At 42.8% G+C, this 72,089-nt stretch overlaps 1 protein-coding gene across 2 annotated transcripts; it reads left to right on the top strand.

Annotated features, from left to right (window-relative positions):
- The first annotated feature begins 24,875 nt into the window (after nucleotides 1–24,875).
- Nucleotides 24,876–59,696, top strand: lmo1 (LIM domain only 1). 2 transcript variants are annotated; one of them, XM_061703770.1, is made up of 5 exons: nucleotides 24,876–24,947; nucleotides 29,274–29,396; nucleotides 44,566–44,779; nucleotides 54,876–55,001; nucleotides 58,966–59,696. In XM_061703770.1, the coding sequence occupies exons 2-5, from the start codon at nucleotides 29,375–29,377 to the stop codon at nucleotides 59,069–59,071; spliced, it is 468 nt and encodes a 155-aa protein (XP_061559754.1). In that variant the 5' UTR covers nucleotides 24,876–24,947; nucleotides 29,274–29,374; the 3' UTR covers nucleotides 59,072–59,696. The 2 variants fall into 2 exon arrangements, with proteins under 2 accessions (XP_061559754.1, XP_061559743.1); XM_061703759.1 differs by lacking the exon at nucleotides 24,876–24,947 and having other exon boundaries at nucleotides 28,661–29,396.
- The last annotated feature ends 12,393 nt before the right edge of the window (nucleotides 59,697–72,089 follow it).

Below are 72,089 nucleotides of genomic sequence, written 5' to 3'. Positions count from 1 at the left end.
GCTAATTTTCTTCCGTCTGTCGTTGTATTAGTTGTTTATTTCGGTTGTTTTCCTGTTGCATCATCCATTTTCCCCGAGGCTTCAAATGCCGCACAGATGGTCTTACGTTCTCAAGTCTTGATAAACTTAGGAAATCATTTTCCATTGATGATAGCAATCGCTCCAGGCCCTGAGGTAGCACATCAATCTCAAGACCACAGCGAGCATACGTCATAGTTGATGGTTTCCCGTGCCATTTTTTCTCCACACACTGTTGTGTGGTCCTCCCAAACAACTCAACTTTGGTTTCATTTGTCTACAAAATAGACACATCCAGGCATTCTTTTTGCAAACATTTAAGCTCTATGAATTTTGTCACTTCGTTTTTTTTGCTTTTCTAAAGCACCGGCTTCCTCTGTGGTGTATCCTCCAGTGTCATCCATTCCGTGGTGTTTTTACCGATTGTACAGAGATGTTAGAATGTGCCGTGACACTTTACAATTTATCGTCACCTAATTGAGCATTCCGCACTCTGTATTTGCAGTCATCTCTACAGAATGGCCACTCCTAGGGAGAGTTCCACCAGTGCTGAACCTTCTCCAATTATAGACAATCTGTCTTGCTTTTGTGAAACATTTGCAACCCTTTGCAGCTTCATACAAATGAACAATTCTTAATGGTTGGTATTCTGTGAGGTCTTTAGCATTTGACGGTGTTTCTTAAGAATATTGAGAATCTTCTTGAGAAAACTCAAAACTAGTGTCTGTTTTTTATAGGGCAAAAACCTACAATATCATTACATTGATTGGACTCTAAGTTGGCTGACTCTGATTATCTCTTCGAGAAGTTATTAGCCTTAGGGTTTACAAACGTTTTCATGATACACTTTGAATGTTTACTTTGCGTGTCCAATAAAAACATGAAAACGTAATTGTTCGTGCGGTATTAGTTGAAGCAGACTGTTTGTCTTGTGTTGAGACTTACTGTAGATGAAGATCAGATCACATTTTATGATGAATTTATGCAGACACCCAGGTAATTTCAAAGGCTGCACATACTTTTCTTGCAACTGAAAATATACAGTGTGTGCGTGTGCGCCCTGCGATTGGTTGGCAACCAGTCGAGGGTGAACCCAGTCTCTCAAAGTTAGCTGAGAGAGGCTCCAGCCCACCCATGACCATAATGAGAACACGCGCTATCGAAAATGGATGGCTATATAAGACAGAAATATATGTGTGGAGACACTTATACACACACGGACACACATTCTCTTTTTTTTTTTTGTGTATGTTAAGTGATTTAATGGGCTTTTTTTCTGGGTTTTTTTCTATTCAATATTGAATTAAATCCACTTAAACCTGAATGTGCACTCATCAAATTGATGCTTGCTGATGAAAGTGTTCTTGCGCTGATCATGTAATGCCCATGGGTAGAAGAGATGAGATCAATTGTAATCACACTTATTTTGCAAACATGCAGTGATCACCGTATTTGATTGAGCCTGTCGCCACGGAAATGTAGTTGTATACAAAACTAATGCACTGTACATATTGATTCCTAGAAAACTCCATTTTATGTTGGGGGGGTATTATATATAATATAATATTCTTATATTATATATAAGTAGTCGCTATACTTATTTCGTAATGTGAGCTCTTTTTTAATCAGAAATCAAGTAGTATACTGTATTTAGTGATTTATATCTTACAGTTTCCCCTTATTATTAGCGATGGGTTTGAAGTTCTTCAATATAAATTAAATGTGAGACTAACTGGGAATATTTGTCACTCTGCCAAAACATTTTTGCCCTTTTGATTATTTGGTTGGCTAACATTCCCAGAGATGTTTGCAATACTCAATTTGGAATTAGCAAAGACTTAAGTTCTCTTCCTGGAATGGCTTCTAAAGGAACATGAGGAAAGACTTTTGTAAACATATCTTTAATGAATAACTTACAGGCCCTTGAGCCAGTGGTGGGTAGAGACTTGTTTACCTTGGTGCAAAGCCGCACGACACTGTATCCTACTCTGCTCTTCCATTACAATGTGTGTCAACGATTGTGCCCACTGTTTAGCCTGGCTCGGAAGTACTCCTATCTGTGGGAACTTTGTCTCCCACATTAGTGTAAAACCCACTTTAACTTACTTCCCAGTGGACCCACACGTTTTATCTCTGCTTTCATAAGTGCCCTGTTGGAGAGGGAAAAGACACAAACAAAGAAATATCCTGACATAAATTGAACTTTGTTGTTCTCAACCAATTTGTTTGGTAGGTGGTCGTGGGCAAACGGGCTGGTGCCCCCAAATGTAAAACATTCACAAGATGGCTGGGTAAAACATGTACATTGAACCTGGGATCATCATTACGGCATTAAAAATGTAAACATTTCAAGAGGCCTTTTAGAATCCCTGTGCGAATGCATTTTCTTCTCCACTGATGCTTTCAATGTTGACCATTTAACGCTGAAGTCCTATTTGACCCCCGGGGAATTTTCCTCTCACAAAGAGGATAAGCTGGTTCAAAAACATTGAACAAGGGACAAATGCAGAGCAGATATGGCCTGTTAGTCCATCTCATTCTGGCTCAATGCTTTTAATGTCAATGGTCCTCACACAGATATCACCTTGCCTCGATAAGTGGGACCGAAACAGGAGAAATAGCCATTAAGAGCAATTCGACTGCATGAAGGTAGTGTCTGACAGGTCCACTCTCAGTGACAGATGTCATTTTAACCTGTAAAATGTTGTACTGGCACTTTAAGGTGAGCTCATTTTACCCTTCAGCTCACGCAGGCCGCTGCACAATAGCAAGGGCACGCTCCTTTACTTTAGGCTGCCGATATGTTCGACATGCAGTACTTTTGAGTTTATAGATATTGAAGAAAAATCCCACCTGAAGAGAAAGACTCAAATCTCATCATCTGTAGGCCTTTTGAAAAGTGCAATTTTCTCCACTTTTTTTAACATCAATTCATCCTTGTTCAGTTTCTTGTCCTCAAATTCCAGAAAAAAAACCCAATGAGGACAAAAACAACTCAAATTTCCAACATTTGCCACAGTTCCGATGACAATTATGACAGCACAGGTTTAATCATAGAATCGGGTAGTTCATTTTCTCAGTGTCAACATGAAACCTTGTCAAAAAATGAATTCTGTCTTTCTCTCGGGAGATAAGCAGGCTCCAGTGCACCAGGCTCATTCTCAGGAAAAAAACTTGCAGGTCACAAGGCAGCGACTTGCATGTTTCTTTTTTTTTTTTTTTTTTTTTTCACCCTCTTCGCTCTATCCTCCCCCTCTCTTTTTTTCTGAAAACCACCCAAGAAGAGATTAATCATGAAGGGAAAACTCAACTTCACCCTCTAGCTGCAGGTCACAGTTCTTATTTCGTGTGGAATTGGCTTTCGGAAAGCAGAAGGCCTGCCCAGGGGGGGCAGGGACCTGATATGAGAGGAATTTGAGAATGAAGCAGAGGGGATTGATTAGCCCACTTCATATCCCACACTTGGTAAGCACAGTCCAGCTGCAATCTAACACACCGCTGAGCTGAATAGACAAGAGAAATTGGATTCCTTCCTAATATTTAACCTTCAAGTCAGCTCAAACAGCTGTTGATGGCTTGCTCTCCCAGGTAGTTACAAGAGGACTTTTTACGTTACGTTGAGAGCGCGAGCAGAAAAGTGGGAATGTGATGACTTTTCTGTAAGTTATTCAATTACAATGGTACAAAGAGCAGCCAGGCCACCGAAGCACATCATCTGCATGTATCCGCACTGAGGGATTTAATTTTACATCTCTACTTGTCCGAATAGCCTCTGCGAGCATGTGGGCACGCACAAACGCACCACTCGCGCACACACGCACACGCACACAGCCGCAAAGTGCAATTAAGTTGAGTGTGCAGCTAATGGATGGATCATATGCAGCCATAATGACTTACTTTGATGTGGCTTGTCAAAGTGGGGCTATTTTAGAGCAAAAAAGAGGCTTGAAAATAAATCCTGGACTACTTCCAGTCTTTTTATCTCGACTCTAACGTACCTCAGACAAGGAGCAGTGTCATTACTTTGCTCCTTTCTTACATCTCAGGAGAGTGACAGCCAATCAGACCTCAGCCTAATCAGTCTTTGGTCTGGATTCAGATTCAGTATACGGAAATATTTAAAGTTGGGCCCTAAATGGACACTTTTATTCCCAATCGGGTCGATCACTGTATTGCCTTGCTTTCTGGTCTTCCTAAAAGACAATCGCAATTACGACAGCACATGTTCTGACCAAGAACAGAAGGCGGAAACATATCACAGCGATTTTAAAATCACCGCATTGGCTGCCCTTGTGTTTCACGATCGATTTTAAGGCTATTTGACCGGTTTTTAAAGGTCTTAATGGTCTTGGGCCTTCCTATCGCTCACAACTCCTTTTAGCGTGTGAACCTTCGCAAGCTCTGTTCGGCCTCCTGCTCCGGCCTTTTAATCATCCCAAAGGTCAGGACACGCACTCACGGCGAGACATCGTTTCAGTTTTACAGCCCCTGTTTGTGGCACAGCCTGACGGAGAACCTCAGGGCTGCAGAGAATGTTCTTGTTTTTAAGAACAGGCTCAAGACCCACCTTTTTAAATTTAGCTTTCCACTCAAATATTTTATTTATATACCTTTACTCATCTGAGTTTCTATTTTTATTTCCTGCTTTTATGTTCTTAGGTCTGCTATTTATGTTTTGATCATTTAAGCTTTTTTTTTTTTATTATTATTATTCCTTATTCATGAGCTTCTGCTGCCCTGAAAACACGACAATGTTTGTTACAACACTTGGATGAGATCTCACGGGAATGTGCAGCTGTACCTAATGAAGTGTCCAGTGTGTCTATGGATCATTCCATATACTGTATGTAATGTGTTTCCTAAGTGGAATTAACATATTACCTATCGCTCATGAAAATTAAGTGCTTGTGTTTGGGCTATTCTTTTTTTCTGCAGCTACTGCTTAGCTTTAACAAAACACAACTTCAGAACTGTCGTAGCGAGAGGCTGAAATGTAATGTAAACTGTTTTCTATGTCTCCCGTGAGAATTTAGGTCAATTTCCAAAGCATATTTCAGGCATGAGAAAGCAATCCAATAAAGTAGTCTGGTACAAATCTATAGATAAATGATGCTTCACATTTAATTACAGTGAGGATTTTATATTTGCTTGCCAATAATTTTCTCAATTAGTCAACAAAGTTTTTCCTCAGCCCATCAAGGACTCAGGCACTTGCGGGATAATCTAGTTGTAATGTTTAAACACAGTAGTTTCATGTGTTGAACTAAAACATTCTGCTGAAGACATGTTTCTATTATGTGAGAATCATTCTGAACTGGGTTCATGGCAGCAAACAAAACTAAGCCAATAAACAGTCTTTTTCTCAGAGCATGACACAATGAACACCAAGCAAACCACACGAGCCGATCCTCTGGGAATTCCGTGCGGGGACAATACCCGCACACAACAAATTTATTCAGGAAAAACAGCTAATTCTGACATTCCCCCAAGAAAATCTTTCATCTTATAAATAGTGGCTGCAAACCCGAGTGCTATTGTTTAAGTCGCAAACCACTGTAGATGATGGCAAGTATTTGGCTCGGCCCCCGAAGCGTTGCGTGACAAAGAACACTTGTTTAGCAGGTCCCAACACAGACCTGCAGTTGAGCCCGGTCTCACCTAGAAAGCTGCTCCATTTGCATTGCGCTCCTCTAAGACACAATCTGAAGGGGAATGGAGCGTTCCACAGATGCCACTGGAAGCTCACGCATAAATTAGTCTTTATTCCCAATTGGCTGCTCCGCTCTTCCCCTTGTTTGTCCCAGGGCTTCGTCGCAAGACAGTTCATGCAAAGGAGACGAGGAAATGGTAAGCTGCAAAAGTGGACCAGTGTTTACGTTCCTGAGAGTTCTGTTAGCGCTCTCAACGATGAAATGCGGTGGATATAAAAGGTCTACACACCCCTGTTCGAATGCCAGGTTTTTGACATTTAAAAAAAAAAAAAGAAAGAAAAAAAAATGGGATCATGATCAAAACACTTTTTTTTTTTTCCATTAATGTGACTAGGGCTTTTCATATCAAATCTTTTTAGAATCGACTATCCTATAGATATTTCGTGAGTGCTCCAGTAATCGCCCCCACATGCATTTTATTCTCATTTATGAGGGCTGGACTTCTTTTCTTAAAACGCATATGTTGGTACTGAGTGTATGGTGCAAATTTGAGACAACAAATTAGCCTTTGCTAAATGGTTAGCATTCGCGATTAGCGTTAGCGCACCAGCGGTGACCATTTTAGGTATTCAGCTCACTCATACATCATGTTATATGTACATTACACATTTAATAGTGTCTCAAAAATCACTTACAGGCGCGCCGCTGTCATTTTTGGCAATGTTTTTCACTCGTCCAACAGTGCGTCCGTCTGCAACAAATGTCCGTGCGGTAAGCATGGACGGTGGCCAAATGGTTCCGGGCAGTGCAAATATTGCTTTTGTTCATATTTTGTATTTTTTAAGTTTTTGCATCGACCAATTTATGTGGTGGACTGAGGCGAGTTAGTCGATGTTGTATTCACAGCCCTAATTTTTGTTTGTTTGTTTTTTTCTTTTCGAGAGGGGAAGTAAAAATTCAAGTGAGACAATGTTTTAGCCAATCACTGGGCACCTCTAACGGTATACAATACCAGAATTGTATAGAAATTGACAGGTACATCTCAATAAATTAGAATATCGCTGACAAATACATTTATTTCAGTAGTTCAATTCAGAAAGTGAAACTCATGTTATACACATTCATTCAAGAAAAGTTAATTTATGAACACACCCAAGTCCCAAGTTCTAAGCGGGTGTGCACACGTTTGCAACAACAATCACACGCTTGGAACTTGGGACTTGCCTGTGTTCATAATTAACCAACCATATTCAAACTCATGTCAACTCGAAGTCAGCACACACTTGCCACCATTTAAAGTGCCTCTGACTAACCCCCAATACATTTGAAGTGTTCGTGTAGGCTGTTCCTGACATTTGTTTTGTTTTTGTTCGCGCTAACACTGACTGCTATTTGGAACTGTAAATACTTCCTTCCACCTTGTCCAAGGCCACAGTTCCAACTAAAGAAAAGCCTCCCCAAAGCATGATTCTTCCACCACAATGCTTCACTATTATCATTTATACGATTATCATATCATTTTCTTTGGACGATGAGCAGTGTTGTGTTTACACCAACCTTTTGGAATTATTGCCAGAAAGTTAAACGTTGGTTTCAAACAGATTTAACACATTTGCCCACATGTATCTGGGAGATTTTGCTTTCCACAATGTGCACAATTTATAAATCCAGGCACAACACTCCTGACAGAAGAACGTGTATAGTTTTTTCTGTCATCTTATTCCCTACATATACGTAAATAACCTCTTGCTTAAATGACTTTAACAAAACAAAACAAAAAAGTGACCAGATATCCTCTATTCTGCACATGTCGACTTTTGGGGACGAATCAAACTAATAAAAAAAATTGTGTGCAGAAAGAATTTTTCAGTTGACGCTGTACCATACCGCTCCTTATGCAATAACTGTGGGAATAGTGTGGGGGTTGGGACGCCCACGAAATGTGTGGGTGTTGAAACCTATCCCCAGGAAAAAGGTTGTTGTTGCTGTTCTTGTTTTGGTGGGGCGTGGCTCCATCTCTAAAGGGCCTACGATTGGCTGTCGACCAGTCCAGGGGGTAGCCCGTGTTTAGCCCAAAGTCACCTGAGCTGGGCTCAGCCTCATGAGAACCAGCGCTACATGGATATAAAATTGGATGGTGTATAATTAGATGTATTTTCAAGGCATCGTTTGCAAATTGTCGAAAGCAAAGCATACCAGGAAGACGAATAAAATAACTTTGGCTAATTTAAGTACAAGATTAAGATCAATTTGAATGTGTTGTTTTAGCATTGTTGTCTTAAAAAAGATACACTCTGTTAGCACGTAGAACAAAGCAGACTCTATCATATCCATCTAGTGAATCAAAACAATGTTGACTCTCTCAAATCCCCCCAGAGACCATAACAATACAGACAGACACACTCTTACTTGGCATATTATTTGCTGTCGGCCACAAATGTGATCATTAATTCACCCAGTGAATTTTATACACCCCATGACACTTTTTTTTTTTTTTAGTCTAATTATTAATAATAATTGTGAAGCTCTTTAAATCCAACTTCATCCGCCTGCATAATCAAATTTTTCATTTAGCTTTTGTACATGATATAAGACATCAAGTCAGAAATTTATTTAATTACTTTTCCTATTCATTTTCTTCTATCTATAATTGATCTCTTCAGCTGAAATTCTGTTGTTCCTCTTACTCATCTCTGCCTACAGAGGGGCTGTGTGACATCACTGTGCACGAGGCCTTTATACACGCACATGCACACATGCACACGCAAGACATTAACTCAACATACAGCACAGAATGAACATGACCCAACCGTTCTCCTCCCCAACCGAAACAATCATACTTCGAAGATCCCTTTCAGTAATGTATCAGGTTTTTCATTGTAACGTTAAAACTCATTCACTGCCAACCTTCCCAGTTAACATCGATATTTGACTTCTGAAGCCGTCAATGGTAGTGAATGTGTTAAGTTCTCATCCAAGACATTGCCATTGGCGTTAACCTGCAAGCTGTCAAGACTACATATCATTAAACTGGGTGAATAAATATACAACTTGGGGGGGGGGAAACTTTGTTCAAAATGTACCGTTAAGGCCCTTTCACACTGCTTTAAACATAGCTCAGTCAACCAACCCATTCATTGTGTATGTGCTGGCACGGGGCAAGGGCGCAGTGCTGTGCCATGGTGGGTGGCGACACAGAAGCGGCAGGTGCACCTGAATTGAAAAACCAGGAGGAGAGATGGATGGAGGTGGAATGATTTCAAAAGTTAAAACGAATATTGGAGGAGTTGTACAGTGAATACAGCATGGATGAGGAAATGGAGGCGTCAGTAATTAATGCGCTGTCCCAGTGTCCCGAGCTGGAGTACGCAAGACGAATGACGTACTGTGAAGTGGTAAAAAAGAAACTATTCCCTGTTCAGCCTGAAGCAAAGCAAAGCCAGGGGTTTCCGTCCAATTGGTGACAAATACATAGAGTGAGTATGGAAAGTTTTCAGACCCCCTTAAATCTTTCACTCTTTTTTATATTGCGGCCATTTGTTCAAATCATTTAAGTTCATTTTTTTTTGCTCATTAATGTACACACAGTACACCATATTGGCAGAAAAAAACCATCCATCCATTTTCTGAGACGCTTCTCCTCACGTGGGTTGCGGGCGTGCTGGAGCCTATCGCAGCTATAATCGGGCAGGAGGCGGGGTACACCCTGAACCGGTCGCCAGCCAATCGCAGGGCACATATAAACGAAACCATTCACCCTCACATTCACACCTACGGGCAATTTAGAGTCTTCAATCAACCTACCACGCATGTTTTCGGGATGTGGGAGGAAACCGGAGTGCCCGGAGAAAACCCACGCAAGTACGGTGACAACATGCAAACTCCATACAGGCTAGCCGCGGATTGAACCCGTCCTCAGAACCGTGAGGCAGACGCTCTAACCAGTCAACCACCGTGCCGCTGAAATAAACCGTAATTGTTGACATTTTTGCTGATTTAGTAAAAAAGAAAAACTGAAATACCACACAGCCATAAGTATTCAGACCCTTTGCTGTGACACTTATACATTTAACTCGGGTGCTGTCCATTTCTTCTGCTCATCCGTGAGATGGTTGTACACCTTCATTGGAGTCCAGCTGTGTTGGATGATACTGATTGGACTTGATTAGGAAAGCCACACACCGGTCTATATCATCGGGGCTTTATGGCAGAGTGGCCCGACGGAAGCCTCTCTCCTGTGGGGGTGTGTTTCAGCGACAGGGACAGAAAAGATGAATGCGGCCAAGTACGGGGATATCCTGGACAAAAACCTCCTCCAGCGTGCTCAGAACCTCAGACTGGGCCGAAGGTTCACCTTCAAAAAAGACAATGACCCTGAGCACACAGCTAAAATACCGAAGGAGTGCCTTCAGAACAACTCCGTGACTGTTTTTGAATGGCCCAGCCAGAGCCCTGACTTAAACCCAATTGAGCATCTCTGGAAAGACCTGAAAATGGCTGCCCACCAACGCTCTGGAGAGGATCTGCAAGGAGGAATGGCAGATGATCCCCAAATCCAGGTGGGAAAAACCTGTTGCATCATTCCCAAAAAGACTCATGGCTGTATTAGGTCAAAAGGGTGCCTCGACTCAATACTGAGCAAAGGGTCTGAATACTTATGGCTGTGTGATATTGCAGTTTTTCTTTTTTAATAAATCTGCAAAAATGTCAAAAATTTTGTTTTTTTCCTGTCAACATGGGGTGCTGTGTGTACATTAATGTAGAAAAAAAATGAAATTAAAAGATTTTAGCAAACAGGTGCAAAATTTTAAAAAAAGAGAAAAAAGATTTAAGGGGGTGTGAAAAAACATTTAAGGGGGTCTGAATACTTTCTGTACCCACTGTATTTCCCAGCTGCGACCTACATTTACTTCTAAACCAGTGGGAAAAGGCACCAGGCTACTTCCTGTGTGGTGGCATCGCAACCAGCGCCAAATACGGGGAAGCTTGCGCTGCGCAAACTTGCAATGTGTAAGCTCCTTTACAATGTAAATGTAGAGTTACGCAAGCCTCAGTTTTGCATAGGTTTTTCACATTTTTGTCCGTTTTTAAATCAAGCGCATATGTGCTTCCATCCATTTTTTTTTTTACTTCACTTGTCCTTATCAGGGTTTGCAAACGCTGACTTGGGCAAAACATTGGGTGAATAATAATAATAATTATTATTATTAAATTTTATTTGGGGCTACTTTCATGTTACTTCGGGTCACCGTAAAGCAGTAGTGGGCAAATGTTGTTTTCTAAAGGGGCCATGTGAGGAAATGAAACGCTTGTCGAGGGCCACACCAACATGTTAACCTCAGTTGTGTTCCATTTTAATTTCATCTATTAGTTTAATAATATGCTTCTTGTGTATATGGTATAAATTATGATTAGGAAATTCAAAAACAAAAGCAGACATTAAAATTACTTTAACATGATATCACTGTTTTATAACATTGACAAAAGTGTCCAAATCTACAGCGAACATCTGTTTTTCTCTATTTTTAAAATGTGCTGACATTATGAGCACCAACCACTAACTCATACTAGCCAGTCTTAGTTGAGATTCTAAATGATTAGAAGGAAAAAAAATCCCTCTCTTCTCTTCACCATGAAGGAAATCAGAATATTTGCCCACTCGACAACCATCTTTTTATATTGTTTACGTCGAGTTTGGGTTTCGAGGTGTTGTATTGTATTGTATTTCATTTCAAAAACAAAAAGGCAAACGAGTTTCACCAAATAATCAAACATAATTAACCAGGTTAAAACAACAACAACTGCCAAGATTCAACGCACCAAACACTGGGAATGACTCACTACAGAAGGAAACGAGACATGACCAGGAAATTGTGACTGACAACAACTAACGACAATAAGCGAAATCAGGTAGCGAAATACAAGCCAACTGACGAGACAACAAGCAACACCTGGACAAGACACGAGTGGTGGGAGGGATCTGATTGGTTGACACAAGCTAGAGGACTGACGAGGACAGGTGACAAGAGAACAAGACATATCATGTAACAAATCTAAATATATTCTAAATCACAAAAACACAGATCTTGAGAGTTGGTCGACATTTTTGGAAAATAGTCACTAGAGGGCTCTGAAAAGTCGCAAAATATTGTGACAATGTCGCTAAAGTCGTTGCTCTTGCTCGCTGGAACGATGCACACACATGCACAGTGGTGGTCCTAGCTTGAACGGCGCACTGTGCACTTTGGCTATGTATATTTTAATTGGTTGAATTACGCTGAAGTTAGCATATTGTATTTGTAATATCTTACATAAAGTCAAATGAAGAATCGTTTTCTCAATCATTGAAGATAAGTTCTCCCACAGTTAGCTGTACGTATAATCGAGTAATTTGAATATTATGACTTCATTTGATTGAGCCACTAAAATGACAAACATGACAAACATTTACATCACAGAAAGATAAACAAACAAATGGGATCGCTCAACATTATTGAATCAGAATTATGCGACGCTATATTTCATCAGATACGACGCAATTAGCCGGCACAGCGGGACTCGCACGTGGCAATCATCCTTGCCGAAAGGAGCGTTTCCCATTATAGAAAGTGAAGATTCCAAATGTGTAACTTCTGCAGAAACAATCGGCGGATGCGTTTAGTCTGCAGAGAGCTGGAGGCATGCAGACATGTCTGTCTCTGCTGGCTGTAATCTGACTTCAATAAATATTTGCCGTGCCGTCTGAACATCACATAAAACCCACTGCGATGCTCTTGTGAAGCTCGATGGGATTGCGCTTCTCCTCTGCAGAGATGGATTTAACCTTAAAGTGACTCACATTCAAAATGGCCCTTCATGTGTAATCATTCTTGACATGAAAACGTTACACTTCAGGACCAAAACAATGGGGAGCGGACTTTTCCTTTTTAATGTTGTTTTGGAAAATAAGTAGGCAACAAATAAGAGCGCTGAGTATAGGCACTGTCACAAATGATACTGCTTTGTCTCTGAGTAGCTTCAGTAAAGCTCTGCTCTCTAAATGTCGGGTAATCCTAGAGCTGGAGGGCCCGTGCAGCTCGTGTTTTGCCATCACACACATCCATCACTGAGTCAAGAATCATATCAATACTTGCCCATTTCCCCATTTGGGCAGAGCTGAGTGGATCAATTCATTTAAAAGGAACCACGGCCAGACATCCGTTTTAGAGATTAGTACATATATTATTGGCGAGTCATCCAACGGAGGGTTGAAAGTTCATTAAGTCAATGGAAGCCTTAATCAATAGGAAAACTGTCTATTGCAGATCGAGTTCGGAGACACAAAGCACTTAACAGTCTTATTTTCAATAGATGTATATTGTGTTTCCAAATTTTCTCCGGAGGTATTAATTGGGTTTTTGATAGGTAGTTTGTAACAGGACCCTTCAAAATGTAATGCATGCAAAATCATCTTGATTGGCCAAGTGTGTTAAAAATACTCAAGGAAAGTGTCACCTGCTCTTGGTGTAACTCTAGTGGTACAGCAAGAAATATTACACAGAACAAAATAACAGAAAGAGACATAATGATTATGAGTGTCATTAAGTAACGAAACCTTTCAATATTGATCAATGACAGAATTATGCTAAGTGACCATGCTACAATGATGAATGCAGAAATAATGTCACAACAGAAGTGGATTGTAGTCTGGACTCCAAAACTTTATTATTATTATTTTAGCCATTCAGAGGTGGACTTTCTGGTATATTGTTGTCTCGCTGCAGATCCCAAAAGGAGTTTAAGCTTGAGGGCCTGCAGGACTTTCTGGTAGACATCAGAATTCGTTGTTCCATAACCCACAGCAAGTCGTCCAGTTCCTGAAGAAGCAAAGCAGCCTCACACCATCACACTGCCATCATCATGTTTGACTGTTGGCATGATGTCCTTTTTTTTTTTTTTTTTAATCAGATTTTGTGTTATTTTAATACTAGATGTACTGTAACAGGCTACACACCTTCCAAAAAAGTTCAAATTGTGTCTAATCAGACCAGAATATTGCTCTAAAGGTCTTGGGGATCATCAAAATGTTTCTTGGCAAATGTGAGACAAACCTTTGTAGTGGTTTTTGCCTTGGAACTCTCCCATAGATGCCATTTTTTTCCCCCAGTGTCTTTCTTCTGGCTCAGTCATGAAGTTATGTTTTTTTCTTTTGGGGGGGGGGGCGATTTCCTTGATGAGTTGTTGGAAAGATTTCCCTTTCTGGTGCTAAAGCTGTCTAATAACAGACATTTGTGATGTGTTTAAATGAAATTGCGTGTTGACTGTAAAACATCTTGTTGCATTGTATTAAGAGAGGAGCCGTTAAAAAGCCAGTGGTTATTTGAATCTGCTGTGGTAGCTGGGCTCCCAAGAACTTCTTGATGCAGGATATTCCAAAGGTTTGTAGTTGGGTATAATTCTATATATTACAAGTATTTCAGCACTGCTAACTAATCTTATGAGGTGGGAGGTTAGCAGTGGGCTCAGAAATACATGAAGACTATAACCATCAAACCATTTTTATCAGTATTCACTGATTAAAGTCTCTATCCATCAGGACCATCCAATATAAGATATGGATAGAGGTTTAGAAGGTTCATAGATGGTGATCATGTTCTAACAAGGGTATTTAAGAGTGAGGTGTCAAAATGATCTCTGCAAAGTATGTGGAGTTTCAAACTGACCATTTCCTGCCATGCCATGCTTCTGCAGTCAAATTATTCTCATGCAAGACAACGCACCATTCCACGCTGCAAAATATATCGTTTCGCTATAAAGGGAGAAAAGCTTGTGGCCACTAACATCCCCTGACATTGAACCTATTGAGAACCCGTGAAGCATCCTTAAAAGGAAGATCTACAGTATAAGGGTGGACGGCAATATACAGTACCTCCAAAAAATACCAACTCTGGGGCGCAATTCTTGCATCCTCCGGTGAGATACAGGCAGAAACTCTCCATGGACATTCAAGTCCAATGAATGAGACTTATTAAGGTGATATTTAAAGGAGATTTGACTTGATTGGCAACGATGTTTTTCTTGCTTAAGTAGCATTTGTTTTTTCAAATTATCTTTATTATCTCTTTTTTTATGTGTTTTTATTGTCTATATGCAATGACAAAAATATTCAAATTATTTTCTTTTTTTTTTCATGACGTCAACTTTGCATAATAATTTGGTTTAACGTATTTTGAGTTATTTTGCAAAAAAAACAAAAATTATGGAAGTTTTGTTCAACAAATAAATAATGTTCAATAAAACCCCCATCCTTATAAAAGCTAAAGTAATTGGTAATGATTAAAAAAAACTATTCACTGTACTGACAATTGTACTGACTATTTATGAAAATGAACAAAATGCAAAATAATTTGGAACACTGTATTTCCTTGACTTACTTTTTTTCAATTATTCAATTATTTACCAAAAGCGGCACGGTAGCCGACTGGTTAGAGCGTCTGCCTCACAGTTCTGAGGAGCGGTGTTCAATCCCCGGCCCCGCCTGTGTGTAGTTTGCATGTTCTCCCGGTGCCTGCGTGGGTTTTCTCCGGGCACTCCGGTTTCCTCCCACATCCCAAAAACATGCATGCTCGGTTCATTGAAGATTCTCAGTTGCCCATAGGTGTAAATGTGGGTGTGAATGGTAATTTGTTTATGTGTGCCCTGCGATTGGCTGGCGACCGGTTCAGGGTGTACCCCGCCTCCTGCCGATGATAGCTGGGATAGGCTCCGGCACTCCCGCGACCCGCGTGAGGAGAAGCGGCTCAGAAAATGGATGGATGGATGGATGGATGGATGGACATTTACCAAAATACTCCACCCTAACTTCCAAACCTTAACTGATGTGAAATGATCCGAAAATAAAATCTTTTCAGTGAAGGTTATTTGCACTGTTTCTGCAATGTCGATGAATTGTTCTTCGTTTTGGCAGAAGTCACCTTTTTGAAACGTTTTTTGAGGGTTTGTGCGTGTGCCTAGATCTCGAGCAAGCAGAGGAACTCTGGTGTCACTTGAAAATAAGAACACGTTGGGCAAAATGGTAATGACTGAAAAAGTCACCACTCAGCCTTCAGATGCAATGTTTCCTGTGACCAAAGTTGCCCAGCTGCCAAATAGTGGGTCACACCCTGCCAGGGATTCTTAAGTGTCACTTGTGTCCACCTGAATTTTTTGTTTGTGTGTAATGCAGGGGAAGAAGTGGCGTGCAATGAGAAGTGGTTGTGTCCTCTGATTGATTGTTAAGTGTTGTCCCGGAGCCCATTGCCAGACTCCACTTAACGGCCTGCACGGCAGAAAGCAATCAGCGGCTGTTACTAAGGGTCTCGTGGGGACGGGCCTGGTCATGATTGATCTTCAGTGGATCTCGAAAGATGTCTCTGGGAACAAGGTCTCACCAGAGTCCTGTTCAAGTCGCAGCGAATGGCCTCGACCTTGTCTCGTCACCCCAAGTGAAAAGTTTGCTCCACTCCAAATATGTAAGTAAACATGTTTTCCCGATGGTCATTTTTCCATAGCAGTACTATCTATCGACTGCGTCTTCTTGCCTTTTTTCTTCTCATGGCAATTTAGAACAATTTCATACTAAAAGTAATTAACCGGAAGTGCTTTCATAATTAATAACTGATGAGTTTGCCTCATTTTAAATAATGGAAAACCCTGTTTTAGAGTCATTTCACACACTGCTCTGGTGTTTGTTGGAAAATATTCAAATTTTGACCTAAGATTTTGCTTAACTTTTTGTACAATTTCCTGCTAAATTTGCATGAGAATGAAATGCCTCCACCGTGGACTGCAGTTCAAAATGCCAAATTATTGCTCTCCACTGAAAAGCAATTATCTCCAGTTTTCTTTTTTAAGAGGAATTGAACTGAATTAAACAAACTTTTTTGTTGTTACTCTTGTTGTTATTAGATATAACATTTTCAGAAATGTCTTTGGACAAGGATTATATTGTGAACAACAAACACAATATACAGTATCTTAAGCTAATATCTGCTCAAAAGAAGACATGCTAACTGCATAAGCTAAATTGAAGATGTGGTGGTTAAGTCAGCAGTTTGATTTGTTTATTGCCTGTAGTTAGGTCACCGTTATTGCCACTTGGGGTCAAGACGTCATCTAGATGATCATGGACTTTTCCGTTTGGTTCACAATACACCAGAGTTCAGTTCCCGGTAACTGCGTTCACACCTGACCAAATGAGCTGCATTATGTTCCGTTCAAGCATGTTTATTCTGTAGCAAGACGAAAGTCAGCCTAAGCAAGCTGTACAATTGATAAAGTAACAAACTAAAAAAAAAAAAAAAGATTATGCTGATGTAACAAGCGCCACACACGGCCAACATGCCACAAACATGTGTGCGCATCTTTCGTCGTTTTTCATGGAGGATGAAGATTGTAGTATTGTATCGCCTGTCTGTGATGGGCCGGTGACCAGTTCAGGGTGTAACCCGCATCTCGCCCAGAGTCAGCTGGGATAGGCTTCAGCACGCCCGCGACCCACGTGAGGATAATCTGGAAGGAAAATGGATGGATAGTAGCCTGTTGTTGGTGTTTTTCATTGTGTGTTAGCATGAAGCTACGGTGCATTCCAAGGCAAAGTTGTGCTTGTTTGAAATACACAGTGTGGATTTTTTTATTTTATGTTTACTTTGAGAGTAAACTTCAACTGTCAGTGGTAATCAAAAGCTTGAGGTCTCAGTTTTACAGAATTGTTCACTATCCGTCAAAGTGCGCCTTGTGAAGTGAATTGAAGTTGAGTTTGCCGACACCGTGCAACACTCGTATCTCAACGCTTTGCTCGCAATTCAAGCAAGAAATCTGACGGCTAGTATATCGAAAAAGTCAGGTAGAATTTTGAATAAGGGTTAGTCCATGTAAAGATTAACAATCAATATCTGAATTTGTAGTGCATCACATTACTGTTAGTAAACTAAACCACAGTGGTACCTTGACTTACGAGTTTAATCCGTTCTGTGATCAAGATAATTACTTAATTTACTTTTGCAGTATATCAAATCTATATTCTCCATTGAAATGAATTGAAATTCAACTGATCCGTTCCAGCCTCCATAAACACCATCATTTTGTGTTGTTTTTAATGAGGAAAAAAAGCACTGCATTGTATAATACAAGAGAATGTAAAGAAACAAACTGTCATGTTTTTATCGACTTGGTTTTTAACTGGATTCAGTTTTTTTCAAGTTTTTCTAGTTTTCCTCCATCACATGTTCATGTCTTGCCTGCTCGTTTGGTTTTCATCTCCACCGGTTGTTGTCAGACCTCTACCCGGTGTCAACAAATCAGCTCCTTGTCGTCACTCGTGCTTTGTCCAGGTGTGCCTCGTTGTCTCATCAATTTGTTTGTATTTAGTTCTCTGGGTTTGTTCAGTCTGTTTTGGAAAATTGTTTCTGCAATTTCTAGTTTTGTCATGTTCCCCGTAGTGTTGAGTGTTTTGTTATTTGATTTTTGGGACGTTATTAATTTAGTTGTTTAGATTTTTCCACATGACTGTGTTGCAGTTTTTTGTTGTTGTTTTTTGAACATTTTTTTAACTGCATCATTTTGTTGAGATTCATCTTGCCTTGCTTCCCGCATTTAGGGTCCTCGTCTTTTTCCAACATCACCAAATCTTGACAAACTAGTTTCATAAAATGGGAAAGAGAAGAAGAACAAGAAGGAGAAGAAGAAGAAGAAGAAGAATCACCATTTATTGTCATGAACATGCATGCATGCACACGAAATTTGTTCTCTGCATTTGACCCATCACAGTGATGTGTCCGGCTGGGGGCAGCCGAAGCCAGAAGTCACAACAACGATTGTGTGAGGGTGTGGCCTAGTGAGTGACACGGGAACATGCCTGGTTCGTCTCTCTGTGAGCGCGTATGTGATTTTTGTTTTTGATTTTTTCTGCTCAGGACTAAAATTTTGTCTCACTGCACAAAGAAAAAAAAAAAAGAAACAACTCAACCAAGGGACTGCTTGTAACTCCAAAAACTGGGGCACTCGTAAGTACCAGTGCATAATAGGAGCCGACAGTTAACCGCACCACAACTCGATGTCATCGCTGCCTTGTCGCTTTACTTTTTAGATGCGCTGTGACAAGCGTTGGTTTTCCGTGCACACCTCTGTCATGATGTTTCGCAGATCGCTGTCAATTGTACTTAAGAGGCACACACACACTCACCCACCCCTGCATCCAGTAGCAGGCAGTAAGAGCTGCGGGCTCTCCAGAGGCGTGTCAATGTGCTCAGTGACCACAACGTCTCATTACAGAGCAATCAAAGAGACAACAGGCGCACAACAGCGGGGGTTTCTCTCCAGCTCCCCGAGAAGCGCCGCCCCCTCTAATCGCAAAGGTCACATTTTGTCATTCAAATATGAAACTGCATCACATTACTCATACTCATATGACCTGCGGGGGACTTGACTCTACCCAACAAAACTGGCACACATTTCAGACCTGAGCAACAATTAGTCAGCACAATTCCCATTTGCAAAATCAATGACTTTGTGGTTGGTTTTTTCCCGTTTAGTTTGATATGAAACTGTGTCACAATTTACACGACAAAAGTGGTTTTGAAAACAATTGTGAAAGTGGACACTTTTGAAAAGGACTATCGGTCTTGTCAAACTCATTTTCATCACGGAGCACATCGTAGTTATGGTTTCACTCAGAGGGCCGTTACGACTGTGAAAATCATATCAACGAATCACCTCGTCATATCATTTGCTAGAAATAAATTGCCCTTGCATTAGATTTGTTCTTACAGCGGGGGTTTCCCATTATGTGTTAGCATTAGCATTAAGCTAGTGGACTAAAGCCTAACTGTTTGTTTTAAATAAACCGCAGTTATTGCTCCCGTTGTTGTTTAGTTTGAAAAGTTGGAAGCCTCCGCTTTGAAGAATCGTCCACAACTTGCCAAAGTGCTGACTTTTGTGAAGTGAGTTGAGCTCACTGCCAACGTACAGCGCTCATATCTCAAGTTTGCACTCGCAAGTCAAAACCAAAAATGGGCCGAATAACAGCTCTCATCTTGAAAAACGTAAAAGTGGGATCATTCCTATCTCAAGGCACCACTGTATAGATGTTTTTTAACAACAAATTGAATTTAAAATTCATGGAAAATAGTAACAACTGAATATATAAGCACACGACAATTGGTCAATGTATGTTTATTTGGAACAAAATGTTGAAAACGCATCGTTGACTCACTGCATTTGCTACGGTGAGCTAGATAAAATGTTGCGCTCGGCCACATCTTGCCCACAAGCCTTGAGTTTGACATGTTTGTGTTCTAAATGATGAAAATTGTTGTCTGGGAAAATTGAGGACAATAATCAATATGGGAATGTGCAAGTACATCTCAGCCCAAACAACAGTAGCAGACCACAGCTCTGTTGTCGTGTACTTATGTGTACTTATGACACTTCCATCCATTTCCTGAGCCGCTTCTCCTCACTCGGGTCGCGGGCGTGCCGGAGCCTCTCCCAGCTAACATCGGGCAGGAGGCGGGGCACACCCTGAACCGGTCGCCAGCCAATCACAGGGCACATAGAAACAAACAACCATTCGCACTCACAGTCATGCCAACGGGCAATTTAGAGTCTTCAATGAGCCTAGCATGCATGTCTTGAGGATGTGGGAGGAAAGCGGAGTGCCCGGAGAAAAGCCACGCAGGCACGGGGAGAACATGCAAACGCCACACAGGCGGGGCCGGGGATTGAACCCCGGTCCTTAAAACCGTGAGGCAGACGCTCTAACCGGTCGACCACCGTGCCGCCTCTTATGACACTTCTTCGGCAAATTTGAGTCAACTTCCAAAGCAGGTAAAGGAAAGGAAAATTCAAAAGACGAGGAGAACAAACACTTTGTAGTACACGATGCAGTTTGTGTAGCTTCCTCACATCTGCATTGTGTGCTGCAGCATAGAACGGCAGTCAGAGTTAAACAATGCTGTTAAAAAGAAAATGGTGTGGTGACAATTAAAACCAGTCCAGTGATTTGAGTCCCGTAATTTCTTTTTCATTCTTCAATGACACAGTGAGCGGACAATGATGGCGGCAGCTAATAACGTCGCAGCGCCAACGGCAGTTCCTCGGGATCTGAGCAGCCGTTCCGCAGTCTACATTGGCCTGCTCTTCAAGCGGAGTGAAAAAAGCGCAAGCGAGATGAGAATTTTGTGCTTCAGTGGCCATTGAAAGATGAGGCAATAAACTGTTAAACTTGAGTAATCACACACTCCCTGATGAATTTCTCAAATGGGGACGGTCAAAAAACCTCGAAATCTGAGCCGTTCACTGGCGTTAACGTTTGACGAGATTCATTATCGCGGGGGTCTGAATACAAGTGTCGTCTGAACACACGAGTCGCCGTCAAAAGTTCCCACCGGTGTGCATTTTCACGCGAGAACGTCAATTGGACGAAACTCTCAATTCACTCAGTCGATTCTCCGGTAACAAGATTTCATTAAAGGCAGGCAGGGAGGAAAATGGACTCGAAAGCACCAAAACAGCTGGACTATAAATTATATAAATGTGCTTTCTGCTAACTGAACACACCTTCAGCTTGCAGATGCATTATTATTTAATGTTCAGAGGAGCCGCTTTTATGTAAATTGGAGTCTCCTCTTCTCCTCAGCCACCTTCTCGTTGCCAGGTACTTCCACAACAAGCAAGGGAAGAGATTATGCAAACCAATTAACATATGAAAATAACATATTAATATACTGTCTCTGAACTGTATCCAATCAGTTCCTTTCCACTGGCGTGTGTACAAAACAATTAAAATTAAAATTATACAGCTCTTCCTTAACATATTCTGCAGCAAATGCTGACAAAAGTTTCACAGGCGTGTGTTCCTCCTTAAAGGCATACTGACTTTAAGAATGTTTATCAGACGCCATGCTAATAAATTACCGCCTTTGTTTCTCCCTAATGATGTGTGCATCGGAGACAAAGCAATGAAATCCATAGAGGTAGCCAGGTGCTAATGAATGGCTTACATTATACTGTCTGCTAATTACTCCGGCACCATAAATAAAACACAAGGCAATCAATTAGTGTGAGATGTGTGTTCGTTAGGTCATCGGCAGCAGCTTGGAGCCTCCGCCACTGCGGGGTGTAATCGTACGACGGACAGGATGTGGATTCACGTCGCATTTCCAACGCTGAAACCGATTTCTGCCTCTCTAGATGGAGGGCAGGTTAATATCTAATCATTTTCAACTGGGAGTTCAGCCAAATGTTAAAATGCACATGGCGTCAGATGCCCTTTCCACTAGATGAGACAAAAGACATGCAAAAGGCCGCTATTACCTCACTGGCTTTAATGGAGCTTTGCAAAAAGGCTTTCTCTCGCACTGACGCCAGCTTCCTGACGTACGATGCTATATGGGAACCAGAGCGGGGGAAATCATTGTCCATTAACACCGCATGTACAAGGCCCTAACTGAATGATCCCGACATTATGCGCCCTCTGGTCCGGCCTATCTGCGGGCTTTGATGCATAATTTGTGCATTAATGTAATTTACATTTTAACACGGTTCCAATGTAAACTCATTAGTTGATCGCTATCAATTAATGTGCCAAGAGAAAGCACATATGTCACATGCGTCTCGGCTGAGGGCAAAGGATAATGTGCAACACGGGGGAGAGGATGGACAGTGTGAAGTAGAAATAAATGTCTTTTATGTTTTCTAAAAAAACAAAAAGAAAGGAAGAAAAATCGCTTCCCTCCTCGCTGTTCAGCCGACAACGAGGCGCTCTAAGTCGGCTACACTAGTGCCGACTCGGGCTTTTTTTTTTTTCTGTCCACCTTCCTCCTCGTGTCATGCACTCACTCGCAGCCGACAACGAGGCGCTCTATAGCAGCTAAACCAGCACGCGGCGCTGATCTACACGCTGGCTGTCAAATGGGGCTTTTTTTTTCATCTGCCAATCTTGTCCGCTCGTTGCGCTTCCACCTTTCTCATTGTGGCGTGCGCACACTGAGGGCCAACAATGAGGCACTCTAAAGTGGCCACACCTGCGGAGTGTCTGAACGGAAGATGAATTTTCGTGGTGTAAACATTGCTAGCAAGCTTACCGCATGCTGCAGCTGCGCCGGATACCCGCCGATGTGGACAAAGGCGCTTCGGTTGTTATATAGTGGGGAGGGGCACCGTTTTTGTCACACCCGAAAAAATACGAAAAACTAGTGAAACGCTTTATTTCCACGAGGGTTGCTAGAGTACAAGTTCTGTCAATATATCTATCTATACAGTAGAACAATTTGTTTGCAGTAGTGTTACCAACAACAACAACAACCAAAAAGCTTGGAAAGTTGTAGGTGCAGTGAATCGACACTTTGAATTCATTTCAAATTCAAATCAAGGGACATCAAATGTCTTTTATCTTTCCTCTGGCGCACTTCACAGGACAAATTAGTGTTCTCATTGATGACAGAAGTGCTTCAAAAAAAAAAACCAAAAAAGTCCAACAGAGTTGCAGTCCCATGATGCAACGCTCCCAGCGGTTACATCTGCTCTATTCTTTCATCTGCCTTCATTGTTCAGGAGGAGCTGTCACATTAGGAGGAGAATCGTGGCTCCTGCCCGCCCCCGTGTACCCCCTTTCTCTCCATTCCAGCAGTTGGCAGGGTGGCAGGCCCGTACAAAGGAGCGTGCACCGGGAGCGCAGAAGGGGAGCACCGTTAGAGGAAAAACAGTTTGGGAATTAAGGTCATTAATTTTCCACTTTCAAGGGCTGCCACACAGACGGAGATAAAGTCAGCATAAATATTCCGCCGAAGTTTCTGCTGTTTTTCTTCTCTCCCCATTTCCATCGGCAGCCCATTTATCTCCATGCTGTCAATTAGAGGCAAAAGCAAAGAACTAATTAGGAACTGTGCAATTTTAATTAGCTGTTTTGATAATTCAACTAATTGGTTCCCTTGTGTTTCTGCAATGTGTGCTGCGAACTTTTTTTTTTTTTTTTTTTTTTTTTATATCTGGGCAGCAGATTTCCCATCCGCTGGTTAATTAGTCACTTTTGCATTAAAAAAGGAGCCTTCCTTAATAGCCTTAATTTGCAAGTTGCAAAAAAAAAAACGAATCTCCCATCAATAATTTGTGTAATTGCTAACCGTTTGATTGTAATTTAGAGGCACGGCCGGACAGCTCTGCATGTCTAATTCCTAATGACTGGGATTAAAGTTGGATTAACTGTTTGGGAAAAGGGATTCACTCTTCCCCTCTTCCCTGCCCACCAAATGACACCTTGTCTCCATTTGATCGGACATGAAATTCAAATGGGACAGAAAGGCTTATTGGGTCCGGATTGCTTTCTATATGGCGAGCATGTCGGGTTTCACTGATTCTTTTTGCCACCCGCCACCTCAAGCGGTGAAATAAAAAGTGGCTACGATTTATTATGGGATGTGCTGTCAAGCCCGGCTATGGAGAAACATGGCAGAGTTCAGCCACGAGGAGGAGCTGAACCTTGCCTCTTCGAGTAAATCAAGGCGGACGTTTCAAGGCTTGGAGGAAATAGTAACCCGATTACACTTAAAAGCATCACTAACGAAAATTCATATTCAACCATGCCAGCTATGATTCTTTGAAAAACATTACCACCAAATGGCGACATCGGGCCAATTCGCACAACGCATTCGAATGTTGGGACTAAAAGCATATCATTCAGCATGTTAACTATCGGACGCCATCTCTTTACTTTTACAACACACGGGCCCGTCAGTGGTCTGATTAAAAAGCACCATTCATCCCACTTAGCCGGAATACAATTAAGGGACAAGGCTTTAAAAGCCCAGCCCGGAGCCTCTCCCCCATTGGACATAAAAGGGCCACTCTCCTCCGAGCTTTGCCTGTAAATATCATGTTTGATATGAGGTTTTAATCTGCTTAGCCGTTCGGAACTATAGAACGGGCTCATCCTCTCTCTGAAACGCCCGTCCGATGGCCGTGCGCCCGAGGACGAACAGGAACACTAAACTAGCGCGCTATCTGATTATGCGGGGTTAATTACAGAGCGCTGTTTTGTAGCGGCCGCGTTCGAGAGCCGCCCGTAAATAGACGGCCGCGGCTAACGCATGCTCGGAAATGAATGTTAATTAACTGGGTATCAGAGAAGCATACTCGGGGGCCTGTTTCTAGTATGCACTGACCTCACTAGCGGATGCGGAGCGGGAAAGGGTTGGCGCCCGAGACGGCCGAGCAGACAAGGAGCCACGGATCGGAGAGAGAACGTTACGTCTTCGTGCGAAGGTAACGCGGCCGATTTATAATCATGACCGGCGCCTCGATGGAGAGCCGCGATGCGACCGTGTCCACACCGTCAAGTGGATGCGGATGGAGATGCGCGGTCTGAGCGGCGCCATCGCTCCAGATGTCTCTCCGCTCAAACGGCACTGAGACTCAAATACACATGAAGCATCTTGCGGGACATCGTTTATAGCCTCTGATGCGATTGGCTCCGACGCTTGGCGCGCTTGTCAGGTAATTGCGGTGAAGTCACAGCTCACTCCTGTGACGTAATACATCATTCCTCACACACGGCTTATGAACGGCCTTAATAGGCATCTTGTCTCGTGGCTATTTGAAGTCGATCCCCGATCCTTTCCATTCCCCCCCCGCCCCCCTCCTGTGTGATTGGATTCATTGTGTGTCACTCGCTCAGCTAGAGGTCAGCGAACATACACGCTCGGTCATAAGTCATCAATCTACGTATGTGACCGTGGAGATGAAAAGTCAAGCATGTCACCCGGGAAGCTGGAAAGACGAGGATCAGCTCATTGATTTCGGGGCCAAACCAATCACAACGCCACCCGGGAGCCCGAATGATCCCCGTGTTGGTGTCGAACATTACAAGAGAGCGAAAAGTCACGTCGGGTCCATTATGGTGATTGCTAAGTGTGAAAAGATTCAAAGAACACTTTTTGCTTGACGTGATGACATTTAACACGGACTGCAGGCTTACCCATCTTTTTACTAACGAGGCCAACAAAAGACAGACACAACCAGATGAACACTTCATGTTTCACTTTTATGCTTGTCACTTTGCATATATTGCTTTATAATGCTACATTGTCTGGAGATGGTTATTATAATACAGTCGAACCTTGAGCAGAACAGAGGAGGCGCTGTAAGACTTTGTTATTCCAAAAAAACATACATTTTCATTCAATCTTTTATTTATATCTAAAAAGATGTATGTATGACTTTACTTTTTCTATTTATTGTTTTGTTTTATACTCAATCTTTTCTCTGAACAGCTCTTTTTCATCGCTGTGGTTGTTTTTCTTGAAGTGCTCAATAAATAATGTTGAGTTGAGTTGAGACAAAATTCCAGCCGCTGATTTGTTTGGATTTCAAAACCAATTTCAAAGATTCAGTTCAAGATGAAAAGATCTTTTGTGGCATTTCACTGCATGTGAAGGGCACACGGAGAATCCAAGTGCTGTTTTTAATCACACCTTGTTTCAGTGCCATGCGATTTTGACCCCCAAAAAATTCAAAATAAAAAGGCGCAAAATACAGCAGCTTACCGAGTGTACGCGAACAGTTAAGTAAACGACCAACAGTGAAAGATCTGACAGTTGTGCTGATGGTTCCAGTGAGTGAAATAAAACAACCAGCAGCAGCAGAGTCTTGCGCTTATATATTCCCATAAAAAAAAAATCATATCAATTGATTTAATTGGTCCCAGGATGTAATTGCCCCCAAGCAAAGGCGACATTTTAAGTAATGTTTAAACATTCTTAACAGCCATACAAGTTTGATATGCAATTAAAATTTGAAGTGAATTCGTTGAAACAAAACGCTCTTAACATACGCTCTTGGTATGATGACCAAGACTTCAGAACGTTCAATTGAAAAAACACATTCAAGTGAATGTGTTTTTTCAAGTCAGCAGCTAGCATTGGCAACCCTGGCTATGCGTGCGGATTATAGAGACCGGGCCCTGCCACAAATAATGACAAATAATCGCAGATAATTGGGGGGGGGGGGTGGCACCCCAAATAGGGGATTTGCAATTGCATGTAAATGCCACAAAGCAGGCGGCAAAGTACTTAAAGCAGAGAGGACCATAAAGCACCAACTCCATGCATCTAGCATGTACACAATCATGAAGTCATGTGACATAAATGACTGTAATCAGCAGTAAAGATGCAGACCACCTTCACAGGAGGGCTCATCAGTTGCTTTAGCTAGCATACTCTCCTAAATAACGCGCTTTTATTACCGTGAAGATGAGGGGTGGCGTTAGGGGGTGGCTACTTAATGAGCATTGAGTCCCCCGCCCCTCCAAAAATAAAAGCTAGTGCAAACTGCAAAGCCCATGCAAGTATTTTCACTGGTGATGTCAGTACTTCACCCGCTGCGGAATTACACTTAAAGGACTTATGAGGTCTAAATGGTCCAAATTTCACTAACAAGTTGATTTTATGTATTTTTTTTTTTTTTTTTTGCTCAATAAAATGAAAGCGGCAGTCATTTGCAATAATATCAATCCACTTTGGACCAATCGGTAAATAATACATTTACACTTGGAACACCCCTTTTTCATCACCAAGATGTTGTGGTAAAGTCAACCCCCCCCCCCCCCCCCCACCCCACCCCCCATGCCAGCAGTGCCCAACACAGTCCATGTTGCGGGCCAAAATAAGTACTGAGTCTTTTGAGGGGGAAATCTTTCTGCAAACATCATTTTGAAGTCCCGAACTACAAAAGAAGGGCCAATGTTCCGAGCATTCGACAGGACCAACGATTAATGTGCTGGATACGCGCCCTGCCAAAAGAAAAACAATGCAGCTCTGCTTACCTTTTGGATTTCACATGTTAGCGTTCGCCATGGCTTGAAAATGGCGGATCTTCGGCCATCTTAGCTGCTAGGTCAGAACTCCGTGTGGGAGTGTGATTATGTAAATTGGTCTCATTCCGCGTCACCGTCCATCAAAATTCTGAATCGCTCACTCGAGCTTTTTCAGAAATTGGCAGCTCACCAAAGATGAACTTGGTGGTGTCGTTTCGCACTTGACGGCTGGCAAACGCTTTGTTTTTTGTGCATGCGGGCAATAAAAAGTCCACGTTTTTTTCAACAACACGTACCTGTCAAATGACCAAATATGCATGCTTTGCTAACGAATGGCTAGAAGGCATCCTAGGCTGTCCGCAAATGCAAAAAAAAAAAGTTGACGTTAGTTTTCAGAAAACGCTTCCTTGTGTGCACAAAGCATTTCTCGATAACTTAGTAAAAATATGCGGCGCAAAGTGGAACAGAAGGCGTGGACAGACTGCGCAAGCTCACAGCCTCGACGGCCTGCTGGCTGCTGACAAACCGACATTCTTGTCCTTCTCGTCCTCGCCGCTCTCCGAAGTGGCTAATCTTTCTTGGATCTCACCATTAATTGCAGGGCAAGGGGGCTGGGGGTGGGTTGGGGGGGGGGGGGGGTGCTGCTACTATTTAAGGCACCCCACATGCAACGGCAACACTTTCATCTTGGCATTGACAGGCAACAATGATGCGAGCAGATTTGAAAGTGAACCTCCCATCTCGGCACTCCTCATCAAAAAGTCAGCCCATCTGCTGTGTGTGTGTCTGTGCAGCCCGGACGAGAAAAGTGTGTCCGACGCTAATTAACTGCTAAGTACACCACAATTAGACACTTTATTTCTACTCGGGCAAGAAAACCAAGGAGAAGAGCATAATGAAAGCATTTCATTGTTGTGTACTATGGAGCAACATCTCTCTCTCTCTCTCTCTCTCTCTCACTCACTCACTCACTCTCACCCCCGCCCCTCTTTTTTCCCCTCTCTCCTTGACGTACACGCGCGCGCGCACTCGCGCATCAATACAACCTGATGGGCGTGTGCGTGCTCCCTTACCGCGCACGCGCACGCACACTTTCTCTTTCCCTTAGCTGTGCTTTTGTGTTTTGTCAGAATTAATGAGAAAAGTTCCCTTGCCCTAGGGGTAATTAGTGTCCTTGGAGTTAAATAAGCTAATACTTAGACACCTCTGGCACAAGCAATTATGTTTGTGTATTGAATAATTGATTCAAAGAGGGGGGAAGGGCTGCTAATCAGATCGGAGCATAATGAATTGATTTAATTAACAGGGGAATCCTCGGGTCGCCGCAAAGAAGCGCGCGCGGCGCATTTATTGCTCGGAGCGGAGCGGGGCGCGCACAGACGCGCGCACGCAGGCGGCGGGAGCACTTTGTCACGTTGGCGATTGGATTTGTTTGAATGTACTTGTCGTCTGGGAGCGAATGAGAGCGCATTCGCATCCGGGAGAAGAGAAAGCTCAGCCCGGCTCGGCGTGCGCCTCATCCGCCCCTCCAGCGCGCACCGCACGGCGCATTCAGACCACATTTACGCCTCCCTCTTTTTCTTTTTCTTTTCCTTTTTTTCTCTCTCTCTAAATATTCGCATGGAAGTCATTCAAAGCGGTTCGGGCTTATTTGATTTGGGCTGCGGTTCAAGTGCGGAGACGCGCATCCGGCCACGACAGTCGGCGGCGTGCTAACTCTCGGTCCTGTTTTCCCAGAGAGGTGCGTCTTTCATCCGGTTTTTCTCCGAACGACACAGAAAGACATTCCCGGTGAGACGCTCCGAGCGGAGCCGGCCGCGCAGCCTAACTGGAGCCAAGGACGGATCGGCCGGGGAAGGACTCGTCGTTCCTCAGGACCATGGTGCTGGACAAGGAAGAAGGTGAGTAATATCCCCGCCTCTCGGATGTCACATCCTGGACACTCAACGCTAGTAAGCGGTGACATTATGATTATTTATTTATTTCTATTTTTTTGGAAGGGGGGGGGGGGTGGGGTGGGCACATTTAGAGCTTCAAACCTCATAAAGTCTCGTAAATTGCGTGCTTTTCCTGCGATCGTGCTTGTGTATAAAAGCCCCCCCCCCCCCCCCCACCCCCCCACTCCCCTCCAGCAGCATCACCACCATCACCGCATCATCCTGAAGTTGAGGTGCACCCACGCCGAGCTCCTCTCCCAAATGCACAAAGAGAATGGAATGTTTATTTACACTTGATGTGCAGAGCTTGAAGTCTCCCGCTAAGTGCTTTTTTTTTTTCTTTTTTTCTTTTTGTATGCCTGGCTGAAGTTGTTAAGAGGCAGCCCGCCTCTGACATCCTCCCCGGCCGGGATGGCAACATGACAGCAGAGTGCTTTTAACTTGATTGCAAATGATGGATAACGCCCTCTTCCCGTCCAAATAGGCCCGCTCGCCTCCCTTATCAATTTCAATGCATTGGCGTTAACGGGCGAGGCGATCGAATCAATTGGAATTGAAATCAAACTCGCCTCTGTTAACGACGCTCCATTTTGGGTTCGGGCTGACGTGGGGACGTGCGGTGCGTTTTTTCGCACGCTGCTCCACAGGTTTTTGGGATGATGCTCAGTGTACTGTGAATGCATGAAATCCATGAATATGTCATGCTTTTCATATTAAAGCAGGCGGCGGATCCGGCGTGTGCACGGGGAAGAGCACTTTGAGGTCTGAAAGGAAGTTTTCTTTCTCGTGACACTTTGAAAAAGCTTGTTTTGCCGACCGCCTGCCGAGACGCGCCGTAAATATCCCACAATTTGCGCCGTAGAAAGCTTTTGCACATTTGGTGGCTCTTCCTCCGCGAGCGATGGATGCATTGGGAGCCCGTTATTTACATTTGAAAATGGATATTTCTATCTCTTAGCAACGGCGGCATCAGAAAAGCATTGGACTTTGTGGCAAAGACACGGTTTGCCTTGGGGCGACGTCCGCGTCGTGCTGCTGATGTACTCAAACGAAGCGAACTGTAACTAGTCTGCTTCGAATGTCTGTCTTGGCTCCAAGTTCCGTACGTGATTCATGATCCGCATTGCTCTTAACAGTTATTGGCTTCGCAATATGGTAAATGTACAAGGTGATGCAAATGGCATTAGTGGGAAAGGATGCACGAGAGCATGTAATGCAGTCAATACTACATTAACTACTGATGCCCAATTAGAGAAGCGGGGAGAGTGGCTTTTAGGAGCATTAGGACTTGCAGAAAAGCTGAGATCACCTGCTGCCGCTCATCGCCTAAAAGCTTCACCCTTTCTTTGCCGGAGCCGGCCGGCGACAGAGCCGCTCCGATCTGGCCTCGCTCGTCACGGCGCCCCTTCTGGTTTATTGGCTCGGAAGTCGTCGGCTCCTCGCACGGGGGAGGCGGCGGTTTCGGGCGGCGTCTTTAACGATTCCTCGGCTCCGAGTGCGCATTGTTTCCTCCCGTGGCACATAACCAGGGGTGACAGATGTGAACTTTGACTTCTTCCAGCAGCGATTCGCAACCTAGAACCTTCCTTCTCCTGTTCCCACTGAGTTGTGACCCGCTTTCATCGAAGTAAAGAACTATCAGGAAAACGTAACGACATTATCCAAGGCGCCTTAACTGCGTTTCCGAAACCGAAGACAGTAAAATACGGCCACAAAATTTGCCGCTCAGCTCTTCTTTTTAGGAAAGTGCAACAGCTACAGTTTGTCTTCTTAATGGGAAACGATGGACGCAGGCAAGCGCGCCGGTCACGTGGGAATTCCGATGGTCGTGTTTTTGGCGAGAGGCCGTTCAAATGCGGCGGGACGTTGCGCTTGCGTCGCTCTCGTTGCTTCGCTTCGGATGCGCACCTTTTCGCTGCCAGGCCGGCCTGTCCACCGCTTGAAAAATCGCAGCTTTCCGGGCTCCCCGGCATCAACTAAATCGGGACGTTGAAACATTAACGCCGGCTCCCATGATGCCTTCGGTTTTCAAACTCGCTCTTCAAAAATACAGCTAGCTTCTTTTTGTTTACCTCTCAGAAACGACCTTAACTAACATTCAGCCGCACGCGAACTGCACGCCGACCTCGAGCAGAAGCCCAAAGCTCCAGCGGCTGAGAAGTTTCTGGTTCCCTCGCGCCGGTTCATTTAGGGCTCCCTTATCACACCGTCCTGGAAAATGTGTACACTCATAAAGCGTGTGATTGAAAAGCAATCCTTCAGATGAACACAGACTGGTGATCTGTCAGCTGCTGTAATAAACCTTGGGCTCCAGGCTCACATTTTTATTTTGAAATAATAAGAATTGCTTCATTCTTTACCGGTGTTACCATGGTAATACTGTCTTGTAGCGATGTTATATTGATTCAGAAAGTGGACAGTAATATTTCTTTTCTGTTATTTGGTTTCTCGGGGTTGATTTCTAATTTCCAGTTGGAGATTACTTTTATGTGTTCCTTAAGTTTTTCACTTTTCCACAGGAATGCAATTTGCTCACTGGCGTTTGCTATTTTCTCAGCTTATTGGTTTGCGCTTACTTCCAAATTAAACTTGCCCATTTCAAATATTGAAATTACAGCACATCAGGTTTGTGAGCTCTGGGGGCTGAACAATATTACAAACGCAAAAGTCACCAGGAGCGGGCTTTTTTTTTTTCCTTCAGTGTCCCGTGTACAATTATTTACGCAGAGGAGATTTCTCATTTATTCAATCGGACACGGACTTCTCCACAGCAGTGTCCGAATAACGTTTTCTGGAGTGCCTTTGCACGTCAGTGGCGCTCTCAGTGTTTTGGGCGCCACCGATATCCTGAAGTTGTCGGCAGGAAATCACACGTGTGTGTTTAATTCTGCTGAATACTCACTGGAGATCATTTGATCACCATGGAACCTCTTGATGGCCATCACTATTGCGATTGTTTCCCGTTTTCAAGTGCGCGAGATGTGTATCACTCATTTGCCGCCATCTTCGAAGACTTTCAAGAGACTGAGTTGAGACACGTGTTCGGGAGTGAGCCCGCCCGCTCGCTGGCTTCGGATGCAAACGGCCGCGCTCATCAGCAAGATGCAAAAGCTCAATTACGCCCTCTCGAGCTGTAAGAGCATCCGGTTTTATTATCGCCTCAGGCTCGCCGTCATCGGCGAGTGGCGAGGGACACGAGATCTCCAGGCAGGGAGGCCGTCGGCGGCCATTGTCCGACCTTCTGTTGTCTCCAACCGCTACAATGAATATTGTCGCTGTCCCCCGTTTTTATTACACCGGCGCTTTGATTGAGAGCCGTGACAGTTTCAGCGGGAGGATTCTGAGGTTTGACAAGCACAGAATTAAATAAGCGCACTCAGTACACCCAACCCGTGGCAATAGCTAGGTTTCTTATCTTACGGCCACAATGTAGTGTGAGCAGCTCGAATGGGGCCCTGTGCGAGACCCCGCTTTGCCCCCCCCTTGCGATGCCACCCAGAAATGCCACCCTGTGTATTTGCGCATCAAATATCACACATACCAGAAAACCCCTCACCGATTGTACGTACACAAGTCATTTCGAAACTTGCTCTGCACTTAATAGAAACAGAAGTCGCACTCAATTATATTCAATGACAGCCCTGTAGGTGGCGATGATTTACATTAGAGTGTGGTTGACAAGTGACAAAAAAAAAAAACGAAGAAGTTGACGATGAACTTAGATCGAATCCTGGATTGGACTTTTCACACGGATAAGTCTAAATACCTGGATGCACGCCATAAGTTGTGCCTCGAGATACGAGTGACCTGACCTCCGAGCTTTTGGAGATATGAGCGGTCATTCGGACAATTCGTTTGCTTGCGATACGAGCGAAGTATGGCGGCATCGTCTCTCTTTCCACGAAGCAGCAGTTGGGCAAGCAAATACGAAACAAGGGATCAAATGAAGAGCCTTCGAGCTGTTTCATTTACTGTCAAAGAGATTTCGATGTTAGGTATTAAGAACATCGCTTTGCCTTAGCAAAGTCCGCTTAGCTTAATGCTAACACACAACGCTAAACGCCATTGACATGCTAACGTTATCATATCGGAACACATTTGTTTTTATAAAGTACTAACGAATGGCATTTCCATTCATTCTAATGCAAAAAAGATGATTTGCGACGCCAGTATTTTCGTCACAAGCTCGCTTGAGTTGCGTTTACGTATTCTCGCACACAAGCAAACATTACAAACGTTTACCTTTGACCAGCGCTTGGGGGAGGTTTTATTATTGTACGGATGCATCTGTAGTAAAAACAAGAACCTGAGGAACTCACTTGTTTGACTCTTGCACATCCTCCGCAATAACTTGTTTTTCCGCCCTGGCTAAAAATTGCACACTGTCATGATGATGAAATAATCATACTCATGCATCTCGTTGTCTTAAAGAGGACGAAGAAACACAAAGGTCAGGAGAAGCGCCAAATGAGTTCATATAGAATGACAGGCAGTGAGACAACCTTGTACAGTACCTGGGAACCGTTATTACCGATGGGGAAAGCTCGCGTGTCATTTAAGTTTAAAAGTTGTGCAATATTAGTATAGACGGGTTTTGCTGATTAAAAAAAGAAAGAAAGTTTCTTTCAATCCTGAAATGAATCTTGTGTCAGGCTTATTTATGCTACCTTTTTGTTGTGCTGTAATCACAGAGACCCCCCCACCTCCCAAAATGCACTTGGGTCATTCCTGGCCATTGGCGCCTTTTCAGTCCCCTTGAAAAGTATTCTACTTCAGAAATATAATGCTCATCGTGAAAACATTTGATCTGAGATTGTGGTCTTCGTTCTAACATGAACAAAAACTAATTCTGTAAACATTTCTTTTTTAAAATGACTTTTTTTCAATGTAGTAACTACCGGTAACTTTTTGTGTGTGTGTGTGCCAGATGTCTCTTTCAATGCTCTCCCCAAGGAGACATATTTGCAATTTAAATAGAAGATTTAATTGAAGTCTCTCAATGTATAAATATATACTGTACAGTGCATATATAAATCAAAACTGTTGATTATTTTTTTTAATATAATTTATGATGTCCCCAATTTCATGTTTCCCCTGTTAGTCTGTGGTAGTTTTGCCCTCTAAAGTAAAAAAAAAAAAAAAAAAAGTTCCCATGAATCCACATTCCCTTTGTGATGTCATCTCTTGTGGAGGGAAGTTAAAGGAGCAAAGTGAGGTGAGTGTAAACTTCCCATCCGCCTTTTTACGATCTTAACCTGTACGTCCTACTCTAAAATCTCCACTCTGTAAAGCTAAATTATGATGAAAGTTCACTACATTTTTTAAAATCATAAACTTGTTCGATATACCGTACATACATATATATATATATATATATATATATATATACTAAAGGTAGTTATTTTGTGTGTGACGAGATAGCTAAAATATTGTGATTCACACAGCAATGGTTCATTTGAATTTGAATTTGACCCTGCTAGGTTCCACCATTATTATTAATTACTAATACAAATTCTTTTTTTTCTGTGTTTGAGCTCCACCGATACAATTTCCTGGAGGTTAAACATGTCATCTATCTAATATGTGAAAAAGCTCAAATCTTTCGGTTTTTTTTTTCCGAAACGTCACCAATAGCCAAGAATGACCCACAATCACAGAGTTAGATGAGCGAAAAAGTTCACACTCGACATGTATTCCCTTTTCCAGAGGTGCCTCCGTTTCAGTTCTGATAATAGCCCAAAGCCCAAACGCTGACGGGATGACACATTTCACGTGTGTGCTTTTTATACTGGCACATAGACAACCATTCGCGGTCACGTTCACACCAAACTGAACCCACGCGGCCTGCACGGGAATAAAGTGAACGTACCGCGACGCCACCGTTCCCATGTTCAATTCCTTCCCATTTCAAATGACCTTTACATGTCAGTCTTTTGACAAACAAAATGCTATATTAATTTATTCAGATCAAGAAGGGGACATTTAGAGTTTATTTCTGAAGAGAATTAAAGTGATGAACACTGTGGGATGCTACTTTTATTCAATCATACCGCCATCTTCTTGGTAAATACAACACGCTGGGGTGTCTTGGCTCCTATTCAAGCAAACATGCTGAGAACTAATCTTTCATAGGCTGACCTTCACTCAATCAAATCTCAAACATCAAATGAAAAATGATGAAGATTTTAGTTGCGACCCGGTTAACGTTAGTCTTCCGGGGTTCGGATATTGAACTTGCTGATTGAGTCAACGGTAAACCCATTATATTCGCTACAACAAATTTGTATGCAAATGGTCACACACCGCACGAAGAATTTCAGCCTCTTTGTTTTCAAATGTATTTGGTTAAATTGGTTTGTGGCTCTCATTGCCATCTGAGAACAGTATTTACAACGCGACTGAGGCCGACTATAATTCATTGGCCATTCTAAGAGGTGCATGTGCCCATTGTAAGTCGATCCCATACAGGAGCTGCAAATGGCAACGTTTCATCTACCCTTGGACCAAAATGTCCTAAATTCATGAAAATTGATCCTTAGAGCTCAAATGCTGATATATAGTGGTGCCTTGAGATACAAGTCGAATTTGTTCCGTGACCACGTTCATATCTCAAGTCATCTTTCCTTATTGCAAGGAATGGAAATGCAATTAATCTGTTCCATCCTCCTTAAAAAGGCCTACATTTGTTGTTGCTGTTTTTTCCCCCCACAAGAACATTTGAACTGTATTGAATCTCATGGTACCTAATGTTGCACTCGTTGAGAATAACTTTCAGACAAGGTGACTAACTACCAGCGAATACGATGTCCCCCTTATCTTCATGAACTTCTTCCTGCATGTTCACCCAAGCGAGCTCCCTCATTACTTACCCCATCAGGTGTGCCACGACGCGTTCGGCTGACATTAGAAGCCCGTGCAGTTAAATAACTGCCCCCTGTGGGGAATCTGCATTATTCAGGATTAAAGTGCCTCCCTCTGTGCACTGCAGTGTGGCGTTCCTTCTGCCCCAACCCGTTTTTGACACACTGAGGACCCTGAATGACACACCTGTCTCCTAGCATTTCCTTGGCAATAATAAGTGTGCAGTAATTGCCGGGAAGTGGGCTCGATTTGGAACACTACTTCCCGACCTCGTGAGTGACACAAACCTTCGAAGGATCCATTTAATTCCTCCCTATATGCATTTTTAATGTGGACGAAAAAAGTGTTTGGCCCCAGTCGTTGCGGATTGAACTTTCAAAATGTTTTTGTGGATCCAGATGTTGTGTACGAGGTGTGTCAGAAATGTTCCAATGGTCCAGGTGCCACGAAAGATCTCTTCAAACGCTAACTAGTTCAAACTACTACTGTAATACTGTTTATGTCTCATCTGACAGTAAACCTGAACTGGGGTTGGCATTAAACAGCTTAAAGCTTTTTTTTTTTTTTTAGAATTGTTGACTATCAGCCCAACTGCTGCTTGTTGTGAAGTGATCTGTGCATAGAGCACTGTACTGTATGTCTTTTGTGACACCAGTACTAGAACCTTTCAAACACACCTTGTAGACGTGGTGTAGTTAAGGAGCTTGGCTTCGTGCAAACTTGGTAAAGATACAGAAAGCTCCAGATCATAATTGAAAGAAGCAAATTTGGTTTGCAAAATGCGACACTCTATTTTCACCTGGCTTTTGGACCACTGAATTCCTCCATCTTTCAAGGGTTTGTGATTGATCTGTTTCGAGATGTTTTCCATCCTTTCTTAGCTTGTTCTTGTGCCATCTCGCACTCTCTCACTCTTATTTCCTGACAGCTTACCTTGCTGAGCCACAATCTTCCCCTTCTACTGAGCAAGGAACAAGTCCCCTTCTGTTATAATTTGGAAACTGCCAGTTTCATGTGTTAAAAAAAAAACAGCAGTGAATTTAATTCAAAAGCTGTTGCATATCTCTGTGATACATTTCCTTTAATTAACCCCATGTGAATAAATAAAAACTAATAGAGGGCTGAAAAGTGTGTGGGGGGGGGGGAACACCCGAATGAAGTTTTTCCCGTTCATTCGGATGGATTTTGCAGCCAAACCACAGTGTGTCGTGGACACCGGGAGCTAACAATACCGCCTATAAGCCTTAGAAAAAGGGCCCAGGGCCTTCGTGCTGACTTCAAGTGTAAGAAATGCACCTCTGACGTGATGGAAATGACCGTGGGCCGGGAGAATAGGCAGTCCTGTTCCAAGCTGCTCTGCCGAGACTCCCCATGCCGCGCTTGAAGCTGGGCCAGTGTTATTGCAGCCCTAATGCGGCTGACTCATTTGGAGCGGATCAGGAGTAATTATGGTAGGAAAAGTGGCTGCAGACAGTGGGGGTCAGGACACTTGTAACATGTGAAAAGAGCAATTATTCCAGGAGACAAAACCTTCCCTTATCCCAGGCAGCGCCAGGGTCAACGCGAGGGACGGCTGGGCTCCGTTTCACCGGGGCTTATTAGCCGCGGCAAGCTGCAAAGTTTGAGAGAGTGCATCTTGTTAATGAACAGTCCCCTCCTCATCCGCACAAGGCCTGTCTGCTCGCTCCCACTTACTGTGGGTGTTAATTACGTTGTAATCATAGCATGCATGCAGCCCCAGAAATCACCTCACAGACCCCAGCATTCATACGGCACCATCTGGAAATGTAGCTGCGTTGTACAGTAACATAGAGGGCTCTCACAGGGTAGCATTAGAAAAAAAACACGTAATATTGACTTGGGCTCGCTGAGAAACTGCCTAATTTAATCGCGTGTGTGTCAGTGTGATTGCCTTCGTGTGTTCGCGCATTTTTGTCCTTTGACTCGGAGCGCACACCCGCGCCCCGACCAAGGATAGGAACATGAATCACGCAGTGAATCAGTCCTCTTTATTTGACTTATCATCGCAAACGCACTCATCAGGCTGCTTTCGAGCGCCGTGTGTTTCGCAGCAGATATTATTAACAGATGTCTCGTGTTTTTGTCTTGGCAGTCGAGAAACGTGTCCGCGGGCTCAATTACAGCAATGACAGAAGCCCAGTGAAAGGGGCTGATTCATGCGCACAACGGCAAGATATCTGCATTAACGCTGGGAGCAGGCAGGAATTCGATTGTACTCCCGTAGATATCTGTACCTTTGACTGCAAGGACAGAAAAAGTTGAAAGGCTCAAATTAGCCTGCGTGACTTCGAGAGTGGCCGTCGCCATATTGGCACGATGATTTTGCCATTGGTTTACTCTTAGCATGTGAAACGGGGCGTGTGGGTGTGGTTGGGTAACGTTTGCGAGTCAATGTGCGGTCGACGTCTTGCTCACGGGTACGTCGAGGTCGGACATGTGAAAGATAACGATGACAAATGCACTTTGTTTCGGCCGTATGCACCCACTTTGTCACATAAAGCATCTAATTTGCCAAAGAATCTCCACGGCGTGTGGCTCATATTCGCCGCAGCTGCGGCGAGGAATTATTGGGGGCCCCTGGGAGAAAGCCCACCCGGGGCCAGCTTCCACCTCCTTGAAAGACCGCCGCCCTCCCCGTGCGTCGGGAAGGCTGAGCGAGTCCCGTCAAGATCCTTTAACTCCCCGTGAACTGGCAGAGGGCGCACCGCATCGTGGCTTTTAATTGATCAAAAAGGGGCTTGAACAAAACACACAATCAGAGGCAACTGTCCCCTCCGCTATTAAGGCTGAGTGACGTCGAGAGCAGATGTTCCGCCGGGATCAAGTGGAGGAGGATATTGAGAGTCTGCGTCCATTTCCTTTCAATTGTACCCTGTGCACAATGAGGCATGCAAAGAGAGAGCTGCAAATGATTGATTAGTTCATCCAAAAAAAAGCTAATTAACTGTAAATTATTCAGCAATTACCGTGCCATTTTACTTATCAGTTCGGTCATCATTAAAATGCTAAAGATTTGCATATTTCAGCATATCAAATGTTGCTTTGTCTTTTGTTGGTTGACTATGCTCGGAAAGTAATGCACATTAAATGAAATAAAATATGTAACCTTGTAATGTTGACATCGTGGCAAATATATAGTGTTTTTGTGAAAACCCGGGACTAAATATCTTCATATGATTTAACACTCAATCCTTACGTCATAATAACGAATATACTAACTCAAAAATGTATTTTAGTTGAAAAGGCTAATGCAGGTCTTGTCACGCATGTGTGATCATTGTACTTCCTCACTTTCTAGCGTTTCCATTGGGTGCTACGTGGAAGGCGTTTTCTTTTAAATCCTTTAATATATCAAATGTGTACTGTGATGAAGCGATAGCTGTAAAGTCTAAATAGGGTAACACAGAAAATCGGATGCTATCGCCGTAATGGAAAAATACATGCTCCGACAGACTGCTCGGAAAAGAAAAAAGTTACAGTACATATTGTTGAAAGATGGAATCTTGAAGGAAGTGGATGGATGGGAGAAGAGAGCCATGACAGGCCTTTGCACACATTACTAATAGCAGTTTAATTCCTTCAGAGGACGAATACGTTGTGTGGCTCTGCTTGCACGGGTAAAATGTATCCGGTTTGAGAATGAAAAGTGATGTGGCGCAGCCTACGAGGTGCGTCAAAAACCTTCCAGGACTGGCGTCACAAAAGAGATATTTCAAATGCAAGCTACGAGCTGCGGGTTTTCCCCTTCGGCGGGGTCCGGGTGATCAACCTGCACGAAGAGGGCCAAGTTCACGTCAACGGCGCGCAGACAAGATGGCCGTCACGACCGAGCTGCTGTCCTTTGGATTGAGAGTACATCTTTTTGTGATACCAGTCCTGGAACCTTTCTGACACGCCTCATATCTTTTGTGACTACAATGCCAATGAAAGGTCATCTAAACCTCTCTCCATCTGCGAACAGTTGCTTGTCTAGTACATTGTTTTTCACTCGGGGAAGGTGCCAACGGGGAGGTTGTGTTCTAACCAGTTTGACACCCAAGTGTTTTGACAGTGGTAAGAAAATGTCTCTCGGCTTTAAGAACAATAGAAAATCATGTAATGTGATACAATATTTTCTCTGGAAGAACAATTTGTTTAGAGTTGGAGCTATTTGCTAAACTGAAGACAGCTTATGATCAGATAGATGTGGATCCTATTCTTCGTAGCCTTGAGGCGTTTTGAGTAGGTTGCGGACAAAAAGTCACTCATGTCTTTTTGAGCGCATCGATACTCTGCATTTGTGCGCACGAAGCGCACGAAGCCCACTGCGAACGGGCAGTGCATCTGCAGTCACAAATTCACCTTTTCCTGGATTTTACTTTTGGAACCCATCCCCATTATTCACAGGAAAAAAAGCACCTATTTGCGATTATCTGTAACGTGGCCAATATAAAAGTACGACTATTTTTTTCGGGGGGGTTATTTTTTTTGCAAAATATATATGATTTATTATATTGTAGCATGTCCTTGAGACAACGAACGGTGACTGTCAGCCGTAACGGTACGAAAACAAAAAACATCAAACTAGTGGCCCTGCTGCTTTGGCTCACACTTTCACCACACTAAGACTAAAGTCAGCCAGTTTGTTGTTGTGTATTTGCGTAAATTCGCAGTTGGGCTTGGTCCCTATACCCCGCCAAAAAACGGAGGTCCACCGATGTGCAATTTCCTTTGAAATTCTTGGAAGTTCACGCTGGCTCACTTGAGACGTCTCCCGAACAACTGGAGCATGTGCAAGACAAAACGAATGCGCGACTGACTGCAAACACTAAAGTCAGTGTTGGTGTTTTACTTTGATGAGCTGAGCAGGGCTTTAAACCGAGCAGGCATCCAGCAGAGGCAGAATCCAGTCATTCCGAGATAGGTTAATCTTTGGAAGCGTTGGCCTTTTCAAGCAGGATGTAAAACACGCACGTGATATGTTGGAGGAGAATGTGGCGGTCTCAACCAATTAGGAGGAGTTCTTCGGAGGTGGAGGAATGACTTCTTTGTATAATTAGTTATCTTATTTAAAGCAAAGATTTTGAATGGAATTCCTAATTAGTTGTTCGTGAAAGGCAAATTAAAAGAGTTTTGTGATCCCCAAGGGACTTAAATGTTGTCTTTTTCAAAAGACTCTGAAGCACGTGCGTGCGCGCGCACACACACACAATCGTTTTCTTTCTCCTCATTACGACTGCTGTGTAGTTCTGCGGAAGCCTGTCAGAGGAGGACGGTTGGCATACCTGCAGAGAGCTCCCCTAACAAGCCATGAAATGCAGGTAGAAGAGTCTGCCCTCAGCCTCTGCGGCTTGAATTGGAAGCTTTTTAGCTTCATTTGCACCTAACATTGGTATTTATAGCAGGTTTTTGTGATCATAGTGTGGCAACTTGTGTTTAGAGGACGGCGGGAAGGAGGAAAGGCCGTGCTCTAATTGATGGATCCTACTGCACAACTAAACCAATTAGCCTTTACTTTTCACATCTAATAAAGGAAAAAGACGTTTTAACGGCACCAGACCACATACTGAAATTTAAAGCCAAGTGACTAATGAGATGATTTAGCTCACCTCAAATGCTAAATATTTGAATATTGGAGAATTATTTGGAATGTTTTAAGTGGCTGGCTAAAATTCACAGAAAATATTTGTTTCATTTTCTTTTGAAGGTCTATTGATCTAGCTTCATTATGTAGTCTCTACCTCTTGGAGTATTGGGGCAAAGTTACTCACGACTTTTCAGCAACCAGCAGAGAGCAAAATTTAAACCCAACTAATTTTCTGCTTACACGCTGCCAGAACTAAGACAAGAGCGTGCAAAATGCTCTTGGACCCTGCACATCCCGGTCACCAGCTCTTCCAGCTCCTTCCCTCAGGTAGGCGCTACCGAACAATGCAAACTAAAACCAGCAGACATTCCAACAGCTTCTTCCCTCTTGCCATCAACTTCTTAAGCAGCTAACTTACAATTCCATTGCAACATACTGCCAATTTTTTTGTCTTGAGTTCGTTGTCACATTTCTGTGGGTGCCCCACTTGCACACTGACTGAGGAGTATCTGCAACATTTGCACAATCGACATTGTCCCAGATTATCGCGCTACTAGTCACATTAAACTGCATACACTCCTTGAAGTCTTGGCGCCCTTTGCACCGGACTATTGCAATATTATATTAGTGCTAGAGGACTCATCTTTTTGCACAATTGTCAAAAAAAATTATAATTGTACCAGCATTACCAGATAACTAGCAACCCTTTATTGCTCAGTGACTGTTTTTCTCCATGTCTTTATGTCTCAAAAGTGTTCTCTGTCAATTGACTGTCTGTTGTCATATTAGAGCGGCTCCAACTACCGGAGACAAATTCCTTGTTTTTGTTTTTTTTTTACATACTTGGCAAAATAAAGATGATTCTGATTCTGATAAACGCTGCTGAAAATTTTTAAAAGTGTGCAAAATTTGACAAAGATTGTTTCTGAACTAAAATAAAATAAGGTTTTTTCCAGATCCTGTATAGCCTATAAAACAGACGGATGAATGAGGTTCCCCATACTGACGGTAATTGTTGATTGGGGTTTGTTTTATTTGGCTTGTGTGTTTGACCGTGAAGTGTTTTAGTTTGGAGCCTTAGAATAATTTGCTTTTCTGCATGTGTTTTGCACTGCTGTTACCCTTTAGAGTATGTTTTGTTGTGCAAATGCCAAGGTTATATCACTCAGAGAACAATTCTAAAACAATTTGGAAAATAAACTCTGTTGCGGAAGGAAGCGCTTTGTTTTAACCTCTTTGCCATCTTCAATTCAAGTGATCAAATTGATAATTACATTTCAATTTTCTTTAGTGATCAAGGGCGTTTCTCCTTCCTGTGCATGTTTACATTATCTCTGTGTTTACAAAAAAGACACAGCCTTAAGAGAGCAACATTGTTTACTACAAAAACAGTTATTTGAAGGACAAACATGTCAAGCAGAGAGAAACGGTGCACAAAGTGAAGCTGAGTTTACTGTTGGGCATCAAGCACAAACAGCACATGGACAAAATCAAACATACCAGCCGCGTAATAGTCAAACACGAAACATTTGTTCTCCTTCACTTATCTCCCAAGTATAAAAAGGGACATTTTACACAGAACTCGATGTGACGTGTTTCAGCCTTTATAGGTGGATACCCGCATATGCCAAATTCTGGCAGCACCCCCCTGTACAGCGTACACCGCGCTCCCCCCCTTCCACCCCTCTGGGTTGCAGGGTATTCAATTTTTCGTGGGGGGGAAATGTGTTTTGAAAGAGAGTGGCAAGTGGCGTCCACTGTGTGTTCTTTTAGACGGATCAATAGCTCAGTGTGAGAGAGTGTCTTAAGAGCTGTTGTGTGGTGCTCTCAGCTGTGGCAGACCTGTTAGTGCTGCAGAGGGGAGCTGCGCGCCCCTGCCTCGGTACCAGCAGTGGCCTGAGGGGGGCTTTTAGTACCAACACACAAATGTCAGCCACACATAGACTATTAGTGTTTAGTGCAGTTATTAAATGGACTTTATTTGTCCTTTAGGAGGCTAAAAGGCTCACTTAAAGGGAGCCTGCGTGACACCAGGGCAATTTGCGAGTTTGGTAACTTTGGACCCGCTCATTGCTGATGCGTGAGCACAGATACAGGAAGTGTAAAGGCTGTAGTGCTCCGGGTGTGTGTGTGAAGTAGAATGACTGTATGCTAAAAGGCACTTAGGCCATAACATATCTCACTGGGGTCTTGTAGCAGCGTGTTTTGTGGTCAGAGGCTTTTTAAAAGGTTAATGTTAATCTATACCAAACAAAGCCCATGAGGAGCTTTTACAGCTCTGGACAGTTGAGTGAAATCGGCTTGATGAAATGGTAACTAATGCACTACACCGCCTGCTGTAAGTACCGCAATAAGCAAAACAGATCCCAGATTGGATGTATTATGTATTGTGCTTCTTCGCTGCTGCAAGTGATCATGTAACGTGAGCGTTACAGCATGTTCTGAGCGGAACGAGCAGGCGAGGGGTTTGTAGTCCAATGTGACCCATGTTTTTATCTACTGTACACGGAAGAGTGTTTTCTTTAATGCATATGAAGCAGGTCGGCGGTGTGCCGCGGCCGCACGTGAGGCCGTGCGTAGACGCCCGCAGAAGCGAGCCGGCTTATCAAAAAGAGAACATGAAAAGTCACTTGGGTTCCCGCGGCCGTAAATCACACGTGGCTGTTTGTCTCCTTATCACTCCAGGTGTGCCGATGCTCTCCGTCCAGCCCAAAGGGAAACAGAAGGGGTGCGCTGGCTGCAATCGCAAGATTAAAGACCGCTACCTACTCAAGGCTCTGGACAAATACTGGCATGAGGACTGTCTCAAATGTGCCTGCTGCGACTGCCGCCTTGGGGAGGTGGGCTCCACCCTTTATACGAAAGCCAACCTCATCCTGTGTCGCCGGGACTACCTAAGGCAAGAAAGACACACAATCCCTTCACCGCAGTCCCCGCAAACACAAAAGACGGCATTACAACACGGTACACGTGACATGAAAGGATCACAAAGGTTTTATTTGCCTTTTAGTAGAGGGTAGCAGGTGTATTTTTTACCACGTGCTCCATTTATAGTAACATTCGGAATTTTTTGGGATAATTTTGGAATCCACCCAGCCAAAAACAACACTCACCATAGTAGTTAAATTGCGGGACTGGCTTTTGAATACTTTAAGCCACATCTGAACTTCTTTGACAATGGTATTCCATCCGCTGTGGAACACATTATCTTTATGGAAAAGCAATAACAAGAAAAATAAGTTCAAAAACAGTTTTTCAAACAACGGGCTGTTTTTCAAATTCTGACATTTGTCTTTTTTTTTTTTATTTTTTTTTTTAAAGCAATCACTCAAAAAAGATCAACGTCAAAGCCAAACAAAGATTTCAACAAATTAGTTTCACGTCACTCTGCCACAACCTGCCATGGATTTCTACTGTTGTAGTCTGTTGCACCTTTTTCTTGTCCATTCCCTTATGGGGACATTGTTTTGAAACACAAAACACAGTCAAACCATTTTATTCTTGCTGTTTTTGGAGTTGCTAAACTCGAAACAGACATTGTGAAATGACACTGTTCATGTCTAAAGGTTGTTTTGCCCACTTGTGCATGAGCATGACTGCGAAGTGTCCCAATGTACGCTCGCACTGTACGTCACAACCTGAACAACAACGTGTTTATAGATCTTCTCAAAGAACATTTTAATTTGCTACACCACTGTTATGTCTTACGTAATTAACATAAACAATCAGTCACAGGTTTGGACACACTTGCTCATGCTATCGAATGAGAATGTGTATCCTTTAAAAAGAGACATCGCTAGCTAACTCATGGTCTGGCATGTACATTACACAGTTTTATTTGCTCTCGATTGTTTCGACCACTTGTCCTCTGTACATTACATTTTCAAAAACAAAAGAAAATATATATTTACATTGGATGTGAGAAAATTATTTTTGATACGTTCATTTAATTTCTGATACCTTTCTCAAGTAATATTCTCCAAGGTGACTAACTTTTACTAAAGTTAAAAGCTACAATGATGCCTTGAGATATGGACGACTTGATTTCTGAGTTTTTCAAGATACGAGCCGTCATTCGACTGATTTTTTGCTTTGACATGTGAGGGCAGACTTGAGATACGAGCACTGTATGGTCAACTCACTTCCCAACAAACAGCAGTTCGGCAGATACAATTAGTCATCGATTATTTAAAAAAGGTTTCGAGCTGTTTATTCCCACTCACAGTTGAAGTTGACTGCCAAACTAAACATAAAAAAAGAGAATTAGACGTTTGTGCTTAAAACGATGTACTGTATCTTAAACTCTAAATCCACAAGCTTGAGGGTGACACTAAAAAGCATCAACTGTATGTTGCAGTACTATAATGCTGTAAACAATGTATTGAACACAAACAGTGCAACAAAAGATGTGCACAGACAATATAACTGCTTACAGTCCTATTATTTATCCTCTGCTCAGCACAACTAATATTAATTAGTACTGATAAGCTGAGAGAGTAGTTACGATAATTTAAAATTCCATCTGGCTGCCTTCATTGGGAAAACGTGATTTGAGGTATGGGTGTTTTTAAGTTATGGGCATAGTTAAAGAACTATTAAACTTGGATCTCAAGGCACCACTATACTTGTATTTGTATTCAAGTATCACTTTCAGGTACTTCATACAAGAATGCCATCAGGACATGACAGATTTGAAAAGAGAAACTTCCAGATGGAGCTATCATCACCAGTTTGTGGATAAATTTGAATGTTCATTATCATGGAAACATTTTCTTCTTTCAGTTAATTATGCTACTGGTTTGATAAGTGGATGACTATTATGTCCTCTCTTATATATGAAATAGGAGATTAAATTAATTCAGCGCAGATGATCAAATCACAACTAGATTGTCAAGCCTCTGGTGGAGTCATATAATACGGAGCCCTTGACATAAATGAAACACCTAATTAATATGTTATTATCCTTTTGTGATGAGAGTGTGGCCTAAAAAAAAAAAAAAAAAAGGTATTATATTTGTGAACTTTTTGTCGTGCAATCATATGGAGGGCAGAGGTGTGCCTGTGTGTGTGTGTGTGTGTGTGTGTGTGTGTTGAAGATTCAGGAATGCGTCAGTGCATTCCATAAGCTGCTAATGCCACTGAAGGACAATCACAGATGGAGCTCCTATAATAATTAATGGGAGCATGGCAGGGTTCCAAACCCTGGGAAATAACCAAAGTGTGTTTGATCCACCCGCTTGTTTTTAATGTAGTGCAGAAGGCTAATTCAGTGCACAGATTTAGCTTCATTACTGCAGGTGAGGGACACCTTCATCTTAGTTCACAGAAGAGGAAGCAAAGAGAACGAGGGGATGGAGACAGACGAGATCAACACAAATGGCACTACACACAAGGCGAGGTATTTAATAGCGGTTAGTCAAGCAGCTCCGGCCATTAAGTATTGTTTCATTCTGAAGAGCAGGCCCTCCTTTTCAAAAATCCATAATTTACTGTTAAGAATGCTTGATTTTATGCGTCGTTCACCATTTTACTGCCCATCTCTGACCTCAACATCTCGCCCGTCTAATGTGCACAGAAATGTTTCATTTTTCCTCCACTGTGGCAGCGAGGCACTCATGGTGTCCTTTCAGCTGATATATATATATATATATATATATTACACGTGAAACTGAGTGTCATAATTTTTCCCTTCGCTTGTTCATTTACCCATTTATTATTGACTCGTATGCACCATCTGTCCCTTCTGGGGGCAACATGGGGGTCTTAGTGGAGCTCTCACTACATCCTAAAAGCATTAACTGAGGGTGGGATCTGATGGATGGTAATGGTCTCTCTCAACGTAACTTGACTAAGCAGCTCTGGAGTGGGCTGTGGGATCCTTGTGGGTCAGGGGGGGAAAAGCTGAGATGTAAGCAGAATGTCCCTGAGTGAGCTACACTAGATGTAAAAAGTCTACACACCCCTGTTCAAATGCTAAGTTTTTGTGATTGAAAGAAAAATGAGATCAAGATAAAACATTTAAAAACATTTTCCACTATTAATGTGACCTGTAATCTGTACAATTCAATTCAATTTTTTTTAAAGGGGAGAAGTAAAACTAAACAAATGGAATAATGTGGTGGCGGCACGGTGGCACGGAGCGTCTGCCTCACAGTTCTGAGGAGCGGGGTTCAATCCCCGGCCCCGCCTGTGTGGAGTTTGCATGTTCTCCACCGTGCCTGCGTGGCTTTTCTCCGGGCACTCCGGTTTCCTCCCACATCCCCAAAACATGCTAACCACTGTTATTTGGAGCTGTTCATAAATCACTCCAGTTTGTCTTAGGCCCCAAGCATGATCCTGCCACCACCATGCTTCTTTTTGGGAATTTGGAATTCCAAACTTGAAATTATCTCCAAAAAGTTCAACCTTAGTTTCATCCGACCGACCAAAGCACATTTTCCCACACGTGTTTGGAATATATTTTGTGTTTTGAAATGATTTATGCCGACTGGTTAGCACATCTGCCTCACAGTTCTGAGGACGGGGGTTCAATCCCCGGCCCCGCCTGTGTGGAGTTTGCATGTTCTCCCCTTGCCTGGGTGGGTTTTCTCCGGGCACTCCGCTTTCCTGCCACATCCCAAAAACATACGTGCGAGGTTGATTGGAGACTCTAAATTGCCCGTAGGTGTGAATGTGAGTGCAAATGGTTGTTTGTCTCTATGTGCCCTGCAATTGGCTGGCGATGGGTTCTGGGTGTACCCCGCCTCCCGCCCAAAGATAGCTGGGATAGGCTCCGGCAGCCCGCGACCCTAGTGAGGATAAGCCGTGAAGAAAATGGATGGATAGTGTTTTTCTTTTTCCCCCCAATATATTACAAAAACCTGGCATTTAAACAGGGGTGTAAAGACTTTTTATATCCACTTTAGGTAGCAGGAAAAAGGGGACAAAGTTAACTTTGAATACTAGTGGTGATTTGAAATGATGAGCGCAGTTGGAGCGCGTTGCTCTAAATCAGAATAATGAACCAATTTAAAGCTGTAGTAAGTAAGCTGAGGGTATCAATGAGGGATTGGACAGACGACTGGGCAGAAGGGGAATTGGTGAATGGGGGATGAACAGTGCAGGGGAGGGGGTTTAAGAAGTGTGTGTGTGTGTGTGTGTGTGTGGGCGGGGGAGGGGGGGGGGGTGGTGGTCGAGCAAGGGCACCGGCATCTCTAAGTCAGACTCTGGGGGATTCCCTCTCGGATAAGTGGTCCGATCTCATTGGGAATGTGACTTAACGCTCAGGAAATGGTCATGTTTAATTTAACTAACAGATGGTAGGAGCATCTGAAGTGTGTGCGTGTGTGTGTGTGTGCGCGCGTGTGTGTGTGTGTGACAGGGGAGACAAAGATAATGGTGAAGCAACAAGGCCACCTTGAGGTTTCTCTCCGCTTACTTGACATGACATTCATCGCATACTCGTTCATGTAAACAGAAAAAAACAAACAAACAAAAGAACATGGGACATTGGTTAGAGAAAAGGCAAACATTAATTTGAAGTCGTCATCTGTTGGCTGCAATCATGTGATCAAAATAAAAGTGTTCTCAATGGCCGCTCTCTTGCTTCCAAGAGCAATATGTATGCTATTTTTTAGTCATTTATTTTATTTATTGATATTTAATTGACCCACGAACATGGCACAATTGTCGAGAAGCGGATTGCCCTGGCCGCTGTAGCTATAAGCACCGAAATAAAAATTCTTGGCTGAAACCGAAAACCCAAAATCAGGAAACCAAGGTCGTAAACTGAAACGCTGAAAGAAATGACGATGAAAATGATTGGTAAAATTGCATTTATACCTCTGACTCCAGAGCTCCCAACCTATAGAAATTCACTTCCAAAACAATTTGTCTGAATTTCCATAGTCTTAAAATTACGTCACCAACATTACCGCCGGCCAGTTATTGCAGTGTATTATGTGATTGGATGAATTCTGCGCACTGTTCAATTCCATAACATAATCATAACTCTATGATGGTAATCATTCATAAATTATAGCTTCAATATGTGTTATTTCAACGAATTTATTGCATCAACCTTATAATGTTGGACGCTGTCTCAGGTGATGTCGCCTCCGCGGTGACGTACTCATTCAGCGTCCTGTGTCACTGTGTTTTGTTTTTTTCTGCAGACATTAATTTGGCCGCTACTTTACTGTTCAAAGTTGGATCCTCTCTGTGAAAAAGCAGTTCCAGCCAGACCTATGCGACAAGTGTACTGTATCATCCATTCACTTGATTTTGCAGTTTGGTGACGACACGCGACGATAGCTTCGCAATTAGCATGACTTCTCAGTCTTTTTCCTGTTCATTTACTCCTCGTCCTGCCTTGCTGATGACGATACTTGTCATAAGCATAGCTTGTCTGCTGCCACGGAGGCGATGATTTGTGGCTCGCGACACCGGACGCAAAGCGAACTGGGCGACAGTTCATTCGCATTCAGCTGCGCTGTACTCGATGTGCGGTGGGCTTTATTCCTTCCAGTGCTTGTAAAAAGTTTGCAGCATGGGATGATAATAATATTTCATTCATAAAGTTATGTTGCTGTTGCTATGAATTAATTGGCTTCTTTTATCTACCATTTATCACTGTGGCTCACAGTACTTCACAAGTTGTGCTTGAAATGCATCGTTTCACAAATAGCTCTTTTTCTCAATTTTCAAGAAACTTACCTATGTTCAACAGCTGTTTACTCAAGAACGGTAATAGGTAGAAATGTACTAAAGAAGAGGGTTAAATCTTTCTATCGGTAGGTTCCATGTTTCTATAGCTAAAGAACACCAAAAAAAAAATCAGTGAAAATTGTCAAAAAAGTCTGGCTCTCCAAATTTCTGTAAAATGAAATGATTTAAGTAGGAAAAGTAAGTCTTTTTCAAAAGTGAGTGTTTAGAGTTTTGACTATGCGTTGGTTGATTTTATTTTTGTTGAATTAGTTCACTTCAGTGATGTATCTAGCTAGTACGCATTAGCCTGGCTATCACATTACCCGTACGCGTCTAAAAGTAGCAACGCTATGCACGCAACTTAAATACATCAAGTAATATTAGTAAAGAAAATACAAAAAGACAAACAGAACAATACAGCACTCCGTAACTGCTCGCTCTCAACTTGTTTTTCTGCGCAAAGACCAAAGGAATAACTGACTGGCCTCTTTGTTGACAGCAGTCAAACTCAATTGAAGATAAAGAACAAAGTACAGATATACAGTAACAATTTCACCTCCGTTGCATTACAAGACTGCCTGATGGTTCCGTAGGTAAACCAGTTGTTGCTCTCGGCTTTTTTCTTCTCTTTTAGTTTGTTTTGTCCGACGAAAGCTATTTATGCTGGTAGGTCTCAAAGAGCTGCGAGAACAAGTAGAAAACATCAAGAGCTGCAGTCCAGCCTAAAAACAACAGACATCGTGGGAGCTGAAATCTTTTGACGTTAGCAAAGTAGCGCGCTGAAGGAACGAAAGGTGGCACTCCTTTCGCTAAAGACTCATTGAAGTTTGACAATAACGGAGGTGGGAGAGCAGAGTTTCTCTGATTCCTCACTGCTGCCAAACATCAGCACACAAGTGAAAGCCTGCTGGCAGCACACCCGAGGACTTTACAGCTGATTGCCAGCCCATTGTTTGAGATTCCCAACTTCATTCCACAAGGGGAAACTGGCTTTTGCCTGGCTGGCACAATTTACAAGTGAAGCCTTTTTTTCTCACCACATATTTGACCTTTGACCATTGCTTGGCTCATGTGCAGTAAGCGAAGCAGTGTGAGATTCGGTGATCTCTGTGAATTCTTCTGCATTTGGTCAATACAATACATATCTAATTGCATCACGGTAACAAAACGATGCGCAGTATTTTTCAAAAGTCAAGACTTGTTTGTTTTTTGTTGACGCTAGGTTTACGGTACAAGCACATAAATAAATTCTCGTCACTGCAGTCAGCACGTTAAGAATCATCTTGGTGAGATAAATTCTCATTTGTCGTCCATTGATTTTTAATCAGAGTAATATCCATTTGTTCATAATATAACGATTTGTTCATTTAGCCACTATAAAGATCCATTCTTATTTCGTGTCAATTTGTCTCTCAGCTAACATCCACACCTTGGAGCATAACGTTTGACAGGCTGTTGTGTTTTGTGCGATGTTGTTACTGTGTAGAAAGCACTAGTGTTTTTATATTTTTATTTTTATGTTGGTTTTTTTTCGGTTCAACTCTAGTCGCTTTTTAGCTTCACTCAAATGTAAATGTGTTTGAATATCTCTCTCCAGCTCTTATCTCCTCTTAGCAGGGGAAAAAAACCAAAACAATGAATCTCGACTGATGTTCTAAGCCAGACTCATCATTTACTGTACTGGTGGAAATACTGCGCACGGTCACATCAGCACAATTTCATATATTTTGCCTCCCAATTTGTTGGTGGGGAGAGAACAAAATGGGCAGACTATTTGCCTGCATGTAGCAAATACATTTGAGAAGCGGATCAGCTTAGCTGGGGATGAAGTCGATCCTTCATGATTTAAAACCAGTCAGGTCAACCATGCTCATATACGGTACCATCCTTGAACTTGCTCTATATTTCACTGAATACCTGTGTAAATAAGGTTATGTGCTGCATTTTCTGATCTCCTAGCATATGTTTCCGTAATTACGAACCTTCCAAGAACTGCTATTTTAACACACATTGAGCAGCATACAAAGCATACAAAAGAGAATGAAACATATTTTAAAAGATCAAAATGTACCACCGAACCGTACAGTTCAACATTACCCAAAGTCATTTATTCTCTCTACTTAGTAGGGGGGCTTCTCTGCTTCTTCTTCTCTTAATTATGCTGCATGTGGGAAAGCTCAGTGTAGCCCAGCATGTCGCGGCACAACGTGGTACTACTCTAAAGGCTGAACAATGTACTTCTTCTAATTGTGTCCTGTTGTACCTACACTTGCGTTTCCAAAATGGATCGGGAAGTGGAAAAACCCTTCCCAGCTCTCCTGCAGCTCACAGAAGCTCACATTCTCGAGCAAACACGCGGCATTTTACTCGAGCAACACGTTGTTGTCACATTATTTCTGCTTTACACTCTATGAATCTCTCTGTGCGAACATACGTAAGAGCCTTTCTCTCTCGTTTGTTCCCCGCAAGTCCTCTGGGCCAGTGGCCCCTAATTAGAAACAGGGCTGCTGGATGGATGTTTTCTTTAACAAGGTGGTAGCAGCTGAATGAGAGCAACATCGTCAAGGCAGAACATTAACACTGTGACTCCTCAATCTGTCACAATCTACAAATTTAGGGTGAAGGCTTTTACATGGATTTAGTAAAGATGTCCTTCGAGATTATGTATGGAAATCTGTCAGTGTTTATGAAAATCCAATCCTTCATTTAAAAGAGCCATTTCAGGTACAGCAGCACAGCGGCATGAACAACACTGAAGAGAGAGATTTCAGTTTTCAAAATAACTAGTATATCTGTAAATGTAGACATTATCTAATGTTAGCTAGCCCCGTTAGCTGAATAAATTACGGTATGAATTGACGGGTAAGTGTTTTAGCTAATGTTAGCTTGCCATATTAGCTGAACAAATGGAGTAAGTGTTTTGATGGGTGTGAGCAGAGAGGTTTGGAAGTGACTCCAGACTGCACGCGTACACTCTGGGGACCACCCCCACAATCGGCGAAATCCGTCAAGTAGCGACCGCATATTTGTTGCGGGATTATTTATGCATATTTTAAAGCTTTACGAACCTCCTCATACTCTTAGTCAAGGGCTCCAGTAGCAGATGTAGCAGAGCAGCCCCACAGCATTAAGGATCCTCCACCATGCTTGACTGTTGGCAAGGTGTTCTTTTCCTTAAAGGCTTCATTGTGCCGTCTGTGAACATACCTAAAAAAAATATTGTTTAGCATTCGGTCTTTTGAAATGTAGCTTCACTTGATTCCTTTTCTTCAGGAGATATTCCATATTTAGTACTTCAACTTCATGGTTGCCAAAAATGGTGAGCACGACTGTAAAATGGCTGGCAACACCTAAAACTCTGCTTTGAATACTGAAGGCAGTGAATAAGTTGATCTGCCCAGAGAAAAGAAATGCATCTCAAAAGCGATTTGCGACAATCACACTTCCATGGCTTTTTTCGACGGGCATGTAAATTGCACTAACAACCAGATTAAGACACTATTCAAAATAGCAGTAATATTTTTGTATTAATTTTTGTTTTTATCATTTTACTACGCCAAAGCAATACATCCAGAAAGTTTTGATGAAGTAGGATATTTTTGTGTAAAACGTATATTTGTGTTAAGCACAAATTTTCATATAAAAAAAGAAATGAATTGTACAACCTAGGCTCGTAATGTGTGTGTGATTACACTTGGTCAAATGTAAACAAGATTATGAAAGTCATATTTTTGAATTTAGTCATATAAACAGAATCTGGTTTGTTTTCGAGTCCTTGTCCATGTAAAAAAAAAACAGAACACCTTTAGTTGAAATTGAAAAAGTGAAAAAAGGCTGTCCATTCTTGTAACAAACCAGTGGCTTCATTATAGAACCAACAAAATTCAGTTGGCTTTGCTTGCAGATTGACACATTAGTTCGTTTTCATTTGGGAGAAGAAAAACATTTTGAGCAGCCCAAATGATTTACCTCAGACTTGTTTTTGTTTTTTTGCATTGTGCAAGGGAAATACACTATGCTTTGAAGGCGATGAAAGCCATGTGATCATTTGAATTAGATCATTAGGCGAGAATTAAGATCTATGTTTGTTTCTCTCGCTAACTCCAACACTGAGCGGGCGCCAGGCAAGATTTGTGGATTTCATGCAACGTGTTGCCACGCTGCCCCATTTTCCCATTGCGCTGCAGAAATGTCTCTTTTTTACCCAAAAATCTTTGAATGCTTTCTGACAGTATATTTCCTCTGCTCTTATATTGCATCAAGGTAAAGCGAAGGTGGGTTCATCTGTGTGTGCGCTCTCTGTCTTGCAGGCTCTTTGGTACTACAGGAAACTGCGCAGCCTGCAGTAAACTGATCCCAGCCTTTGAGATGGTGATGAGAGCCAGAGATAATGTTTACCATTTGGACTGTTTTGCCTGTCAGCTTTGTAACCAGAGGTAAGCAATAGACATCACAAAAAAACGAAGCGTTAAGACGCCCAATAGCTTTCAAACATCAGAAGGTGCAGAAATTGCTCTCTCTCTCTCTCTCTCGCTCGTCACGGGAAACCCAGTTGACTGTCTCGTTTGATTTGTGCAGGCCACACTCGTGTAAGCCGGAGTGAAAGTCTGTTGTAAAAATAAAGGTTACGCCATTGTGTTTGTAATGTCCTGCTAATTATTTCTTTCTAGTCACACACTGGCAGCAGTTTGCGGCTAGATCTGTAAATCTAATTGCCAGGGCGGAGCAACATTTGCTCTTTCGAGGCAGCCGTGTTGCTGCCTGCACGGGCACATGTGTGTGTGTGTGTGTGTGTGTGTGTGTGTGTGTGAATGGTTCTTAAACACAAAGCTCATACAAAGAAGATGACATACCCAAATATTGCTTTTTCCCATTAGATGACTGTTGGTAATGGTGCCAGTCTGGGAGCAGAATGTCCTTTACACGCTTGTCAGTGGGGCTGTGACCCTGTTCTTCCGCACAGCACAAGCCCATTAACCTTGTGCGGGCCACATTCAGTTACCGTCGTGAACACCTGCTGTAAGGGAATTATGAGCGTGCTCTCTCTCCTCTCACTTGGCGCACGTCGCGCCACCTGGCACAGCGATGACCGTTTCGACAGCGTGGCACGTAACGAAAGCCAACCCGTGTCCTGCTGTAGCTTTGCTTCCCTTGACATCATGCGGCCGGCTGCGCTGTGTCACGTAAACAAATACAGTGGCGCCTTGAGATACAAGTGAAGCGGTTTCTCGAGATAAGAGCCGTCGTTTTTGTTCCGATATGAGAGTTGTGTGGTGGCAGCGCATTCAACTTCAATTGTCTTCACAATAAGCAGCAGTTTGGCAGATCATATTTGTCCAAAACGAGGCTTCGAGCTTTTTATTGCCACTCCCAGCTGAGGTTTACTGTCAAACTAAACGTAAAACAAAGAATATTATGCATTGGATAATTAAAAACTACAACTACATCGCCTCCGCCAGCTTAATGCTAACAATGGGAAACGACATTTTTTCATGGGGTTATTTTTGGTGCGTTGGTCTAATTGCTTGAAAACAGGGGCCGTCAAACTCGATCCAACAGGGAGGGCAAAACGAGTGATCGATACTGAAATATAGATTCCTGCTCTCAAATTGATTCTCAACTGCAAAATATCGATACTTTTGGTACTTGAGTCAAACGAGGAGGCATCCGAGATGAGGAGAGCGCCGTCGTTCCTTCGGTGCTGCAGGCAGGCGCTATCCGGCTGCGGAGGGTGAGAACGGAGAGCCTTCAGCGGCGCTAAGCACTGTTGCTGTTGGGAGTTGTTCAAATTAATAAATAGGGTTATGAAATTCATTCATAGTTCAAAATTCAACTTATACAGAGAAATTGCAATCAAACAGCCATGGGGAACTTGGGAAAATATTAACGAGAAGACACGGATTTAAAAGAAAAACAAAAAACCTTCTACAATAGATCAGTTATTAGTTACAATACATCTAATTTGTTAAATGAGTGTTTTAGAATGTAGGTATTGACAAACCTGCGCCATTTTTGTGCCGTTTTGTTAATTAAATATTGAATGGACATTGGAATTGGAGTCAGCAAATGTCTGACTGCTACCTCAATATATGTTCAAGTTTTCAAGAAATATGTCAACAATTTACTCTGATGTCTTGTTTTCTTTAAGAAGCTATGATTTGAAATGCATTCCTTTTTTAAACTTTAACATTTTAAAAATGTTTTATTTTTTACCAGACACGTTAGTTACACAGTATTTGTACAACTTATCCATCAGTTGTATTTAACTTTTTAATGTTGATCACTACGGTGGAGGGAGGGCAAGTATTTTTTGAGTGGTGTAAAAAGTTTGAGAACCACTGAAATATCGAGTTTGACATATTTTTTCAAACAATCCATGACAGCCATCCAGTGTCTGCATCAAGCAGGCGCACACACACACACACACACACACAGACACACACACACACGCACACACCCGCTGTTTCAAAGAGATGTCACTTTTGAATCAGGGCCGATTTAAAGGCTCCCGGCATGATGACCGTTGGATGATTTCTGGCTTTTCAGAAGCTTCGTGGGCCTTTTTCAGGTGCAAAGGGCACGAACAAGGCGTTGGTTCGTGTCAATTTGCACCCGTGTCTCTTTTTTTCAAAGCACAAATAAGAGAAGCGCATCGCTTTGACGTTAGGGTCGTTTTCGGCATTAACTTTCCAAATCTACAGACAGCTAAAAAGTATTTTTCTTGATTTGTTTTGACAGTCACGGACACCTTTAAACGTGTGCCACTGTGATCTACAGCTCTTACGTGGAATAGCACCAAAACCAAACATACTGTACATCACGACGAGCCACATCGTGACTTTTCAATCATAGCGTTGAGCACATATTGTTTATTTAGCGCTGATTTTCTGTTGCGGGCAATTTACTCGTACCATCTGTGTTGAATTGTGAATGTTCAGGTTTAGATGTACAATCAAACACAACCATCCTAACCTGATGATCTTACCCCTTTATCGGGCATGGACTGGTAAGTTAGATAATTGTTCATAATGGACCCCTGAAGCCTGACGGCGGTGCAATGGAACAGCACTCTTTCTGCCAGACAAAGATTATGACGATAATGAAAGAACAACAATTTATACTGTCTGGTCGTTTTCGTTTGTTCGAGCACTTTCATCGGTAATAATAGATAGCACTGACGCACATACGAGATGGTGCACCGGTATTTTATACCACAGGTGTCAGACTCACCGCGCGGGGGCCCGAACCGGCCCACAACATTATTTTACGTGGCACTTTTAAAATAAATTGAAAACCGTATTACTGAATATTTATTGGCGGCACGGTGGACGACTGGTTAGAGCGTCAGCCTCACAGTTCTGAGGACCCGGGTTCAATCCCCGGCCCCGACTGTGTGGAGTTTGCATGTTCTCCCCGTGCCTGCGTGGGTTTTCTCCGGGCACTCCGGTTTCCTCCCGCATCCCAAAAAACATGCATAAATTGGAGACTCTAAATTGCCCGTAGGTGTGCATGTGAGTGCGAATGGTTGTCTGTTTGTATGTGCCCTGCGATTGGCTGGCAACCGGTTCAGGGCGTGCCCCGCCTCCTGCCCGACGACAGCCGGGATAGGCTCCGGCACGCCCGCGACCCGCGTGAGGAGAAGAGGCTCAGAAAATGGATGGATGGATGGATGGATGGATGGATGAATATTTATTATTATCAAAACTAGTTATGCATCAATTTGTTGTCCGTATGTAAAAATAGTTGGCGATCATCCACTTATGGGTTCACAGTAGGGATGTTCGATACCACTTTTTTTCAAGTATTCACTCCTGAGTACTCACCCATACACATAAAACGTATGAGTTTTGATACATCAAATTTTAATGAACGGAATGATCGATAATTGTGAATGAGGAGCTTTCTTTCTGACCCACATTACGATTTGCCAATGTGTCAAACGGTCACAGTGTAGCGCCAACTACTGGCGAGGAGGACTTACTTAATGTCAGAGTTCTTTTTTGTTTTGTTTTTTTGCCTTAAGTATCGGCAGCCTTCACAAATACCTCATACGTTGAAATGAGGCCAGTATCGGCCGATAACGAAACCTAGTATCAGTACTCTCCGATCCCTTAACCATAACTACGATGTTGCCCGTGACAAAAATGAGTTAGACACCACTGTTACTTCTTAGGTAGGTAGCTGATTCACTGTTTGTATGACGGTGAAAGAGGTGCTAATTATCTTATTGCAAGCCAGCCACCATTATTATTCAGGGTTATTATTATTTAAGATTATTGTTATTTGAAGGGGACCGTTCTACACGCAAGTTAGTTTCGAGTTGGCGATACCCGCACACACACGCGCATCACTTAGTCACAGCGTGGGCACTAATCATCTCGTGTTTATCTCTTTCAACAGGTTTTGCGTGGGCGACAAGTTTTTCCTTAAAAACAACATGATTTTGTGTCAAATGGACTATGAGGAGGGTCAGCTGAACGGGAGCTTCGAGTCGCAGGTCCAATAGTGGGAGCCTTGTAACCGTGGCAGCGACAATCAGCTCCACGCGTTCCACCACACTATGGATGTTCTGCTGCACTTGGAAAAAAAAGACAAGCGTCTGTCTGCTTGCCTGCAATACTTTTTAAGACCCCTTTATTAGTTCCCGAGGACTCCATTGTAAATCTTCAACTTTTTGCCCCCCAACACTGAGCAGTTACAAATGTTGATGTACAGTTGTGCCTGCTTAGCTGAGCACTACATTGCTTGTACGTTTTGTGAAATCGGTTTCCAGGTTTGTTTTCTTTTAGAAATGGTTACTTGGAGGGTATGTACAGTACATGTTTTCTCTGTACATATAAACTGGAACATTTATTTTATGAAATGTAATGCAATTTTATTACTAGTGTGAATTAAAGATTCTTAAATGTTCACAGTGAGTTTTTTTTTTTTTTCTTCCTCTTGTACCAAAACCAAAGTTGTTGGAGAGGGAGTCCATCGCTTGATTGAAATGTAATCACGTCTCCAAAACGGCAAAGGTGGGAAAAGGCCTTGCAAGAGAAATTATATTTGAAGTCGTTCTTGAAATCATCATGCAACAAAATGTGTTTTGTTACATTGTACAGAGCTCTGATGGAATTAGATAAACTGTTGAAAATGAACTAATATTTTATTTGGAATAAAAGAATGCTTCTCCAAACGGTGTCACTGTGGTGAAAATGGTAACTGATCTGCTCTCAGCGATTCACGCATTACTAATTGTCATCTGGTAATGAAGATGAATCAGCCTGGAAATAAAATACCGAAGGAAGTGCATTAGACAGAGGGGGGAATTATATTTTCATCCCTCAGTTCAGCTGCAGAGGTGGGACGGAAGCGGCAGGGCCATATATACTGTAGAAATAGAATGATGAGAATTAAGTCAAACATTTATGGGGGGAAAAAATATTCATTTTACAAGTGGCTGTTAGTGTCAGACAATCCATTTAAGTTCATGTGGGAAATTTTGACATTCACTCATTAAAATGACAACTTCAGTCGCATTACATTGCCACTTTTTATTGTATTTTCACTCTTAACAGATTTAATCCACAAGTGCCTGGATGGTTGACAACAATTCAGTACCAGCACCGTATTTCTAAAACATACTGATTAGTGCAGCATTTTTTTTTTCTTCTCATTTGAAAAGGCACTGGCTGGCAAAGTCACATTTCAACCCAAGTGGGACTTTTCTACCAGCATGCCGCAAAACAGCAATATAATTTGCTCACACATAAATCAAGGGTGTAAAGAGCATTAATTAGAAATGCATTAAAAATTCACACTCACCAGCAGGTGTTAAAATAAAGGATTAGGAAGACATCCATTATACCACATAAGAGAACATTTTAATTGCAATTTGTGGATTGATTTACAGGGGGGAAACAATCAGGAGCCAAGCAATGAGTCTGATTGCACATTTTCTTGAAAAAACAAATAATAATAATAATGAGAAAACAGCACAACACTGTTCCCAGCAGTGAATTCACACTCTTACATGGACGCAACCTTGGCGCCTCGGCGCCTGTACGTTGGGGTTCATCTCGGTGGACGAGAGAGTAGCATCCCTCCGCCTTCGGGTGGGGGGACGTGTCCTGACTTATTTTTTGTGCCTATGCGCCAAACAGCAGTCAGAGTACCCACCCTTTTTGGAGTCCTGGGAGGAGGTGCTGGAGAGCGCTCCCGCTGGGGACTCCATCGTTCTGCTGGGGGACTTCGATGCTCACGTGGGCAATGAAAGTGAGACCTCGAAGGGCGCGATTGGGAGGAACGGCCCCCCCGTTCAGAACCCGAGCGGTGTTCTGTTATTGGACTTCTGTGCTCATCACGGCTCGTCCATAATGAACAGCATGTTCAAGCATAACGGTGTCCACACGTGCGCTTGGCACCAGGACACCTTAGGTCGCAGTTCGATGATCGGGTTTGTGGTCGTGTCATCGGACTTGCGGCCGCATGTCTTGGACACTCGGGTGAAGAGAGGGGCGGCGCTGTCACTCGGTGGTGAGTTGGCTCCGATGGTGGGGGAAGATGTCGGTCCGACGTGGCAGGCCCAAACGTATTGTGAGGGTCTGCTGGGAACGTCTAGCAGAATCCCCTGTCAGAAGGAGTTTCGACTCGCACCTCCGGCAGAACTTTGCTCATGTTCCGGGGGAGGCGGGGGATATCGAGTCCGAGTGGACCATGTTCCGCACCTCCATTGCTGAGGCGGCCGCCCGGAGTTGTGGCCATAAGGTAGTCGTGGCGCATTCCCCGAACCCGTTGGTGGACACCAACGATGAGGGATGCCGTCAAGCTGAAGAAGGAGTCCTATCGGGCCTTTTTGGCCTGTGGGACTCCCGAAGCAGCTGATAGGTACCGGCTGGCCAAGCGGAATGCAGCTTTGGTGGTCGCTGAAGCAAAAACTCGGGTATGGGAGGAGTTCGGTGAGGCCATGGAGAAAGACTTTCGGACGGCTTTGAGGAAATTCTGGTCCACCATCCGGCTTCTCAGGAGGGGGAAGCAGTCCACCATCAACAATGTGTATAGTGGGGATGGGGAGCTGCTGACCTCGACTCGGGACGTTGTGAGCCGGTGGGGAGAATACTTCGAAGACCTCATCAATTCCACCCACACACCTTCCCATGAGGGAGCAGAGTCTGGGTTCTCTGAGGCGGGCTCTCCTATCTCTGGGGTTGAGGTCACCGAGGTGGTTAAAAAGCTCCTCGGTGGCAAGGCCCCGGGGGTGGATGAGATTCGCCCGGAGTTCCTAAAGGCTCTGGATGTTGTAGGGCTGTCCTGGTTGACACGCCTCTGCAACATTGCGTGGGCATCGGGGACAGTGTCTCTGGATTGGCAGACTGGGGTGGTGGTCCCCCTTTTTAGGAAGAGGGACCGGAGGGTGTGTTCCAACTACAGGGGGCTCACACTCCTCAACCTCCCTGGTAAGGTCTAGTCAAGGGTGCTGGAGAGGAGGGTCCGTCGGGAAGTCGAATCTCAGATTCAGGAGGAGCAGTGTGGTTTTCGTCCTGGCCGTGGAACAGTGGACCAGCTCTACACCCTCGGCAGGGTCTGTGAGGGTGCCTGGGTGTTCGCCCAACCGGTCTACATGTGTTTTGTGGACTTGGAGAAGGCGTTCGACCGTGTCCCTCAGGGAGTCCAGAAAAGGGTGGCGTGCCCTCTCCAGGTCGGGGATGAGATCCTTCCCCAAGTGGAGGAGTTCAAGTATCTTGGGGTCTTGTTCACGAGTGAGGGAAGAATGGAACGGGAGATCGACAGGCGGATCTGTGCAGCGTCTGCAGCGATGCAGATTTTGTATCGGTCCGTTGTGGTGAAGAAGGAAAGAAGGAGCTAAGCCGAAAGGTGAAGCTCTCGATTTACCGGTGGATCTACGTTCCTACCCTCACCTATGGTCACTAGCTGTGGGTCGTGACCGAAAAAACAAGATCCTGGATACAAGCGGCTGAAATGAGTTTCCTCCGCAGGGTGTCCAGGCTCTCACTTAGAGAACGGGTGAGAAGCTCGGTCATCCGGGAGGGGCTCAGAGTAGAGCCGCTGCTCCTCCGCATCGAGAGGAGCCAGATGAGGTGGCTGGGGCATCTGATTTGGATGCCTCCCGGACGCCTCCATGGTGAGCTGTTCCGGGCACGTCCCACCGGGGACGACCCAGGACACGCTGGAGACACTACGTCTTTCGGCTGACCTGGGAAAGCCTCGGGATCCCACCGGGAGAGCTGGAGGAAGTGGCTGGGGAGAGGGAAGTCTGGGCGTCCCTGCTAAAGCTACTGCCCCCGCGACCCGACCTCGGATAAGCGGTCGAAAATGGATGGATGGATGGATAATTACAATAATAACAGTGGATTTGTTCAAAGGAGCACAAAGGCCACACTGACAAAAGAGATAGATTGTTGTAAAGTTACATGAATAAAGTCTTAGTATTAGAAGCAAAAAGGATACATTGGTAAAAAAGGTAATGTTTTGACTAAAACTCGCGTTGTTTTTATCGTGAATGTTAACATTTTCACATTGACCTAATGGCAGCAGTGTGACACCTGGAACCTGTGTGTCTCTGTTGATTTTCATCCCTCATTTTATATTAATGAGGTAATATGGTTAAATATGTGTTAACAAGAGAGACATTTTTTAGTGCCTGGAGCTTGTTTGCGAAAATTACTCTCAAATAAAACTTCACAAGCTCATGGCAGTCTTCAGCTTCATGTTGGTATATGTTTATTATCTTTAAAATGTTAACTATTTATGTAAAAGAAAGTATGACTTTATTTCGTGAGATGAAGTCTTTTTATTTCTCAACTATTTCTTATCATCTTTTGACTAATCTCGTAACATTGCAACATTGTATTTATACCCCTTTGAAGATTTGACATTATGGCAAAATAGAGTGCTTTTTGTGGCATTTTCAGCACAGTATGACCACCATTTTCTGGAGTGCATCGCTGTTGGGGTTTGTACATGCAGACAGAGCTCGTGCAGGCGCCCTGACGTTCACATTACGGCCGGGCTTACTGTCGTGATAACATATTTGCAAAATTATAAACTGAATTCTTTTGAAAAGATTCTTCATTGAGAAAAAAAAAGTCGATATATAAAAGGAGAGTGATCAGAAATGGACTTTGCAATTGGGACTCATGCAGAGTTGTGTGAAATATTTTGCTTATCTTGTTGCAGAAGTTCTTTAGCATTTAATGTTGCACTTTAAAAGTTTGTTTTTGAGCCAAACTCCGCCGCCTTCCTGATGTTTGCATTTTGGCGGCCGCTTAATGAGCTTGGCCCGTGTCATATGTTGCACACACTGTGTGCTCATTATCGGCTCGATTCATGTGAAGTTTAATCTCGCTTGACAGACATTCCTGGTAACATGGGGACAGATGTCAGCAGTGTGAGCTCATAAAGGGTGCACCAAAAATAAGAAGTAGTCTTTCTGTGTCTCTGGGCCCACCAACAGGGCTGAGGAATAGTTAATAATTTCACGTACGGTTTTGTTGTTTTTGACTAACGTGAGTTTGCAGCTTAAAGAATCATCCTTTATCACAAGTTTAAGCTTTTACAATCTCATTCATACTGATGGTAATTTTGACCCAAATTTCAATTCACAGTTTGGATATGTGTCACTGGAAGAAGAAAGTTTTTCGAGAGATTTCTTGCTGTGTACTGACTTTGTCAGCAACAAACGTAGGCAGAAAATAAAACCCCAATTCCAATGAAGTTGGGACGTTGTGTTAAACATAATTAAAAACAGAATACAATGAAAGAATACAAATCATACAATGATTTCAACCTATATTTCATTGAATACACTACAAAGACAAGATATTTAATGTTCAAACTGATCAACTTGATTGTTTTGAGCAAATAATCATGAACTTTGAATTTGATGGCAGCAACACGTTCCAAACAAGCTGGCACAGGGTCATGTTTACCACTGTGTTACATCACCTTTTCTTTGAACAACATTCAATAAACGTTTGGGAACTGAGAACACCAATTGTTGAAGCTTTGTAGGTGGAATTCTTTTCCATTCTTACTCGATGTACACCTTCAGCTGTTCAACAGTCCGGGGTCTCCGTTTTCGTATTTTACGCTTCATCATGCGCCACACATTTTCAATGGGAGACAAGTCTGGACCCCAGGCAGGCCAGTCTAGTACCCGCACTCTTTTACTACGGAGCCACGCTGTTGTAACACGTGCAGAATGTGGTTTGGCATTGTCTTGCTGAAATAACCAATGGCGTCCGTGAAAAAGACGTTGCTTGGATGGCAGCATATGTTTCTCCAAAACCTGTATGTACCTTTCAACATTAATGGTGCCTTCGCAGATGTGTAAGTTACCCATATCATTGGCACTAACACAGCCAATGAGCAGATTAATGGCATTTGCATTCATTTCAATAGGAAAATATGATTTGAGATTTAAGCGTTTTGAGTTACCAGCGTGGTCGCGGAACAAATTAGTATTCAATTCATCAAACGATCGTATTTTACAAATAAAATAACTTGGGAACAGGAGTGTGCCAAGATTTTAACGCCACCCTCGTCATAACTGAAATATCATCAAAGAGACAGAAAAACAAAATGTGTAAACTTACTTTTGTTCTTTCCATGACACACAGAGGATTTGAATGATGTAACTTCCTTCGGTCCCTGCGACTTGTGGAATACTCCAAATTTTTCCGAGGGAGTAGTAATGTGTTAGGGTAACACGACAGATTGAAAACCCGGGGACACAACTCGTGCGAATGTCAACTTTGCATTCCAATGTAATGCAAACTCTTCCATACAGTACATGTACGTCGTGTTGAGGTCACGATTCCTTTTTGAACAAACTGACGTTCACACCTTCTTTAACAGTCGAACAGATGTTCCACTGGCGCCTGCCTGAGCAATGTGTAAGCAAGTGTGGAGGTACAATTAGCTTCACGTGGCTCTGATTAGCACTGATTTCACCGCACAACTCAAAGGAATACATAGAGCGACATCCTTGATTGCTGCTGCTGATGTTTTGCCACAATAGTGGTGAGGCTGTATCTGACTTCCTCACAAGTAAACAAAATGAATTTATAGAAGGGATGTGCACGGCCGATGCATATTGTAAGGTCCAAAGAGCCAGCGCCGAGCAGTGCATATGAAGCGGAAATCACCGGCGACGGATGCATGAAGTTGCCCTGAAAGACGGTTGCATACTCTGTGATCTCATTATTAAATGAAACCAATTTGCCTAGAAATTGGTTCCAAGGCCTAATGCTCAACTCTGTACACCAACTCAACCACACACACACACACACACACACACACGAGCGCACACACTTTCACAGTCACACCGCTTCCAACCCTTCAAATCATGTTTGACTTTGAAGTGCTAATTTTGGAAGTTTAGCCAATTTTTATTTGCTGCTTTGAAATGTATCCCCTAAGCTGCTGCACCAGCAATGAAATATACAGACCTTTACAATGAGGGATAAGTGACCAAAATGAGAAGCGCCCGGTTTTCTTCTCTGACATTATATAACTGTGAAAATTCCCCACATTGCATTTTCTCCTGCGCCATCGCCGCCTCGATTCATATTCCAAAATGCGATGCAGACTTTTTAACTCGCTCATCCCTCAATGCCGCCCTTGTTGGGGCCAATTTTGGCGCTCACGGAAATGCAATTGAAAGCACTGGTGTGTTCCATCAGTTTGGGAACAAATGATGTTACCATGTTTGGCATAAACATATTTTGGATGACAGGGGCATTGTTATGTCCAGTATTTGTCCAAATGCTGACAGTATTCAGGAGGCGATTTGCATGAGGCGCTTCAAAACGTAGACACATTGATCAACATATAAGCGCCGCAGGCCCAAATTTGTCCGTTGCATCAGGTCAGTTTGCTCATTCAACTGTCTGTGACTGCCAGACAGAAGAAGGTCTTGGAGTGCAATATCGTTCACATGGCGTGCGTTTACCACCGTGAAGGAGGTAAGAATGACCTCAGTCGTTCAGCCAAAAGAAGACAATCTCCGAAGAAAAAAAACGGTAGAAATAATGCTGCAAAATAAAGCATATCAGTTTTACTGCTGGGGAATTATTGAAGGTCCGAATGGGATTATGATCTGATGGAACAAGTACAATTACTGTGTACAACTGAATGAGTATTGTGTTTTTTGGGAAAGAAGGAACAACAACAACAACAACAACAAAAACTGTGACACAGGCTTTCATTTCACTGATTCGGTCATTTGTGGATTGCGAGGATTTTGGCAGCTTCGGTCAGGTATAAAGTGGAAACTCTGAGTTTGAACACCATCCTTTGCGGGGTGCTGGTTGTCCTCAGACTTGATGGTATTTTGCAATAAACATTTTGAGGAAATAATGGACATTCCAGGGTTAAACTATCGCCATCATAAAATCTTTTTTTTTTTTCACTGTCAAGAACAGTAAATATTAAGATTTAAAGCTACCAAAACACTCCCTTTAATTAGCCTTTAATGTGAAAATGACACATGAAGAGTGTTACAGGTGTCCAAGAAATGGAAGCAAGCAATACTGTGCTTTTTTTGTGCTTATTTTTTATTGATTTATTTGTCATTTACAGCAGAAGGCCTTCATTGGCTCATTTACGAGCCCGTCGCCACATATTTTACACAGCAGGCTTGGTGCATGAAAATCAACTGTAGCTATAAACTAGCATTCATTTTTATTTTAATAATTCTTTTTCTTTTTAACCTGCCTCAAACCCCATTTGTATTCCATGGAACATAATGTAGCTTGAGACTCTTGCCCATGTTTTAGTGGCGTGTTTATTTTTAGTTATTTACAACATATTTGTTATTGTTTTAACTTTATCATAGTTTGTTTCTAAATTATGTTGTGTTCAAATGTCTTATGTTTGATTTGTATTGATGTACAGCACTTTGTTTCAGCTGTGGTTGTTCTGAAAGTGCAATATAGAAAATACAAATTGAGTTGAGCGTTCAGTATTTTAAGGACGACTGCTGATATTGTCTCTTAAATGCAGCTTTCTTGTTATTGGAAGTTGTTGGTTTCTTTCTTTGGCATTTTACTCTTTCCTCAAGAAGCTCTCCAAAAACATGATTCTTATTTTTGCCAGCTTGTAAGCTTTTTTATTTATTTATTATTATTTTTTTTAAACGACCATAGACGAGACTCTCAAGAAGTCCATCGCTTTGATAATTTTGGGCACAGCAGCAACTTCATAAATGTTTTCTTTGATTTAACTTCTCCTGAGTGTGTGGCAATTGGATGTAGGTGCTAACATTGTATTTAAAACTTGGGACAGTGCACCCAAAAAGCGCTTTGGGAAAGGGAACAATTCTTACCAAGCAATGAAATGACCCAGATGCACAGAAATGCAGAGTTGAAAGGAGTTTTGTCATAGATAATATGGCATGACTCAGTCAAAGTCAAGTCAAAGTTCAAAAGCCAGCATCTGTGATGGTATGGGGCTGTGTTAGTGCCAATGGCATGGGAAACTTACACATCTGTGATGGCTTCATTAATGCTGAACGGCGCACACAGGTTTTGGAGAAACATACGCTGCCATCCAAGCAACGTCTTTTTCATGGACGCCCCTGCTTATTTCAGCAAGACAATGCCAAACCACATTCTGCACGTGTTACGACAGCGTGGCTTTGTAGTAAAAGAGTGCGGGTACTAGACTGGCCTGCCTGCGGTCCAGACCGGTCTCCCATTGAAAATGCGTGGCGCATTATGAAGCGTAAAATACGACAACGGAGACCCCGGATTGTTGAACGGCTGAAGCTGTACGTCGAGCGAGAATGGGAAAGAATTCCACCTACAAAGCTTCAACAATTCGTGTCCTCAGTTCCCAAACGTTTATTGAATGTTGTTCAAAGAAAAGGTGATGTAACACAGTGGTAAACATGACCCTGTCGCAGCTTTTTTGGAACGTGTCGGAGCCATAAAATTCCAAGTTCATGATTATTTGCTAAAAACAATGAAGTTTATCAGTTTGACCATTAAATATCTTCGTGTATTCTATAAAATATAGGTTGAACATGATTTGCAAATCATTGTATTCTGTTTTTATTTCTGTTGAACACAGCGTGCCAACTTCATTGGAATTGGGGTTGTAGATCAGCCTCCTCATATGTCTGTGTGAGCATTTGCAAAGCTTAGTAGATCAGAACCTCAGTCAGGGAAAAGTCTCTTTCGATAGCAAGAAACTCGGGCTGTGTTTATATCTGCTAGGACTGTTTGGGTTTATTAAAAGTAGATAGAGAGTATTGTTTGATTTGTTTGCTTGGGAGGTTAGTGTTATCAGTATAACGGTTGATATTGTTAGTGCAGCAACATTCACACAATTAAATTGATCTGATCGGTCCCTCTGCAAGCAGGCCAGCTAATAAGACCGTAAGAGAAAAGCTCTGGGAAGAGAAGATTTGGAATGTGGGCCCCTTCACTTCGATGCTTTAGCATAGTACTGCTAGGCCCGGCAATAAATTGCTTCGATAATCAGCTTTTTTTCAAAAGCTTATTTACAGCTTATTTTGTGTTTATTGCAGTCAGTCACCAATGACAAATAAAATTGGACTTCATTAATTTTCTTCCTCTGGCTCAAATAGTAGGTGAGCACATTTTTATGCGGTGATGATCTTGAAAGGATGTATTGTATAACAGATTGTTTTATATCTCTTTTCCTTATTACCATTCTTTTGTATTATTATTATTATTATTTATTTTTCTTGCTCATGGCATCTTTTGATTTTATAGACTGAGTATTGAGGTCATACCGACAATGAAACAAACCATACGAGTCTTTCTTAATTCTAGCAAAGCCACTTCTGTCCTGAACGATAAGGAATCGGTCATTTGGAAAACAAGTCTGCTCTAACAAAGATGATAATGCTCCGTTTTCAGAGAGCTAGAAATATATGTAGCTAACGGTATTGGAATTCATTTTGTAATTGGATTGCGCAGGTGTACCTAATGTGACTGGTGGGGATGATGTTTGAAAAATATCCAAATATAGAGATATTGACCTAGTGCAGTTAATGGCTAGTATAATTAGGATTAACCGTGGGTGGTTAATTGACTACATTGGGGTGTCAGACCTAGGTAGAGTTGTGTGCTCAACTGAGTCCAATTCTATTTTAAAGTTCACAAAATCTGCCAAGCACTGAACCAGTATGTTTCAAACTTTCCTAAAACAATTCGACAATTGCCTTCTGTCCGCCAGTGGATACCTTAAGCACTACATCAATTGACATATCAAAAAATGTCTGAATCCCATTATCCTCTGATAGTTTGCGATAAGGAGAAGCATATTTCTAGATTTGTTTTTTTTAGATATTTACTAATATTTCAAAACATGCTTTTTTTGTATCATATTTCATGCAGCAGATATCTGAAATGACAATTGTGGATAGGAGGAATGCAGTTGTGGGTAGCTAAAATGCTTTATTGACGAGCCAAAACTGAATTACACTTATCTGCGACACACATGCATTCTTGCTGTTGAATGTTAAAGGGGCCCCCCCATAAAGTCCGGTCTGGATCATCCAAAAGTCTTACATCATTGTCTATGAACAAGTATGCTAACTAGCATGCGGACCAAAAACAACTACAAATGCGAGATTGATTTTCTCTAATCAGTACAGAACATAACGAATCCATCACCTTGTCCGCGTGGCCTGCAAACACACCAATGGACAAAGGCAGGAAACGTTTTTTGGGGGGGGGGGATTCTGCCCTCAACCGAATAATGTTTTTGCGTTCTCCAGTGCTACCAAAAGTTGTCGCTCTGGCATAAATGAAGTTGGATGTACTTGTTGTACTGTAAACTCAGTTAATCTAATAAACACTGACTAATCGAATAACTAATCGAATAATGTAAAAGTGACTATGAAAAGTGAGGTTCAAACGAAGTACGTTAAGAATCTGTCCGCTCCGCAGCCGGCGCCAGTCACCACCGAGCAATCATTGCGGTGCTCTGATGTACTTTTTGCTTGCAGGTGTACGCTGCCTCATATATGATCAATTAATCGCGGCAGCCTGCCATCTGTGTTTTAACAAATTCAAGAGCTCACAAAGTGGGATGCTCTGTTTGATGCGAACCTTTGTCTTCATATTTCTACCTTGATATAGCACAATACTATACGACGCGTCCCCCCCCCCCGGCCATCCATTTCAAAGTCTCTTTTAATTTGGGACCAAAGGATACAAAGGCATTTGGGTTACCTTCAAATGTTTCACATTTCCACTAGTCAAGTAGATGTCTCTCTCTCTCTCTCTCTCTCTCTCTCTCTCTCTCTCTCTCTCTCTCTTTTCTCTCTCTTTCACACAAGGCTGGGCCAGTAAGCAAGCATCAAGCTTTCAGATCAAAATTGATTCCAGTAATTTCTCACCTGAGATCCATCACAGTGAAAGGCTTTAAAAGGTCACACATGTAATAAGTTCCTATGGTCGCGATCCTTCAAATGATAGGCCTTTAGTCTGCCACGGAAGGCTGGTATATAGAAATAATGGAGTCGTCTGTGGACCATTCATTTCATTGGTGTGACTGTGACAGTGCAAGGCCTGCTGGGCTCAAGAAGGTTGTTCGGGATTGGGTTGTTTTTTTTTTTGCCGGCAGGAAAATGGTTTGTCTCTCATTGGCACGTGCGCGAGCGGACCGGACGCTCTTCTGGCCTCCATCGTGTAGCGTCCGCATCGCAAATTGGAAAAGTGGAAAGAACATGACATGACAGAAATGGATGCCTGAGAGCAGTGATGAAATTAAAAGCCTTCTTGGTATTTTAGATTAACTTGTAGCCCCGACTTGTGGGGCATCAAGCATTTCTATCCATATCTGAAGGAAGGGGGAGGAGTGAGAAGGTTTGGTTTTGGCTCCTGCGTTGATACTTTTTGCCATCGGAATGTGTGCCGGTGTGTTCCACATCATACTTGGGTAGCTGTAACATAAATGCAGTCCAGCTTTAGTTTAGCCACACCTGTCTCTGATTGGTTGTTTTTCCTCAGGCACAGTGGTTTGTAAGACTGAAAGTCGGTCAGGTTTTGGGGGATTCTGGAACGCTGAACCTGGACTGGAATCTTGGGGGATGCTTTGAACCAGTCAAGAAATGTGAGAGGATGAAGTAAATATGTAAGATATCACTTAATTTGCGATTAGTTTCTTGAAAGAAATTTGGGAACTTTGGGAATTTGAGAAATAGTTCCAAAGCTGAACATTTGGAAGTTGGAATGGTTTTTATTATTTATTTCATTTAAATTGGGGAATTTTGTTGGGAAAGTGTGGGATTTGGGAAATGTGGAAATTAGTGGCATCTGGAAAAAAGTTCCCATGATATTCCGAATGAGAAATGAAGAACTGAGAGCTTTTTTTTTTTTTTTTTTTTGTCTCATTCACTTTAATGTTTTTTTTAATTTGTTTGTTTTTTTTGGTTTGTTTTCTTTTGGGGGGGAGGGAGGGGGGGGACTGACAATATTGGATTCGGGAAAAGTGGAAATGTTGTGAATGTGGAATGGTTTGAATCACTGGAGAAATCTCTTTGG

The sequence above is a fragment of the Phycodurus eques genome, chromosome 2, assembly GCF_024500275.1.
Source record: "Phycodurus eques isolate BA_2022a chromosome 2, UOR_Pequ_1.1, whole genome shotgun sequence".
NCBI lineage: Eukaryota > Metazoa > Chordata > Actinopteri > Syngnathiformes > Syngnathidae > Phycodurus > Phycodurus eques.
Note: the sequence above shows the minus strand (reverse complement) of the source record. Positions and strands in the feature narration are given on the sequence as shown.

Excerpts from the sequence above, each read along its gene's own strand:
- lmo1 (XM_061703770.1), top strand. The coding sequence starts at position 29,375 with ATGGTGCTGGACAAGGAAGAAG. Across the intron at positions 29,397-44,565 it reads GGTGCTGGACAAGGAAGAAG|GTGTGCCGATGCTCTCCGTC; the intron begins GTGAGTAATATC and ends TTATCACTCCAG. Across the intron at positions 44,780-54,875 it reads TGTCGCCGGGACTACCTAAG|GCTCTTTGGTACTACAGGAA; the intron begins GCAAGAAAGACA and ends TCTGTCTTGCAG.